Source organism: Vigna unguiculata, chromosome 8, assembly GCF_037176805.1.
Source record: "Vigna unguiculata cultivar grain cowpea cultivar isolate G323 ecotype 2 chromosome 8, ASM3717680v1, whole genome shotgun sequence".
Taxonomy (NCBI): domain Eukaryota; kingdom Viridiplantae; phylum Streptophyta; class Magnoliopsida; order Fabales; family Fabaceae; genus Vigna; species Vigna unguiculata.
The window spans coordinates 21,919,184-21,991,272 of NC_140799.1; the positions used below are offsets into that span (position 1 = coordinate 21,919,184).

Here is a 72,089-nt window from a genome sequence, read left to right on the forward strand (position 1 = left end):
TAAGGTCATGGGTTTAAACCTTGATGGCACACATTTAATTCTCTTTTTGCTAAAAATTGGTATGGCATGAATATGAAAAGGGGGAGAGAATCCTGGCAGAATGGAGCAGCTAGGAAGGCTGAAAACTAATACTAAAGGCCTTAAATAACAATAAAACTTACCATTAAAACTTAATTTTCGTTTTAGGCATTAAACCCCTTTAAGGCACCTTTAAAAGGCAATTTTTGAGAGAGAATAGGGGTTTGGAGAAGCTATTGCGTTATGGTACGAAAATTGGGAGTGGGAGTCTCTATTGCGTTTATACTTTGCTGTTCTGTGAGTTTAAGGTTGTTAAATTGAATTGGTGTGTTTTGGGAGCGTATTGGGTTTCTGGTGCAGTGCCTATGTGCGTACAACAGTCCCAGAATGCAGGGACTTATATTCTTACCCTACTCGAGGTTATCGCTCAAGCAGATGATTTTGGGTTTGGGCGAGAGGTTGTCTCGCTTAGGCGAGTGAGTCTCGCCTAAGCGAGAATTCGAGAGGGTTGGCAATTCGGTTTGACATCCCGCTCAGGCTGGAATTCCAATCTTTTGAGTGAAAGAATGTCTCGCTCTGGCAAGAGCCTCTCGCCTAAGCGAGAACGCGAAGAATGTTCTGTTGTGGGGTTGACTCGTAGCTCAGGCAAGAGTGTTGGTGCTCTTAGGCGAAACGTGAACTCGCCCAGGCGAGTGTAACTCGCCTAAGCGAGAGTTAGAGAATGCACTAGTGCAATTTTGGCCTTTTAACTCGCGTTATAGGCCTCGGTTGTCGCTTAACCGAAGCATAAAATGGTGCGGTGGCAATTTTGTAATTTTTTTCAACTTTTATGCCTCGGTTCATTAGAAAATTGGTGCCAAAATATCTAATATGCCTCGGTTTTGAAGACTCGAAGCATAAAAGTTGGCTAATATTTCAAAAATGCCATTATAGCAGTGACATTTGGCCTCGGTTGGAATTGAACCGCTGCCAAAAACTGTTTTTTGCCTCAGTTAAAATTAAACCGAGGCCAAAAAGTATTTTCTGCCTCGAGTGGAATTGAACCGCTGCCAAAAACCAGTTTTCTGCCTCGGTTAAAAATTGAACCGAGGCCAAAAGGTTCATTAGGGTTTAAAAATCGCGAATCACTTTTTTTCCTCTTCTTTCTCGCGTGCGCGTTCTCTCTCTCAGCCACCCACCTTCACTGCTGTTATTGCACTCCAACCACTCACAACTACTAGACGTTTGGCTCATTCGTGTTCTGGCTTGGCGAAGTGCGATTTGGGGCTCGCGAAGTGGGCATCAGTTCGTTGTGTTACAGGTGCGTGGTAGATTGGTGTTGTGCGTGGATGGAGATCTGTCGTTGATGGTGGCGAGACGTGTAGGTGGCGGCAACGTGAAGAAACTTGTCATTGCGAAAGAGGTGGTTTCGCGATTTGGAGGAGGAGACACAATTTAGGGTTTGTGATTTGCTGTAGATGGTTGATTTTTGTTTGCATTTATGCAAGTGTGATGTTCACATTTTTGTGTATGAAGAACATGGAGGTTCCATGGTGGTTGCACGATTCAAAAATTGCTCTTACGATGAAGGAGAAGACTGCAACTGCAACGGATCTTTCGTTTTGAGTTTCAGATCTGGCGGTGGTTGACGGAGTTGTGGTGTAACCATGGTGACTACCTAGGATTTCTGGTGGAGAAGATGGGCATAGAAGCACATATGGCCTCAGTTCTCAATAGAACCGAGGCAGAATATGGAGCTTCTGCTTCGATTGAGACCCGAGGCAAAAAGCTAACCTTTTTGGCCTCGTCCTAATATGCCTCGGTTCTAGAACCGGGGCAAAATGACAAAAATAACCGCTGCCAAAAGCCCTTCTTGCACTAGTGATGGTTCAGTGCATGATGATCGCTTAGGCGAGCTAATCTAGATTAAGCGAGTTGGATTGGAGGGCTTAGGCAAAGATTTGAACATTAACGAAGGATGGTAGGATTATGCACTTAAGATGCATATGGTTATGTAATATTAAACTGATTGATGGTGGAACTGGAAATGCGTGAGCTAACATGCTTCTAGGGTATCTTAATGGTGAGTTTGCTGGTATTCCATGGGTTGTGGCCCGGAACGTATCCTTAGGTTGTGGCCCACGATATGGGATAAGCACGTGACATTCTATGGGTTGTGGCCTGGGATGACTTCCCTTGAGTTGTGGCTCGGGATAGCGAATGAACACGAGGAACCTTGAGTTGTGGCTTGGGTTGGTGAGTGTTGCCGGTGGGAGTGTGCTGGTTGTGGCCAGTACCGATGGGTCCAGATGGATTACCCTCCTCAGTGTTTTGCTAACGAGTTTGGTAGTCTTGGAACGTTACGAACTATGTTCGTACCTGGGAACTCCACCTGGCGTTGCGGTGTGTGATCCGTAGGATTATGGTAGGATTATGCACTTAAGATGCATATGGTTATGTAATATTAAACTGATTGATGGTGGAACTGGAAATGCGTGAGCTAACATGCTTCTAGGGTATCTTAATGGTGAGTTTGCTGGTGTTCCATGGGTTGTGGCCCGGAACGTATCCTTAGGTTGTGGCCCACGATATGGGATAAGCACGTGACATTCTATGGGTTGTGGCCTGGGATGACTTCCCTTGAGTTGTGGCTCGGGATAGCGAATGAACACGAGGAACCTTGAGTTGTGGCTTGGGTTGGTGAGTGTTGCCGGTGGGAGTGTGCTGGTTGTGGCCAGTACGGATGGGTCCAGATGGATTACCCTCCTCAGTGTTTTGCTAACGAGTTTGGTAGTCTTGGAACGTTACGAACTATGTTCGTACCTGGGAACTCCACCTGGCGTTGCGGTGTGTGATCCGTAGCATGATTTCCGCACGTGCTCTATCGGTTGTGACCAATAGGTGTGGCAGTAGGGCGCTTTGAGATACTTAATAGGAGATGTAAAACACTAATAACATGGTTGTGGCCATGTGAAAGGACTGGAACGAGGTTCCCTGATGTACTTTAATATACATGGTGGTGGCCATGTGGAGGGAAGGTAACGAGTCTTCCACGAGGTGCATCGGTGTACATGGTGGTGGCCATGTGATGGAAATGGAGTGATGTTCTGTGGGAAATGAAGGGATATTATATATGGTTGTGGCCATGCAGTATAAAGGAAGAGTTTTTGTTATTGTTATATTAATTCTATCGATTATACATGTATATGTGTGTTTGGTATATTTTTATGTGTTTCATCTGTTAGCTCACCCTATCTGCTTGTGTTTGGCGATGATCGTGTACGCGATACATGTGAACAGGTGATGATACAGGTGGAGCTGGTGAGGCTTAGCTACGAAGAGGGGATGATCATGGGACTTTAATACTATGTTTTATTGATCTTAGATTTGGAAATGATATGTAAACTTTTTAGAGATACTTGAACATTGTTTCACTTTATAAACTATGGAATGATGTTTTATTATATGATAATAAAAGTTTTAAATTTCCCACGCTTTTGGGAAATGAGGTTTATTCATAAATGCGATGTATTTATGTTTTGTCATTCATTTTAATTAATTTAAGTATTTAAATCAGTAATATCTAGATGGGATGTTACATCATGAAATGTTTCACGGAGCTCTATTAATTTTTTTTGGTTTGTTTGTCTAGTGTTTTGCTATGTTGGTTAGGTTTTACCTACCCCATGATGGGCACCAATGTTCCAGTCAAAAAGGGTAAAATTCGATCTTCCAGAACATACAATGGGTGATCCCCCTTTCCCATAGTTCAATTGTCCCTTTATTCCCCTTTTTGTTGGCCCCTTCATTTCCCCTCGTTAATCTTACATAAACTCCTATTCTAATTTTGCTTTCCACGTTTATTGCTGTTCTTCAATGTCCTACCCTTTACTCTCCCTTTGAAACCTTCCACAGATGCTCATTAAATCAGTCATTTCCTTATCGAACCCCTACTGATATTGGGCGTACCACCACAATAACTATCGTTGTAGCTATCAAATAATATTACTCTTCTATAAAGAGTTAAAAAAGTGTAGATAGGGTTAACCTAAATATAACTTTTCTAATTCACTTACACTACAAAAAAAATTAATTTTTTCTATGGACAAAATTTGTATGTATTAGTCAAAATCCATATGTAATTAGATATTACCCACAAATTATATACAGAAAAGAATCCGTATGTAAAATAGGCGTCAGTAACTTTACATACGAAAAAAATTTCGTATGTAAAATTTCATATAAAATTTTTTGTAGGTAATAGAATCCGTAAAAGATGACATACGGATTATTCAGTATGTAAATTATATTAGTACTTATAATCTAGAGAAAGGGGTTAGAAATATATAGAATAAAAGAGGGTTGAAAATAGTAAAAGAAATAAAAGTATAAAAAAATAAATAAAAAGATAGGTTGATTCAATTAACCTTTAAGACTCAAATTAATTTCAAGTGTATATGATTGAGTTTGCTGTTATACTATACTCATTCCAAGCATGATTAAAATAATAGTCTATTATTCTATCTTTTAATTATGAAAACCGGTATACAAGATTGAATAAATTAAACAGGCGTAAATTAATTTATCTAATTTCTCACTTATTTAAAGCGCATAAAGTTAGGTACTTTATTACTCTACATATATTCTAAGTGTATATATGTGAAGAATCCTAATTAATTAAGATTTAATTATCAACAAATATTCTAAAACAATTCTAAAGATAATAATTGTAACTCAAGTTAGGTACTTTATTACTCTATGCATATTCTAAGCATATACATGTGAAATTTACTTTTTCATTCGTACCAAAAGATTATAACAAACTGACTAGAATCCTAATTAAGATTGAATTTTCAACAAGTGTTCTAAGACAATTCTAAAAACAATAATCAAAATTAAAAAAAAAAAAATAAATAAAAACAAACTCTATAAATAAATTAAAAGAATAATTCGTTTAATTGCATATAACTTCATAATTCAATATGAAATTTAAGAGAATCAACAAAGTGAAATTAGTCTTCCAGACCAACCAAAACATCAAGAGAAGTGGTGGTGGATGAAGGAAGTGATTAATGAATGGCGAGTCAGGTGATTCCTCCCTTCTCTCTGTCCTTCTCGGTCCCTTTAGAACCGCAGTACACTTTGTTTTTTATAGTAATATTGGACACTCAAATCTGTTGCTTAGAACCGCAATAACTTTCAGTTGCTACTTCATCTATGTTAAAGATGGATCACCTTAAAATAGGAGTATTCTTCTATTGGGATCTTCTCAAGAAATTTTCCTTAGAATAGAAACTCATTCTTGAGTTTTCTCAAGAAACTTGAGAAAGGTTAATTTTTTGAAGTCTTAAATGCGTCCATCAAGTATATTCTTCTCTCAATCTAGACTATAATAATATCAAATTAGGTTATATAACTCCATCCACTTGTTCCACATCCTGAGTGTTGTATTCATTCTACTGTTTCCGTGGTTTTTATAAGTACTTTCAAATGAGCATGCATTGTGATGTTTGGGCCACTCCTACGTAGCTTTCAAATGAACAGTTTTTCTACTCATAAAATGTAATGTTTATCTTGACTTTCATACATTGCTTATTCCTACTTTTACTCATTTTTCTTAGGTTATCATACTTTTTGAATTATTGTTGCAATACCAATGGTACACTGCAATGGCCTATTGCTTTATGATGTCTCTCTTGGAGCTTTAGCGTCAGCTATACTAACGCTACACATTTTAATAATACTTAAATTTTATAGTTTTTGAATTGGCTAAATTGACGCCATATTTCGTTAATGTATTGCATCCATCTTAATGTGATATTAGCCGACACTAGAAACGTCCGATATTGGGAGCGACTCAAATGTCATAACGTCCACTCATATAGTCTGTTTATTGATTAACATAAGACTGATACTATTCATTCATGATTTAGCGTTGGCAAATTGTCATTTATATCGAATTTTAGTGGATGCTGAAGAGTGATGGGAATGTTTTAGCTTAAATGTCTCTTAAAATTTGTTTGCAAGAAATATCCATGTCATGGAGATGGAGAAGAAGAGTGATTTCGGTACGAGAGGTATGGTGGTTGTCGGACTTGAATGGGAAGGTGGTTGCAGTAGAAAGTAGAAAGTTCCAAAAGGTAGGTGAAGTTTGGGAGAGCCTTGAGTAGTGTTTACGATTAGAATATGATTTTATGGAGTACTTTAATGAATCAATTTATTTATTTTTAGAAAGATTTATTTTTTTTTTTTTTGTGATGAAATACTTTGTTTGGATTCAAAAGCAATTAAAATGCAAATATTTTTCTAAAGTATTTCAATTAGTTAAATTAGTAGAAATTTGAATATATCAAAATAAGTAAAATTTAAAAATTTTCTCACTCACAACCTCACACTTCTATGGACCTTAGACCTTAAACAATATAAATTATTGGGTTAAATATGTTTTTCGTCCCTTAATTTTTAGTAAAATTTGGAATTAGTTTCTCTTCGAAACTTTGGACCAATTTAATCATCCATCTTTAGAAATGAGTGGATTTAATCATTTTAACCAAAATTTTGTTAAGTTTATTTGACGTTTCAAACACATTTCATGATTGTATTTGAGTTGTTTACATCGTTTGACACATCTTCCCTTCAATGTTAACTCAAATACTATCATGAAACGCGTTTAAAACATCAAATAAACTTAATAAAATTGGATTAAAAAAAATAAATCCATGTCTTTCTAAAGTTTGGGGACTATATATTGGATCATAGTTTCAAAGAGGGACTAATTCCAATTTCACTAAGAGTTAATGGACCAAAAACATATTTAACCCTAAATTATTTAAATATTTTAAGTTGACTAATATTTTTAAATTTAATTTAAATTTTTTAGACATTAAAATAAAGACTTAATTATGTTTTAAGTCCATGATAAATTAGGGAACTTTCAATTGAGTCCCTAATAAATTTTTGTGGTCCCTGTTTTAAATTTTAAATTCTTTCAATTGAGTTCTTATAATTAAATATGGTTGCAGTTAAGTGCAACAATTAACCTTGTGATGCGATAGTTATCTTGCACTGTTACTTCCCTTGCACCGTCACTTTCCTTGCACTATCACTTCCCATAAATGTCATCATATAACATTTGTTACAAAAGACGGTTGTGATGTGACAATTATCTTGCACTGTCACTTCCTATAAATGTCGTCACATAAGATTTGTTACAAAAGATGGTGATGACGAGATCTTTTCCAAATATTTATTATAATTAATGAAAATAATTTTTAAATTAAATTAAATTATAAACTGTTGTAAGGTCCACTTAATTTCTACCCTAAATGTTTAAGGGCCTAACCTATTCTATTGGGCCTAAGGCTAGCTCGTAGGGTGCCCAAAACCCTTTTCCAGACATAAACCTCTCATTCTGCCCCCATTTCACAAGATAACCCCTTTTTCCTCACACACTTTTCTCTCTTTTTTGAGCTTTGCTAGGGTTTGAGCCAATCTCCTCTACGGGCTAGTCGGAAGCCTTCTTCAACTCCTTAATCAGTTCCTGGAGCTGTAACACTCTTTCTTGAGGCACTGCTGCTTTTGCTAGCGTTTTCCCAGTAAGGGAAGATAGGGTTTTTGTATTCTCTGTATATTTGCCTATTTTCAGCTTTGCCTCGTGTTTATATGTCTTGTGTGCTACTGTGGTTGCATGGAATACCTTGAAATGTTGTTTGGTATGTAATGTCTATTTGATGAATGTTTGAACAATGGTGAGAACTGGTATTTTCGCCCAAGTGAGGTTGTCTCGCCTAGGCGAGAATAGCAGAACCTTACCCTGGTTTTTGCTCGAGCTCGAGCTCAGGCGGAGAGCTTTCATTTTGAGCGATGAATCATCTCGCTCAGGCGAGAGGGTCTCACCTAAGCGAGAACTCGTGGGAGCCTGATGTGTTTCATTTCAGTTGTAGCTCAAACGAGAGACCTCACCTTTGGGCGAAGAGTATTCTCGCTCAGGCGAGGAGGACTCGCCCAAGCGAGAACTCGTGAAACCTGCAGGACTCTCTATTGGTAGTCTTGCCTAAGCGAGAGCCTGTAGCTTGAGCGAAAGACCCTTTTCGCCTGAGCGAGGGCCCATGGCTTGAGCGATATTGGTGCTGGAACTTGCTCTATGGTTGTTATCTTCCATGTTTTCGGTTGTTGGTTGTATGATTGATTGGGTTACCCTATTTAAAGCATGAAGTATGTGAATATGCATGTGTTATCTGATTGTATGGGATTGGAATTGATGAGCTTGGTATGAATAAGTGCATGAATCATGATTGGTTGAATGGTTGGATATTGGCATGAGATTGGTATGCTTGAGAAATTTATGGTTGGTTGGTGAGACATGGCTATGGTATGAAAATTGACGTAATTCTATGAGACTCTTGGTGAGATTTGTAAGACTTGAGAAATTTAAATAATTAAGTAAATAATTATTTAATAAATACGGGCAGTGAGAGCCTTTATGGCATTTAATGTTGACATGTCTAATGTGGAAAAGTAATAGCTCAAATGGTTAAGTGTACTTGGTTGTGTGAGAGGACTTGGGTTCAAGTCCCATGTATGCCATTTATGTGTTAATTAATTGATTATTTTTATTAAAATGCTTGAACATGTTGAGTGATAATATAATCTTAGAATTATAAGAATTATCACGAAACATGAATTTGTTGAATGGTTGTGCATTGATTTGCAAGGAGAGAAAAGAGAGAGTGAGAAGGAGTCTTGAAGGAGGAATCACAAGCTAAGGTCAATTAGGATCAAGAACTCAAAGATTTATAGAATTTTGGAGCAAGAAATCCAGGTTAGGGGAGCTCTTTTATATGTATAACTGTTTTATGATGTTTCCAGAAACTGCATGACGGCATTGAAGGTCCGCCAAGCGATGCATGAATTATGTGTTATTTTCTGGGTTTTTGTAATGAACTGCTTGGCGACAAGGGTGACTCCACCAGGCAACGCGAATACTATGCAAAAATGTTGTTTTTCATACTTTTAGCGCAGTAGGACCCGCCGGGCGCTGGTTTTATACCGCCAGGCGCCAGGCTCTTGATTTCTGGGCGTTAGGCGCCACCGATTTTTCTGGTTTGCGCAGTTTTCGTATAACTGCATTTCCCGATTCGTTAACCATCTGATTTAGGTGAAATTTTGACAAGTGGTCCATAACATGTAGTTCTTCACTTTGAATGGTGGATATTTGATTTGGAGGTCAGTAGCTAGAGATATATGTTACTCATTATTGCTGGTTTTAAAGTGTTTAAAATGCATGAATAAGCTCTTGACAATTTCAAGTAACTTCTAATGAAGCATGATTGAGTTATGTTGTAAGTCTCTATGAATTTGAATGTTCCTTTGGGTTAGTCAGATTTTGAGAATTGGTTTATTGGTGAATGCATGTGTGTCAATATAAATTAACTTGTTGCATAGGAGAGACGATAATGCTATATTAATTTGCATTGGTGTATAGGATCATGTGCATAAGTTGTCAGAGTATTGCTGCTTTATATTTGTTTGAGCATACATTACTCATAAGTTGGAATTGAATGCTAGCATGGATTTAAAGGGTGGAATATATATATATATATATATATATATATATATATATATATATATATATATGAATATGTGGGGATTGATGCATATGATATATGGTGATACTTGTGTACGCGTATGATGAATCCATCTAAATTGAGATTGTGCATGTGAGTCAAGTTGATTTCTTGAAGCCTATATTATTGATTGTGGATATGCATAATTATAAAAGTATGAGTGATTTTACTTTGTTCTGGGTGCTTAAAAACTAGTACTGCGCAAGTATTGGTGTAGCGCCTAGTAGTGGTGTTTGACCGCCAAACGATAGCTACAAAACTAGTAGAGTATTGAAGCGTGTGGCGCTGGCGATAAGGGTTGTCTCGTCAGGTGATACTTGTGGAAACAGTAGCATTAAAAGCACTTGGCGCCTGGCAGCACGTGTCCCTCGCTAAGCGATCTGGAAGCGAGTTTCGCATGGCAACTCCAGAGCAACGCCAGACGATGATGCAAAGGCATAAGCTTTGTTTGCTTTGGATGTGCGTGATCTACAAAGCTTTGGTGATATCTCGAACGTCGACTTGCTGGGTTCCTTGAGTTGTGGCTCAGAACGTATCCCTTGAGTTGTGGCTCGAGATAAGGGTTAAGCACGTGACATTCCTTGAGTTATGGCTCAAAATGACATATCTTGAGTTATGGATCGGGATGGCGGATGAACACGAGGAACTCTTGACTTGTGGCTCAGATTGACGAGTGTTGCCGGTGTGAGTGTGCATGTTGTGGTGCGTATGGCGGGTCCTGATAGATTGCTCTCCTTGGTATGAGACCAACGAGTTTGGTAGTCTTGGAACGTTACGAATGTTATTCGTATTGGGAACTGCACCTGGTGTTACGGAGTGTGGTCCGTAGCATGGTTTCCCGCACGTGCTCTACTAGTTATGACTGGTAGGTGTGGTAGCAAAACATCTTGAGGTACTCATTAGAAGACGTAGAACACGGGTAACATGGTGGTGGCCATGTGATATGGAATCAAAGGATGAAATTCCTCTGGTGTGTTTGTATGTATATATATGTTTTATATATATAATTGTTTAATTGTTAGCTTACCCTATCTGCTTGTGTTTGGCGATGATCGTGTATGCGGTACATGGGAGTAGATGATGTTGCAGGTGGATCTAGTGAGGCATAGAGCTGGAGTAGAGCTAGTATGGGAGAAAAGAGTTTTCTGAGTTTTATGTTTTATGTTTCTAAATAAATTGTAATATTTTATATTACTAGACTTTGATGATTATAATGAAGGTTATAATTATGGTTTTAAAGTTTATTCTATGATGAATGAAAGTTTTAAATTTTATGCGTTTTGGGGAATTATAATTATATTAAATGAGGTTTTAATATTATTTTATTCTATTTTATTTAAAATCTTTAATATCCGGGCGGGATGTTACAAGATTCACGGTGTTGGATGTGATGAACATAATTCCATAAATCTCTTGGTGAGATCTCATGGTGGTACCACATGTGATGGACGTAATTCCATGAACATCTTGGTAAGGTTTCATGGTGGTGCTATAGTGTATATAATTCGGTAAGGATTCAAGTAAGGATTGAATCCTGAAACTGTAAAGAGCCAGTTAGTCTCACGTAGAGCGGACTGACTCGAGTGATGAGAGTAGCAGGTGATGAGATGCCTCGAGCCAAGGGACCTACAACAAGAGTCATGGCTAGGAGAATACAAGAGGAATGGGCCTTAAATGCGCATGCAAGGCCCAAGATGAACTTCACATGGGCCAAGGAAGATGTGAAGACCTAGCTTAGGACATTTTGCTTGTAAATACTAGATTAGAATTTTATTTTGGGCTTTGTATTTTGGACCCAGTAGAATAGGTTTTCTTTGGGCCATGTATTGGGCCTTAGAGGAAATTGGGCTTTAGAAGTAATTTTGGACCAAAAAGGGGAATTAGGCCAAATGGGCCAAGAGTAGTGTGTCTACTCTAGAAAACCCTAGAAGCTTCTCAAACTTGCTCTCCAAGGATGAGAGTTAGCTTCCCATGGCAAGACAAGTGTGACTTGCTTAGGTGGCAAGTCACACCTCCCACATGCTCCTTTTTGGCTCCAAAATTCAACTTTCTAGACTCCTTTTTCCCTCCACTTTTTGGAGACCCCTTGGTCTCATTTTAGCCTATAAATAGAAGGCTTAGGAGATGTATTTTTCAGCTTGAAATTGAGTAATGAATTGCTGCTCAAATTTGTGCACAAATCTCTTTTGAGCTCACCTTAGAGTAAACTCTTCTCTAGTTTACTCTAGTCTTCTTCCTTAGGAGTTGGCCTCACCTCTCTTAAGAATCCTTTCACCTACACCAAACCAAACACCTTAAGCTTCTTTCCTTCATGCTTCCGCATCCAACACCATCCATGGAGCCTCCATTCTTCATGCAAGCTTCAATGGAGACAAGAAGAAGCCATCATGTGGTATCATGAGCCTTGGTTTTAGTGAGTTAAGTGCTTCTTCTCCATTTTTTTTCAATTCCGTGTTGTTCACCACTTCTCCTACTTGTCTTGCTGTTTTTGTTCATTTTATTTTGAGTATTAATGTCTTTTTACTTTGGTTCATATTCATTTGCTTCATCTTGAAGCATCCTTGTGTGCTTTAGGTGTTCTATTTGGTTTCTACCATTTACTTTTCATTTTAATTGAGTATTTATTTTTTTTGTTCAGTTCATTCTCTTGATTCTTGAGTTTATTTTGATTTTAAGATCCATATGTTTTGTCTAGAGTCATGTTTAGTCCATATATGTCATTAATTCCTTGTTTAGCTTTTAATTTTCTTTGAATTTGTTGGTGATGTGTTGCTGAATTTTTTTTCAGATTTGAGTGCAGTTTTTAATCCTTAAAAATTAACACTCTCTTCTCTCTTTGAGCCTTGTAAATGAACCTTCACATCTAGATAACCTTAGTTATCTTAATGTCTAGTGAGAATTTTCCTTGTGCTTGCTTAAAATCACCATAAACCACACTAAATTTCCTTTCAATTAATTGTGCTTTAGTGCTTTTTCATTTCTGGTTTTGAGTTCAGATTGCTATTTAGATCTTAGCAATGTCTTAGAGTCAATTTCCATTGTGTTTCATTGTTTTTCATGATCTTCTTTTGATTCCTTTAAGTTTCCTTCTCCTTTGTGCTTTTTGTTTCCATTAAAATGCAAATGATCAAGCATAGTGTAGTGGTGATTCTGTTTTGTGGTGGAAACTAGCTACTGTAAGAGCTATAAAAAGAAAGAAAAAGAGCACAAAAAGAATACAAGCAAGTGCCAAAAAGAATCAAAAGAAAAGATCAAAAGAAAGTGGCAAAAGAAGTACACTAGAATCACTACCATCACTTGAGTTTGAGAGCATTATTTTGTTGCATTTTACTGCTGTTCCAGTTTCTGTCTGACTGCACACTGTTTGTATTTGATTTATCATAAATAATTGGCCGGTGCAAATCCAAATCTAATTTTTGCCTCTTTTAGCTAAGACATAGACGAAAAAGTGAAAAAAAGAATCATTGAAAAATGTTGAGAAATGAAAAAATGAAAAATATCTGAAGCAGAGGCCTGAATTCACGTTTTTTGGACTTGCAGTGAGTGAAAAATCAAATTTCAGTGCAGTTTTCTAGCTTATTTTGGTTGTTTTTCATTCATTCTAGTGCCATTCATTAGGTAATTCATTTGAGTGCTTATCTTGTTTCTTTACCTTATTTCTAGTTTGTCATTTCTTTGGTAATCCTTTGAGTTTGTCATGGCATTATTCACTTTTGGTTTAACAATTATAATTTTGTGCTTTTCTTGCTTTATTTCTTGACCTCTTTTGGTTTGGTTTCTATATTTGGTGCATACTTCTTTTTGGAGGTGATCTAATTTTCCTAAGGTAGCATCCTAGGAGGTGGAGTACCTAGTCCCGAAAGATAATCCTCTTTAGTGAGATCAAGAGGAAGTGCAAGAGTGAAACACTTATGAGGACCAAGCCAAGAAGACAAATCCAAGAAGACCTTTTACATTTTGTGCACTTTGATTGTATTCAAATTGAGTTGTAAAATTGTAATGCTTTCCTTCTTGTGTTCATGGCCTAGTTAGGTGTCTTGGGGGAGTCTTAGGTACTCAATCCCATATCCTAACTAGAACCTCTTTTATACATTAGTGAAGCGCTTTTAGTGGTGAAGTTTGAAGGTTCCAAGTGCCTTCTACTTCTACCAAAACTTAGGCCGCATATAGCTTATAATCTTTCTTGTTTTAATTTTCTTGTTTGATAGTTTAGTGTGTGTCAACTTAGTCTTTGAATTAATTTCATTTAAGAAGTTTTGTACAAAAGTTTCAAGTTCCCTTGGCTAGGAAAGACTTGGTATGTAAGCAATCCAAGTGATTCACCTCTCTTTCCTGGAGGAGAACTAAAAGCTTTTGCTATCTACTTCTTCTTTGAAATTTTCTTTTAAAGACCAAAGTCTTCTAAAAAAAAATGTCTCAACCTCCTTCTCAATGTATGAGTGCTTCAAACGAAGAAGAAATAAGTTTGAAACAAATTGCCTTTGATTTGAGAGCACTACTACGTTGGAAGGAAGATGAAATAATTGCAAGGGAAAGGGAAAAACAAGAAAGAGATAGGTTTCATCAACTTTTAGATGAAGAGAGGAGGGGAACAAGAAATATGGAAAGGTTGCATGAGAGGATGAGTAATAGGAGTCAACATTTGTACTCCCACACTCCAACACTAGTCACACACTATGAAGAAGATAGTAGACTAGTTGACAACTTCTATCAACCTCCTCCTCCTCTAAGAAAAGAAAGAAGAGAGCCTAGGGAACCAAGAGCCATTAGAATAGACCTCCCTCACTTTTACGAGAAAGATGATGTTGAAGCTTATCTTGATTGGGAAATGAAGGTTGAGCAACTCTTTGCTTGCCATTAAATAAGTGAGGAGAGGAAAGTACCCTTAGCTACCCTTAGCTTCCAGGGCAATGCTATGTGTTGGTGGACTACCCTCGAAAGAGATAGGAGAATCAATCAAAGTCCCGAGGTCAAATATTGGAATGACCTCAAAGGAGCCCTTAGGAGAAGACATATTCCCTCCTATTATCATAGAGAGCTAATGGATAAGCTCCAAAGACTCCATCAAAATAAAATGAAAGTTGAAGAATATAGACAAAAGATGGAGTTATATATGATGAGGGCTGGGATTAGGGAGTCCGAGGATACCACCATTGCAAGGTTTCTTAGTGGTTTAAGTCTTGAGATAAGAGATAGAGTAGAATTGTTGTCCTACCAAGACTTAAATGACTTGGTTCAACTTTGCATAAAGGTAGAGCAACAAATTCTAAGGAAAAATTTTCAAAATGACTACTCTAATTCTTATACCAAGAAAGAATTCAAGAGGGAGGGTAAACAAGTCAAAGAGGAACCCTCCAAAAGTTTCAAGGAAAAGGAGAAACCAAGGGAAGACACATCTTCACACACTTGCACTAGTGAAATCAAATGTTTCAAGTGTCTTGGTAGAGGTCATGTTGCATCTCAATGCCCCACCAAAAAGACCATGATCTTAAGGGGTGTTGACCACTATAGTAGCCAAGATGAGCAAGAAAGTGAGAGTGAGACTTCTAGTGAGGAGTCTAATGATGAGGCTAAGGAAATTGCCTATCCTTGTGAAGGAGACCTTCTAATGATTAGAAGACTTCTTAGCAACCAACCCATTCCAAAAGAGCCAACACAAAGAGAGAACATCTTTCATACAAGATGTAAAATTTTAGAAAACACTTGTTCTCTCATTGTTGATAGTGGTTCATGTTGCAATTGTTGTAGTACAAGGTTGGTTGATAAGTTGGCTTTGACTATCATTCCCCATCCAAAACCTTACAAATTGCATTGGCTTAATGAAAGTGGGGATTTGACAGTCCAACATCAAGTGAAGGTCAAGTTATCCATAGGGAAATATGAAGATAGTGTGCTATGTGATGTAGTACCTATGGAAGCTTGCCATGTTTTATTGGGAAGACCTTGGCAATTTGACAAGAAAACCATACATAATGGTCTTACCAATGAAATCACCTTCACTCACAAGGATAGAAAATTTGTCTTGCATCCTTTATCACCATCCCAAGTGGTAGAGGATCAAATCCAAATGAGAAAGAAGTTGGAAAAGGAGAGAAAAGAGGATAAAAAAAAAGTCCTCCCTCTCTCCCAAAAAAGGTAACTAAAGATGAATCTGAGGTGGGAGAGATTGGTGTTCCTTCTCCTAAGGTCATTCAACATGAGAACATTTTGACTATAAAATCTTTGAACCAAGTTCTCAATGATGAACAACCTTCATGCCTCTTGTTGTGTAAAGGAACACTCACATGTACTGCCACAGCTCTTGAACTTAAGAATCTACCTCCTAAAATTGAAAATCTTTTGAAAGAGTTTGAGGATATATTCCCTAAGGAAGGGCCTATTGGGCTTCCTCCCTTTAGAGGAATTGAACATCAAATAGATTTAGTGCTTGGGGTTAGTCTACCAAATAGACTAGCCTATAGGACAAATCCTCAAGAAACAAAGGAGATAGAGTCTCAAGTCCAAGAGTTGTTGCAGAAGGGTTGGGTTCAAAAGAGCCTTAGCCCTTGTGTTGTGCCTGTTTTGTTAGTACCTAAAGAGGATGGGAAATGGAGAATGTGCTGTGTTTGTAGAGCCACAAATAACATCACCATTAAATATAGGCATCCAATCCCTAGGCTTGATGACATGCTTGATGAGTTGGATGGGTCCCTCATGTTTTCTAAAATTGATCTAAAGAGTGGTTATCACCAAATAAGAATCAAAGAAGGTGATAAGTGGAAAACCGCTTTTAAGACCAAATTTGGACTATATGAGTGGTTGGTGATGCCCTTTGGGCTTACTAATGCACCTAGCACATTCATGAGGCTAATGAACCATGTCCTTAGAGAGTGCATAGGAAAGTTTGTGGTTGTCTATTTTGATGATATCTTGATTTATAGCAAGAGCTTGCATGAGCACATAGACCATCTGAGGTCTGTCCTTACCATCCTTAGGGTAAATAGTTTGTTTGCTAATAAAGAGAAATGTACTTTCTGTGTAGATAGTGTAGTTTTCTTAGGTTTTGTTGTGAACAAAAATGGGGTCCATGTTGACCCTACAAAAATAAAGGCCATCCAAGAATGGCCTACTCCTAAAAATGTTGGAGAGGTTAGGAGCTTCCATGGTTTGGCAAGCTTTTATAGGAGGTTTGTTCCTAACTTCTCTACTTTGGCTTCACCCCTCAATGAACTTGTCAAGAAAGATGTATCTTTTAATTGGGGTGAAAAACAAGAGTCTGCTTTTCAGCAACTCAAGGAAAATCTCACCAATGCACCCATTCTAGCTTTACCAAACTTTTCAAAAACCTTTGAGCTAGAGTGTGATGCATCCGGTGTAGGAATAGGTGTTGTGTTGTTGCAAGGAGGGCACCCAATTGCTTATTTCAGTGAAAAACTTCATGGTGCCTCCCTCAACTATCCCACCTATGATAAGGAATTGTATGCCTTAGTTAGGGCCCTTCAAACTTGGGAACACTACCTTGTGTCAAAAGAGTTTGTCATTCATAGTGACCATGAGTCGCTAAAATATTTGAAGGGCCAACATAAGCTGAATAAAAGACATGCTAAGTGGATGGAATTCTTGGAACAATTTCCTTATGTGATAAAGTACAAGAAAGGCAAAAGTAATGTGGTGGCTGATGCCTTGTCTAGAAGGCACACCTTGTTTTCAAAATTGGGAGCCCAAATTCTTGGATTTGATCACATTCCAGAAATGTATAATCAAGATTCTGAGTTTTCCTCTACTTATGCTGAATGTATGGAAAGACCTCAAGGAGGTTTCTATGTGAATGAGGGGTATTTGTTTAAAGAAGGAAAAATTTGTATTCCCCAAGGTTCACAAAGAAAACTCCTTGTTCAAGAAACACATAAAGGGGGATTAATGGGTCATTTTGGGGTAGAAAAAACCCTAGGTCTTTTAAAAGAGAAATTCTTTTGGTCCCATATGAGGAAAGATGTTTAAAGGCATTGTAATAGATGTATTTCATGCTTACAATCTAAGTCTAAAACAATGCCTCATGGATTATACACCCACTTGCCTGTTGCTTCAGCTCCTTGGGAAGATATAAGTATGGATTTTGTCTTAGGACTCCCAAGAACACAAAGGGGTTTTGATTCCATTTTTGTGGTGGTAGATCGTTTTAGCAAAATGACACACTTTATACCCTGCCACAAAGTGGATGATGCTAGCAACGTTTGGAGTCGGTTTTGCACGTTAACTTCTTGACGCCGACTTCACGGGCTAGGGAAAGGCCGGCGAGGATGACTTCGTATTCGGCTTGGTTATTTGACGTTTTGAAAGCAAAGTGAAGAGATTTTTCGATGAGGATGTCGTTAGGGCCTTCCAAGACGATGCCGGCACCGGCGCCCCTCAGATTTAAGGAACCATCTACGTGAAGTGTCCACTAGTCCTCAATGGGTGTTTGTTGTAGGTCGTTGACGAAGTCTAAAATGCACTGGGCTTTGATGGGGCCGTGGGGTTCATAGCGGATGTTGAATTCTGACAGTTCCACGGCCCATGATGACATGCGTCCGGCTAGATCTGGTTTTTGGATTGGGTAGTCGGTCTTAACGGTTATGGTATGGTTTTGGAAATATGGGCGGAGGCGGCGTGCCGTGTGGACCAAAGATAGGGCTAGTTTTTCTACCATTTGATATCTGATTTCAGGATCCTGCAGTGTTCTGCTCACAAAATACACAGGATGTTGTGTGCCTTCTATTTCTTGAACAAGCGCTGCGCTGACGGTATAGTCGGTGGCCGTGATGTATACCAGCAGGGGTTGGCTGGTGTCCAGTTTGTGGAGGATAGGTGGTAAGGTTAAAGTTGTTTTGAGTTTTTGGAAGATTTGTTCACAATCATCAGTCCACGTGAACCAAGTGGATTTCTTTAAGAGTTGGATTATGGGTTGGGTTTGTTCAGCTAGTTTGGGTAGGAAGCGAGAGATGGCTGTGAGACGGCCAATGAGACGTTTGACTTCCTTGACAGTAGTGGGGCTACGCATTTCGATGATAGCCTTGCATTTTTCAGGGTTAGCCTCTATGCCGCGTTGGGTTAACATGAAACCAAGGAATTTACCCCGGTCAATGCCGAATACGCATTTGTCGGGATTGAGGCGAAGGTTATACTGTCACAGCTCGGAGAACACTGCTGCCAGGTCTTCAGCGTGTTGATGATGGCTTGGGGACTTAACAACCATGTCATCGACGTATACTTCGACACAGTGCCCTGTTAGGTGGCTGAAAACTTTGTCCATTAGTCGTTGGTAAGTTGCCCCGGCGTTTTTGAGGCTAAAGGGCATGACCCTATAGAAGTAGTTGGCATCGTCCGTGATGAAGGCGGTTTTGTGCATATCTGCTGTGGCCATGGGGATTTGGTTATACCCTGAATACGCATCCAAAAAGCTAAGCACCTTGTTTCCTGTCGCGCCGTCTACGAGTCGATCAATGTTGGGTAAGGGGTAGGCGTCGCGAGGGCAAGCCTTGTTCAAGTCCGTGTAGTCTACGCACATCCGCCACTTGCCATTGGCTTTCTTCACCAAGACAACGTTAGAAAGCCAAGTGGTGTATTGAGCTTTTTTTATAAATCCTGCGCTCAGTAACTTGTCGGCTTCCACCTTGGCTGCTTGCCGACGTTCTTCACCAAGTTTGCGTTTTTTCTGAGATACGTAGCGGGCTTCTTTATATATGGACAGCTTGTGGGATGCCACATGGGGGTCTACTCCAGGGAGGTCGGCAGCCGACCAGGCGAAAAGATTCGTGTTGTTGATGAGTATAGGTGTGATTGTGGCACGCTCGTCAAAGTTCAACCCGGTGCCTAAGTTAATAGAGTGACCATTAGGAAGCTCCAGAGGAGTGGTGTCCTCAACTGGTTCGAGGCGGACATCCCGGCCTATTCTGGGGTCAAGGTCTTCGCCAGAGAGGGCTATGCTGGAACCAGGGGGTCGTTCGATATGGTTGGTTTGTTGGATTGGGAGTTGTGGTCGCAAGCTTGCCATGTAGCATTCGCGTGCCAAGCGCTGGTCGTAGTGTATGGTCAGGATGTCACCGGATGGGGCGGGGAACTTCATGGCCAAGTGGGGGGTGGAGACGACTACGCCAAGTGTATTGAGGGAAGGACGGCCCAGGAGGATGTTGTAGGATGTTGGCGCATCAACAATAAGGAAGCGGATTGGGACGATTTTGGTTTGGGTTCCGTCCCGAAAGATGGTGTGGAGGTCGATGTAGCCCCGGGTGGATACTTGTTCGCCGGAAAAGCCATATATGGGCTCATCATATGGGACCATGGCGGTGTCAGGAAGTTGTAATTTTTGGTAAGTGGCCCAGTAGAGGATGTCAACAGAGCTGCCTTGATCAACAAGGACTTTCTTAACAGCATAATTCTCGATTTCGACAGTGATGACCATGGGGTCGTCTTGTTGGTGGTCGAGGCCGTGGAAGTCATCATCTGTGAAAGTAATGGGGGGCATACGGCGTCTGTGGTGGGAATGAGTGATGTGGTTGATGGATTGTATATGGCGGAGGTGTCTTTTTCTGGCAGAAGAAGTGGAGCCTCCGCTTGCGAAGCCACTAGAGATGTTGTTAATGGTGCTTCGTAAGGGGGGGTAGGCAGGGGTGATTTCGGTGTGGGCGGGTTCTGGTTGTTGATTGTTGGGTTGGGCCGGGTGGCTGTTGTGATGGGAGTCATGTGGTTGTCGTCTATGGTCAGGTCGCGGGGGGTGGCGGGATTAGATTGGCTTGGAGGGCTTCGTCCAGAATCAGGGAACGGGCTACTGTGAGGGGGGCATATCTGGTGAAGCGAGGTTGGCGGGGTTCACATGGGCGGGTATCAGGGCGTGGGTTAGTCTGTGGGGTGGGGTTGGAGGTGGTGGCGGCGTAGTCGTTGCAGAATTTGGTGTGAAGTGTTTGCATTTCCTCCATGCGGACGTAGTCGACTGCACACAGCTTGAGTTCGTGCATGGAGACAGGTGGGTGGAGATATACGTTGTTGGTGAAGGGGTCGGGTTGTAGGGTAAGAGTCATGCACTGGAGAATCATCTCCTGGTTGAGGTGCGGTGTACGAAGGGCGGCTTTACTAAAGCGATCGATGAACGCTCTGAGTGGTTCGTTAGGTTCTTGTCTGACACCCAGTAGGGATATGGTGGTGGTTTGATGGGGACGGCTTCCGGCGAAGTGGGTGGAAAACATGTGGGAGAGGATGTCAAAACTGTCAATTGAGTAGGGCGGAAGAGTTGTGAACCATTCTAGGACAGGCCCCTTGAGGGTGGTGGGGAAAGCTTTGCAAAAGACGGCGTCCTGGGACGTGTACAAGGCGACATAGGTGATGTAGACTTTAAGGTGCTCGTCAGGGTCGGTTTCGCCAGTATAGCGGTCGAGGGTGAAAGGTTACCACTGGGCTGGGAGAGGGGTGTTGGCGATAAAGTCCGTGAATGGGTGGCGGCGTTTGGGCTGGTGAGGAGGGAGCATGTGAGGTGGAACGGGGTGGTTGATCATAGTGGGAAAGGTGGAGGTGACGTTGTGAGGGGGAATGTGGGTTATGGAAAGATATTGTGGGTTATAGGGTGGAATATATGTGGTGTGGAGGGCGGTGGGAATGTTGTAGGAGATCTGGGTGGTAGGAAGGGTGGCGGCGGGGGTTGGGAGTGCGGTAAGCCTCGGTTGACCAGATGGAAAGTGGTGGGGGTGGGTAGAGGTAACGGGGTGTCTGTTGGGTGGTGGTGAAGGTGTGGGGGGTGGGATTGTATTCACTTTCTTCCTCTGTAGGTTAGAAAGTCGGAGACTTCACAGCTTCAGAGGTTTCTTTGGCTTTTCCCTTCAGGTTGGGATCAGCCTCGATCCTTCGCCTGAGGCGGGAGTTCTCTTGTCTCAACGCCTCCATTTCTTCAGCACTGCGCTTCTTCAGGTCTGCGAGTTCTTGTTGCATCTTTGCTTGGCCGTCTAGGATGGCGGCCAAATCAAGGGTCATGCTAGGAGGTCCAGAGGGACCAGCATCCGCTTGCTTATTCTCTCTAGCTCTGCTGCGGGTGGAAACCATCTTTAGAGAAAAACAGGTACTAAAGGTGTTCGTCTCGTGCCCCACGGTGGGCGCCAATTGTTCCTGCAGAGAACAAATAAGATAGGTTAGGCACAAGCGTCACCTTACCATGTAGTCCGCTATCTCCTCAGTTGGCCTCTTCCCGGTCGATACATGTCAGCTTGAACCCAGGAGGGGTTACCTGCAGAAGAGTCTCCGAAGCTCAAGTAAGTCAAAGCTCTCAGAGAGTCAAATCAGTGATTAATGAATGCGTACCTTTAATTGCTGGGGTCCACGTGTATTTATAGAGCATTAATGATGTCTGATCATCCCATGGGCTGGGCCTTGACTTAGGCTCTAGCTTGGGCTGTGAGTGGGCCTGGGCCCTAACCCAGGCCCTTAAGGTTTATTGAACGCGGGGGCTTCCATCATATTGAGTTCATTGGAGTGGTCGGCCTAGAGTTCATTGGAGTAGTCGGTCTAGGCCGGCTACTTGTCTTGATGGCTTATGTTGGTGATATGAGGTACAGGTTGTCCCCTTAGATGTTTAGTTTAGGTTAAAACCGGTACAAGTTAGGCTAACTCGGCCTAGGCTGGATACTTGACTGCCTTGATATGCACATTGTTTACTTATTTGATCAAGTTTGGCTAGGTGTGATACAATATATATATATATATATATATATATATATATATATATATATATATATATATATATAATCACAATCTCTCAATAATGACTATCCCTTCGATGAAAAATATACCTATAAGTTGTATACACGTAGATGTAAATTTACGTTTCACTTATAAGAGTTAGATGTAAAAACTATTTTTTGTGTTAGATGTAAATTCAGTGACATAGTAAGTTATTTTTGTGTTGGATAATAATATTTTGACATATTTTAAATCCACCGTTTCAATCAACCTTAAATTATCTATTTTGATTTTTTTAGTAATGTGATATGATAATCTAAGAAGGATTAGAGTAGTGGGTTAATAATGAGTTAAAATATTATTATCATTGTGTTGTGTGTCAGTGTACTTCCGGTACTTCCTCGTCCTTATTCCTCTAAATGGTTTGTCTTGGAACTATTTCTGCTTCCGTTTCTGATTGTCCCTAGTCACAGTGGAGGTGGAGATGGAGAATAACGTGCTTAGTGATGTGATTATGCCAAGTGGAACAATGCAGAATCTGTAATGATACCCTTCCTTTCTCATTTAATTATATCAATACAATGACAATGACACTAACATTTCTTGACTCATCAATATATAACATGTTTGATTTTGCGGCAGTACGAAATAAAAATTACATAAATTGCCATGTAAAAGCCTTGTTTTATTTGCATTAATTTATTACTAACATCATGTTGATATAAAAGATTAGGACCAAAATACTATATTTTGGTAAAAAAAAAATGAGCCATTTCCCATTTCTTAAATGGCTATAGACGTTGTTGAAATTTTCTTTATAGTTCGTAAGAATTGAATACGTGTTAGAGGGTTCGTTGAAATTTTCATCTGTGTATACGTTGCAGTGTAATTCATGCGGATAAGCCGGCCGCAAAAGCCACTCCAGTGGATGGTAACCAGGCTGACCCGGATATAAACTGGGCCACCGTGAACCTATTTGCCTCCACAGAAGAGGTAATGACCCGGTACCCAGGCCATTTGACCCGTTGGCCCACAGCTGCACCCGGACCATAATTCATGTACTCACCATAATACAATGTGTCCAAAGCGAAGTCTCCATTCCATTCCAACCATCCACGGGGATGTATGTGGTCACCCATGTAGGATAACATGAACACTGTTCTAGAGAACTGCTTCCATGGACGGCCCAAATAGGTGGGAAAGCTGCCCTTAACGGGCACAAGATCCGAAGCAGGTAGGATCCGACAATTGTGCATGGATATGCCCGTATTCTGATTTGGGTCTTTTCTATTCTGGGCTGTAATGGTGTTCTTCTGTTGGGCCATGGGCTTACGGGCATAAATATTACATTTCTGGAAAACGACCGCAGCATTGCCAAATATGAAGTCTACAGTACCGTAAATGTCACATTCACGAAAAAATTGACGATTAGAATGGACATAGAGTGAGTCTTGGTACCCCTGAATGTTGCACCGGTACACCACCGCGTGGTCGGCTCCAACGCGGAGCGCCACCGCTTGGTGCTTCACCGGTCCGGCATAGTTCTCGAACGTGATATCACGTGCCATGAATCCAGCACCACTAGCAGCTGCAATAATTCACAGTCAATTAGGAACATGTACTACTGAATGGAATAATCTGGAAAGGCATTACATCCATTTTCATTCATAAGTAGAAAACAAAAATTGAAAAGTTATTACATTATATATTACTAATTTAATTTAATTTGGGACATAATCACATGTTCCGATTGATAATTTTGTCTCGCATTGCAAGACTAGCCAACAACCAATAATTCAATTTTGGATATGTTAGTACTAGTAATTGTGATAATGAAATGCTGTACAATCAAAATTTAAGAAATGAATAATCATTTGGTTTGACAAGGGCGATATAATGCGTAAGGTTTATGCAATGCTTTCTAGTTGAGCCAGGTTTCTTTAAACTCCAACAACCAACTACCACTTTACTTGGATTTTTCAAACATTAATAATGTTAATTTGGTGAGGCATGAACTGTAGTTACCTTCCATCAATAAAAACATTTCCACCAAGATTTTGGTGGTTGGATTCTGCAAGTACTTTTCACTTTTTGAAAGAAATTCAGCAATAAAATAAAAAATTTAGTTTTGACTTCAAAAGAGCGTACGAAAACGGATTTACTACACAACGATGCACGCACTATAAAGATGCATATACTCGCGATCAAATGTTACTTTTTTTCTTTTTCTTTTTCTAAAAGTATTAAGAGACACGTATCAAGGTTTATTTGAAAAAATAATATATTCTACAGTGAGTTTAACAAAAAAATATATTTTTTTTTCAAATTAATTAATAAGTTCTCTAATATATTTCTTTTGAAATGTACGTGATTTAATTATAATTTACAAGAATATAATTTCATTTTTTATTTTGTTAAAAATTCATGCTAATAAGCTCGTCATTATCGAGAAGAGTTAACTTTGATCATAAAGATAAAGAAATGGTATCGGTGGGGGTAAGATTGTCCAACCGGATTTTATCTTGGACGTGGAAAAGACATGCAACTAGACAGCTACGAATATAAACATTAACAACTAGGACGACATGGGCCACGTGCAAGTTTGTAGTGTTCAATTATCATGCATGTCAATGGTTCACATTTTTCTACCCATACTTTTCTCACAGTACAAAAAGATAAGAAATTTGTATAGTTGGACAGAAAAAGCATTAACATAATCAACAAGCAACGATGAAGGAGGAATGTACCGAAGGATGCAGTGTGGAATGTGGTCATGCCATCTATCACATTCTTTTTCCCTGTAATGACAGTTTTGCCCTTCCCATCTCCTATGAACATCACATTCGTTTTCTTTCTGCCCACCTTTAAATTATTCTCCTCATACCTGAAAATTCCATCATATCCAAATTAAAGTCACCCTACACATGCCATACTTCTTCTATCCATTGCAATCATAAAACACAATTAAGCAAAACCAGCTTATCACTATATAACAATTCACCAGCAATTAATTGAATATGTTTCCTCTTCAAGTCAACAAATTTGATTTAACATCAACCTAAATTACCGGAAATCGAGGCGTAAACATTGTTAGAAATTATAATGATACCTCCGCATTATTCAATTATGAGGAGTGCATGCAGAAAAGTGTTTTTCAAAGAATAGTAGCTCGTGACCGACCATGTTGCCTTTCATTCAGTACATATATCGCATTCAATAATGAAAACAGTTAAATAAAAACAAGAAAATAATTAAAAAAGTGCAATGTTCGTTATCTCGAAAAGTGTATACTTTTCTGAAAGATAGAAAGCGGGCATATTATTCGCATTCAACAATAAATAAATATTCAGATGATATTTGTTTAATTACCTTCCTGCCCTCACGTAAATGATGAACCGGCGACTGCTGTGTTCCGGCGCTTTCTTAATGGCCTCCGCAATTGTCTTCACTGTTCCGTCACCGTTCTTAGACACCACTATATCTGCTTGAATTGCTGACGTGGGCAAACTCAATAATCTTCTATCACGTTTATTCAACCATCTCGGGAATTTCCCCAATATATCATCGTTAACATTAGCTTCACCATCTTCTTCTTCCATTAATCGTCTCTTATTCTGAATAGGCACCCCCGAGAAATCGCCACTTCCACTCGCAGAGAATATCGCGAGACAATTGCTCACGAGTTCAGACAAGTCCTTCAAGTTATTAACCATCTGGTCCTTCAAGCTCCCGCTCGAGTCCTCGAAGCCCTCCGCACACGTGTCATGATTAGTGAGGGCGGCGCTGAGCCACGTTATCACATCGTCGGTAGATCCATCAGAGCCGGGTCTCAACCCGCCGCTGTCGGATATAGCGGAAGGCGAGAGGATGTAGTCGAGGGATCGGGAAAGAGAGTCCATCGACTCCTCCAATAACTCGAGGCAATCGTCGTACGCCGCCCGAACTTTGGGTTCGGTGGCAGCGAAGGAGAGGCCGGAGGAGGCGAAGAACGCTCTGCTGACGTGGCGGAGGGTCATGTTGAATGAGATGTGGACGAGGTCTTGCTCCGAGGCAGTGGTTGAGCCGGGGAAGTCAATGAGAGAGTTGATGCATAAGGTTGGGAAACGTGTCTTGCTGCAGGTTCGGGATATTGCCTGAGTAGGCTTGCGGGATAGGTTGGGTCCGTTTTGGTTACCGGAGGCGCGGGAGCGGACCACGGTGACGAGGACGGCGGTGATGGCAGCGGCGACGATTAAGACGGTTGCGAGAATCGAGAGAATGATGAGTTTTCTTTTGGTGGTTGCGGAAGACGAAGAAGGGGGTAGTTTGGTAAGAGGAGTGGTGGAGCGGCGTGAGGAGCCACCTGGGTCGTTGGGCCCCAATCTGCCATATTCCATTGGGTTTGTGAAGTTGGGTGTGGAAAGTATGAATGAATCAGTTAGTGGTTTTTTGTTGAAGTGGGAGGGTGCGGCTTTTATAAAAGGCGGTGCTGTAAAGTTGGAGTGAGTGTTTCAGTGTTAATGTAAAAATTGGAAGGTTGGTGTGAAGTCTACGTCTTAGGAATTAGCTGGCTGCTACTTCCAGCGTTGTCCACTGGATGTGAATGGATAGTATAGATAGAGCTTTCTTTGCCTTTTTCCCTACCTCTTGCCTTCCTCGTTCTTATTCTATATTATTGTTCTATGCTTCTTGGTGCTTTCTGCTGACGTGGAATTGTTCCAATAGTAAACCAGTCGTGTCAGTAATTGAATTATAACATGTTAGAAAGTGATTGTTGTGTTAATTTATCACTTATCACGTGGGATTGATGTAACTTCTCCTATGTTTTTCACACCTGTTTGTATTTGTACGTAGAAGAGTAGATCTAAAAAGTGCTAGTGTTCAAGTCAACTTACAATGATGTGTGTATATTCAATGAATAGTAAATTTCATCTTCAATCTTAATTCTTTATATGTATTATTGGATTTTCTCGAATAGATTTTTTACCTGCTAAATTAACTTAGTTTATTATAATGTTTCTGAGTCTCAATGGGCATACGGAGATTCTCTAAGATTGCTTATTAAAACAGCGAATATGTCTCTAATGTCTAGTTCGTATAATTTAGAAAACGAATGCAGGTAAATTTTATGAGCCATGGAAGATAGAAATACGGATAATTGATTAAAATGAGAAGACTTCAATGTTCAATGGAGTGTTTTGATCATTAATTTGGTGACTAAAAAGTAATGTTTTCTTAGATAATGAACCACGACGACAGTTTATTCTTAAAAAGTATTTTAATTTTTTTATTTGATCTTGTAATATAGTATATGGTCCGAAAGAAATCTGCACTACTTTATCTTTATGACATGGTGAAAATGGGGACATGCATGTATTTCTTAACTATTAAGCTAAATCTCCAATAACATTCATTGTCGTGTCCGATTTCTAATGTAGTTTATTGCCTCTCCTTTCTACTGTTAATCATGTCCAAAAGTTGCCACTAATTCTCCTTATTCTAGCCTTCTCACTTTTACAAGCTATCATTCCCACTTTTCGCCATCTTTTCAACTTTATCAGAAACTTCGTTGCTTAGGAAAATGGTTTTTATACACAACTTTTCAACACTTAATATACTTTATAAGAAAAATGCACAACTTCAAATAAAGATAGTTAGAAAGTCTCGCTGTTAAAGAAAATACGATGACAAACTTGTAATAAAATCAAACTTTTTAACGATGGTTAAATGTTAGACTCAAGAAGAAATAACAACAGTTACACAAGGGAACAACTGTTAAAAGCGGATGTTGTAACACACCAAAAACTGAAGCTACTAGACTTAATTTTATTTGTCTAATCTTTCGTTTACTTGGATAATTACAATTAATTTGTATTCATTTGAAAAATACAAAAACTTATACATCATTCAAATGTATCATCCCACCACAAAAATATATTGAGTTAGAGTCAAAATATTAACGTCAACTCAACCATGGACGTTATTAGAATCGGCCAAAAGGACACAAAAGAGATACTAAATCAAAATCACAAGGTTATTGTCAACTAACCCATGCCATATTATCATTATTTGTGTTGCCATGGATACATTAATTCAATAGTACTAACAAAAAATTAAATTAAATTTGGATAACATGATTAAATTTAATTATAATGATTATGCAATTGTGTGATTCTACATGTGAAATTTGGAATTTAATTATAATGATTATGCAATTGTGTGATTCTACATGTGAAATTTGGGATCAGAACCAAATAAATTGCACTGGTCATATGCAATTGTTATTAGCATCTACCGGTCCATACATCAATTAATAATTTAAATTAGTTTTCATACTTAACATTGGTTAGCTCACGCTACATCCAAATATTTAAAAATATTATTTGCGGGTCGTCCGACCCACACATGTTTTAATATTTTAGCGTCACACAGCCCATGCTAGTGCTATATATTTTAAATTATTTATTCACTTTTTGTTGTCGACTACCCACACTACTAATACAAATTTTTTATTTTTTTTACTCGTTTGCGTCAGCTGGACGATGCTATATGCCATCAAACGTAGTGTACCTGGACAATGTAATTAAAACTAGCCTCTATGGTTTTCTGGTTGGCTCCGAAGCTAGATCGATGGTAGATGTGAATTACTATCGGTTTTGGCCTCTTAGCGTCGAGTTTTGGTAACACTATTTGCTTGATTTCTTGTAGTGTTTCTTAAACATACTTGATATTAATATACATATAGATATATGTAGGAGAAGTTTGTTTATACTTTTACAACAAACTAAAGACTTAATTTGAAATACATCACAAAAACAAGATAAACTACATCAGCTACAGATTTAACAAAATCACACGAAAAGTTAAGCTAAACAATCTCATTGTTACATGTCTTTGATGAGTATAAGGGTGAGTCTTTGATGAGTCATTATTTTCCCTAATTCCATTGTCTTTTTGTGTCCATATTGATGATTGTTTAGTGCTTAATTTCCTTTTATTAGTGCATTTTTTTTCAATTGGGTTTCATTGGGCCATTATGCCAAATTTTGAGTAATTTGACATTAATTGGTATAATTTTTGTTTCTAATTTTTAGGTATTTTGTGGAGCAAATTTTGGAATTTAGACATTAATCTTAAGATAAAGAGAGACTTTCCATATCATTGTCACGTCTGCATCATGTCAATGAGTTTGTCCACGTCAATGGGCCAACATTTTCAGCCTATAGTGACATTTTTGTAATTATGCTGACCTGAATGACATTTTTGTAAATACTTTGGTTTGTGGTGATGTGACCACATTTGTTTTAGGTCTTCTTCATGGACAGCCACTATCTCCCCCCCCCCCCCCCACTCTCCATTTTACGTTTCCTTGCTTTGTATGGTGACTATGGAGGCACCCATTCATGTTTTGGGTGTTTTCGCAGTTTAAATCAGCACCCATTTGGGGATTTTGACATTATTGCACCTTGGAATTGCTTTCTTATCATTTTATTGAAGTATTAATGTAATATCTCCTTTGTTTTCATTTATAGCTCTTTCATTGAAGCAACTTTGCTTTTCGTTTCTGCCATTTTACATTTTGTTATTGTTTGGTGCATTTTACATTCGTGATTGATTCCCTGAAGAGAATGCATGAGCTTTGAAGTTCTTTATTCCATAATGTTGATTGGGTTCTGTTTTGATTCACTTTCCGTCTTTTAATCTCCTAGGATAATTCAAAATTTGTGTGTGCTTAATCTGCAATGGATAATTTGGTGTTGAAGTGAATATGTATTCATGCTTAATGAATGTGGGTTGCTTGTTCAGTGGTAAGATTAATTGATGTGTGCATTGCTTTAATGTATAATGAAACTTTTCTTAATCTTCGCTTAGTTGATTGAGAATAAGTGGATTAGGAGTCAATCTGACAAAGCTCAAATTGTCGTGACTGATGATAAGTGGAAGTGCATTTGAATTAAGGAGTCAACATATTTTCATTACTGATTGATTGAAATAAAATTGTGATTTTGACACTACCAAACCCCTTTGTGTTTTGTGTGTTGAATTGCATCTGGAAAGCTTTGAATGAAAGGTTTGGTCACTGGGAGACCACCTTGGGTTAACTCCCGAGTATTGCATTTAACTATTTTATTTGGTCGTGTATGACCTCGATCATTCTTTCCCTTACCTTTAAAACTTCATCATAAGATTTTAAAAGTTTACAACATATTCATTCAAATGAAATTGCAATAATAAAACAATTCTCAAAATGTTAAGTTTTCATGAATCATAATTAATCATGCTAAAATAAATATAGTTGATTACAAAAGAAAATGATGTTCGCATATTTTGAGTTTAAGATCTCATACTTACCATTATCAATATTTAAATAATTATATTTATATAATTTGAGTTCAAACTCATCATTGATGTAAGATAATGTAGGTTCATTTTATGTTTTGCAAATATGGTGTTGAGTTCATTAAGAAAACCTAGTGAAGATTCACACTAGACATTAAGATAGTGAGATATCTAGATGTGAAGGTTCACTTCAAGAGATAGAAATGATTCTTTTAACCAAGAAAATAAAACAAGATAGTTAGAAGAACATAAATTCTGAATTAAAATGGTGAAGAAACAAGTAGAAAATGGAAAGGTATGAGATCAAAATGGAGCAATGGAGCATGCCATTTGAAGTGGGGCTAAAAGGCTATCTAAACCTTAAGATGAATGGTGAAGCCACCACTTGAGCTTGCTCAAGATAAGGCAAGGAGGAACTTCTCTAAAATGGAGGAAAACACACATCACGAATGACACAATATATGTAAATAAACTTGATGAATCCAATCCAAGTCCATTACATGGCCCACATTCACCTCAAGGCCTAATCCCACTAAAAGGCCCAATAACTAGAAGTATTATGAGAAAGATTCAAGAGGGCTTACATCAAGATGACAATAATTCTCAAGGGCTTCAAATTTTTTTCTCTGGGGTAAAGAGGACATCAAAACATGATGGGTTTCATTTAAAAGAATTAGGATAGTCTTTATTTTTAGGCCACATGTTAGGTCATGCTTTATAAATTAATTGGCCAATGTACATATTTGATTAGCTTTCAAATTGGGCCAATTCAAGCTCAATTTCAAAGCTTGGCTGAAAGTTGTTCTCAAGGCACATGTTATGCATGGTACCAAGCATGAGACGTATGAAAGGACACATGGCACATGATCCTTGCATTCCTTGAATCACACGGATCTGAGAGACTTCTTGTAGCCTAGGTTGAGTTTGCATTTAATTTCAATGTTCATTTACATTGCATCTTAGTCGGCCTCTCTACTATAAATGAGAGCCTCCACCACTTGTATTTGGTTACTCTTTATGTGGTAATTGAATGATATTGAGATCACTCCTCACAATTGCCTTAAGAGTCAAAGCTAGACTAAGTTTATCCTCTAGCATCCTTCCCTAGGATATGTCTCCTTCCTTTAGCTTCACTTCCATAATCCATAACATTGCTCAAGGGTCTCCAACCTTGCTCCACTCATTTTCGTTGCCTCATGGACCTTCTCCTCTCCAAAACTATGCTTGAGCTCCATCAAAACTTTAATTGATCAACCCTTTTACAAGACAAGGAGCACCCCTTATATAGATGAGTTATAAGGGTTTCTATGCAAAAGAAAAAGTGTACAAGGGCATGTATACAGATATGAAACCCTAGCTTCTACAAACTAGGTCAAGAATGAGACACATTTTGGTGGAGGATCCCATGTTGATTCTGCCTCCTCTGTGCTTTTGGAGGCCAAGGTACATGTACCATGGTGGTACATGTTGCTTTATGCTTTTCTCTCTATTTCACCTCATATGCGCCACCTAACCTATGTCATATAGTCTACGATGCAATGCAAAATATAAGCTCCATGATCTTCAAGTCAATTCTAAATTTAGCGGATCTTTAGATCATCAATGCATCTTCATCAATTCTTCATCAACCATATGATCTCATCAAATCCCCACCCTTGCTTCATCAAATCCATGCACCAAGGTCACTTGTGTTAACAATCCCCACCCTTTATACCCTCAAGTCTACATGGCCTTTCTCTAGACTTTATACCTAGTGTATCTTTCTAACTATCTATACAGTCCTTAAAATAAAATATTTTTTTTTCATCCTTAATTGCATTCACTATAATTTATTTTTGTAATCATCCTTCCATATTAACTTTGTATAAAATTCTTGAAACTAAAATTAAAGTTTTGGTAGCATGATGATCGCATTTGAACTCCTCAAAAGTTTTAATATTGTCAACCAATTAATACAATTCATATATGTATGATATATAACTATTTTAGTGCTTTGGTTATCCATTTAATTCCTTCATCCATTAGTTGACTTCAAATATTATTCAAGATTGTTGTCAAAGAATAGTGAAAATATACAAAAATAAAACCAGAACAACAACCATAAAAGAAAACATATTTATTGCGTACGTATTTTACATGTAAAAGATCAAACTTGTTTTATTTATAACTTTTTGTATAAAACTTCAAATGAGTTCAATTTTTAACCTAACCATAGTTTTTCCTACCCAAGGAATCCATTTATGAACCCAACAATTTTAAATTGTATTCGAATACTTACAAAATAAAAATGGGGAAAATGTATACATGAAAATAATATGCCAAAATAAAGAGTTCGAGATTTGGGATTGACCCCCCTTACCTTGGTGAAGTTAATGGAACTCTAAGGTTTCAATGGAAAGCTCAAAGTGATGTATATCCCCTATTTAAGTGTCCTCACAAGAAGCTTTAAAAGAGAGAAAATCATAGGTTATAGAGTAGGACTTTAAAAAGAATAAGAAGAAATAAATCCTAACTCTAGATCAGATTTAATGAAACTACATGACTAAGAATTTAAATGACTATGAAAGGAATAAAAGAGAAGAGAATAAAAAAGTAAAAATAAGAGAAGATAAAAAAAAAAAGAGAGAGAGAAGAAGAAGAAAGCTTACTTTAGGCTCTTTTCTCTTGTAGAAAATTGTGAGAAAAATGTGGGAGATTTTGTTCTATTTATAGCAAAGCTTTGCACAAAAGAGAAAATATGATTTATACAAGAATTATTTCTTGAATCCTTGTAACTACATTTGGAAGCTTTTCCATTGGAAGAGTAGAAAAAAATCTACTCAACCTTATCCTTTGCATTAAATTCCACAAGGTACATGGGTAAAAGAATCTTCCTACTTTGTTCTTATCATGGTTGCCTGAAATTTCTTAGAGAAATGGACTTGCTCCACTTATTTATATTGCTTTCAATTGGGACCAAACAATGGGCTTGAGTTCATGGGTTTTTATTACTCAAATTTGTTATTTTAACAAACCCTTAGTAAACCTAATGATGAGCCTCCTTGTGCGAGATTGATGGAAGGAGAGACTCCATGCGTTATCAGCGGAAGGAAAAGCAGCAATAGGTGTTTCGGTGGTGGTGGAATTGATTGGTGAATAAGGTTCTCTAAAAGGGTTGGGTCAATCTTAGAGGAGGAAGGCTAGAGAAGGTTCTTGAGGGAAGCTTCTAGAAATTGACTTTGATGAGTTCATATTTTTGCCCTCATTTGATGTTTAAGTATAGGCATTTAATTGAATTTGTGTGATTAAATGAGTGATTTAATTGATTGTTCTGATTATTAGACTATTTGAGCTTGTGTGATAAAAATATATTAAAAAGTGATTTTTAGTTGAATAAATTATTTTTGGATATTTTGACGTTTGTTGATGCAGCTAAAGTTAAGATTAAGCACTCATTTAAGGTGCAAAAATTAAATTGATTGAAGTTACTAAACACCTTTCAATAAGGCTAAAATTAGCAAGTTATGGGGAAAAGTCACTTTTGCACCCCATACATTACCTATACACTCTCCTCTTTCCAAATGGGTCTCACATAACATACTTGCCTTTGTCTATTTTCACCCTTTTTTTCACTCATAAACTAGATGCACTCAGATCATGTCATGTGGCAATCCTTCACTAATTGAGCTAACTAGCCAAAACATGACACGTGTCTAAATCTAAACACTCAAAAATCAGTCGTAGCACTATCATAGGTCTTTCTCCTCTCCCACCAACACTATCACCGCCGCAGCCATTGACGAACACACACCACCATTACAGAAACCGCAGTAGCTCCTGAAGCCATTGATAATATGAAAATGTAAAATCTTCATATTATATAGTAAAATATAAGAAAAGAGGGGCAAGTGTCAACACCCAATTTCATCCTAGTGAATAAAAATGTTTCTAAAAAAAGACAACAAAAAATAAATGTTAATTAAAGAATAAAAAATAAATTGTTTAAAAAAAATTGTTTATAATAAAAAGGATTTAAAAATGTTTTTTTAATTTATGTTTTTAATTTTTAAGTTAAGTAAAATAAGGTTTTTTTTAGATTAAAAAATATTATTTTTTGTTTTGTTTAATTAAAATAAAAATCAGATTTAATAAAAAATTAATAAAAAATTAAAAAATTATTATTAATTACTTTTATTTTTTTATTAATTAAATTCAAATTTTAAAAAATTAAAAAAACACAAAAACAATTTTTTTTGATGGTTTCAACTTCTCTCACGGTTTCAACTGCCGCTCACGTAATTCACAATCGCACGGACAGTTTTTTATTAAATTAGTGAACTATAATTTTAAAAGGGGGAGAATTTTTGGAGAGATTGATTAGGTGCAAGCACTTTCATCTTCCTAACATCCCTCGCCATCATCAAACTTCACATTTCCATACATCTTCAACTTTTGTATACGTGATTTATAGATATTCAACACACACTTCTTCCAATCTTGGTTCATCCTCATCTTTATAAACACATCTTCAATTCATTAAGACCATAGTCATTCAACAATGAGCAACAGAAGATATTCAAAAATCAAATTCAATAGTGAAAAATAATCTACTGGTGTATTGAGATCAAAAGTTTGGAATAGAGGAGAACGAGAGGTTTGTTGACGCTGGCGTGGTGATTCCGACAATGGATCAAGGAGGCACGGTGGGTGGCGGTTTGGCATGGTGACGGTATTAGAGGTCGACGCTGAGGTGTTTCGCACGAGTGGCATTGACGACGACTTTGTTCGAGCGCTGTGGCGTCATCGGCAGTAACTGTGACACGGTGTTTCGACTTCACGCGAGCATGGGAGGCTTAGACGCTGTGAAGAGTTGTACCAGTGCCGGTAAGGCTTCCGATGGTGGTTGGCGTTGTCGCCGGTGGCCGTGCAAAGAGCAAACGTTGGTGGGCAGCGTTGGTGCGGCGTTGGTGTTTTAGCCGAAGGAAGAAGATGAAATTTGGGGGGAAATCATTAGGTGCTGGGAAGGTAATTAGATTAGGTTTGGCAGATTCCATTTTTCTTCACGCACCCCATAATTAACTATTACACCTTCCTTTTGTTTTTCTTATTTGGCAGATTCCATTTATTTCTTCACGCACCCCATAATTAACTATCACACCTTCCTTTTATTTTTCTTATTTGGCAAATTCATTTTTCTTCACACACCCCTATAATTAACTATCACACCTTCTTCTCTTTTTTTTTTTTGATTTGGCAGATTCATTTGTTTTCACGCACCTGCATAATTTAATTCGCACACCTCTGGTTTTAATTTGGGTTTTGGATATTTATTTACTTCATGCACTCCCCAATATAATAACCCTACACTCCTTATATTAAGTTTTATTTTACCTCATGAACCACATTTTCACTAAGTACACACCCCACTCCTTTAATTTCCTTTTTTAGATTAGGATGCGTTTACTTTATGCACCACGTGTTTCTTTATGTGCACCCTATTCCCTTGTGTGTAGTTTTTCTCATTGCTCCCACATATTTACTTATGCACTTTCATTTTCTATTTTCAATTTTACCTTTTTATTTTATTAAATATCACATTTCAATCATATCATTTTCAAAAATAATAAAAAATATTTTAAATTGAAATAAAAATTAAAATAATTTTCAAAATTGATAAAAATAAAAATAAATAAAATTTAAAATTATTTTCTTTATTTTATCTTTTAGTGTCTAATCGGTCGTTCGCGTCGCACGACACTTCTTTTTAAATACAAGAATTATAAAAATAGTTTTAGTGTCTAATCGACCGCTCGCGTCGCACGACACTTCTTTTTAAAATACAAAAATTATGAAAATAATTTTGGTGTTTAATCGATTGCTCGCGTCACACGACATTTCTTTTTAAAATACAACAATTAAAAAAAATAATTTTGGTGTTTAATCGACCGTTTGCGTTGCACGACACTCCTTTTTAAAATACAAAATTATTAAAATGATTTTGGTGTCTAATCGACCGCTCGTGTCGAACGACACTCCTTTTTCAAATACAAAATTATTAAAATGATTTTGGTGTCTAATCGACCGCTCACGTCGCACGACACTCCTTTCCAAAATATAAAAATCATAGAAATATTTTGGTGTCAACCTGGCTGCACGTGTCGCATGACACCTATTTTCAAAAATGTCAAAGGACAAGTTTAAGAATTAAATATTTTAATCAAGTTTTTTCAAGAACTACGTGATCCTTGATACTCCATTGTGAATGGAGATACGTAGGAGTAAGGCAAGTCCTTGTCAGGTTTACTTCCCAAAAATCAAAAGTTTTCCAAATCATTTTCAAATAGTTTTATAAAGAACTACGTAGCCCTGATTTCTCATTTTTAATGAAAATACGTAGGACCAAGGTTAATTCTTGTCATGTCCCTTTCACTCAAACATATGTTTGTTCAATATTTCTTATTTTTTTGGGAAAAATAAATATTATAAAATAAACACGTCTCTTTTGCAAATTTAATTAAAGGTACCGCCTTTGCGAGGGCGCTGTAGGGTGCTAATACCTTCCCTACGCGTAACCGATTCCCGGACTCTAAATTTGGTTTTCGCAGACTTTTATTTTATTTTTATGGTTTTCCATAGTTTTTCAGAATAAACTATGGTGGCGACTTCTAATATCTTTTTTCCAAACAATTTATTTTTAGTTCTTCGTCCCGTCGCGATTTAGGTTGCGATAGTAGGAAACCCTAGTTCTAGAGAGAGAGGAGTTGCCACGTTTCAATCTGTCATTGCATACTCAACGAGTCAAATTTGGTCAAGCATTCAAAGGTTGATCAAACATTGCAAATTCTGGTCAAAGTTGGTCAAATAGTCAAACATAAGGGGCAAAATTGGAAATTGTACATAAATTAAGTTTCTGAATAAGTAATTAAAGATTTTTAGTTAATTATCTTTGATATATCTCAAATTATTGACAAAGAAAATCTTCCAAATATTTTGGAAACTAATATTTTACTTATGTGAAAAATATTATTTAAAGAGATAAAAGATTTCAGCAACAGAACAGATAAAATCCAAGTCCAATCAAGGCTTATATAAAGAGACCAAGGGGGAAGCAGAAAAGACAAGTTCAGGACTTCGGAGTTTAGAAATCCTTAGGGAGACCCTAATTTTGTTTCCTTTCTTTCTCTATTCTTCTTCTATTTTTATTTTACTTTTGCATTCTATGGAGTGATAAACTTCTTGGGTTGATTCCATTTTAATTTCATTATGGATTATGGGGTTAGAATGAAATAATTTCTTTGTTCTTTTCATTATTGTTGAGGTTTTAATTCATCTATGTCTTTTATCTTTGAATCACGTGAAAAGTAATGGTTTTTACATCATAGCTAATTAATGAGATATTTTAATCTATATGCATATCAATCATATGAGTTCAAGGGTTTTTAATTTTAATTGAAAATGTACTTTGATTAAATGTAGAAACTTTTATGTGATTGAATGAGTTTTTGCCAATGATTGAGAATGTACTTTGATTAGAGGTGAATATTTTAAATAGAATTAATCAAGAATGTACTTTGCTTAATTAGCTTTTTGCATGATTTTAGAGGTAAAAGAATGGACATGATTAAGGATAGTAATATTTAACTGAGAATGTACTTTGGTTAAATTTACTATGATTAGTCTACAAAGTTCTTGTTTTGATTGAGAATTTACTTTGGTGAATAGTAAGAACGCCAACAAATTAATTGAGAATTTACATTGATTAATTTGCAAATCTACAACAATAATTAATTGAGAAATAATCTTTAGATAATCGATGATGGATCTATTTTGAAAAGGTAGTGGAATCAATCTATTTTTCTTTATCATTGTTTTTTATCTTTTTGTCCTTTTCAAATTTTATTTCTTTATTCCTTATTTTATTTGATTAACCATTTTGTGTAGTTTTTATAACAACTAATTTGTTAAAAAATAATTTTGTGTTCATTGGGAAATGACTTTGGATTACTTTACTCTTTCTATTTTCTTGACTACTATATTAGCAATACTGAAGTTGCTATAGTTTAGTAGTATTAATTTGATCGCGTTAACGACAACGTTATCAAATTTGGCACCCAAGTTGTGAAATGATCTCAATAACATTTCCTTACACATTCAAGGGTGCCAATTACAAAGGGTGGAGGACTTCCTTTATAGTAGAAGGTAGCTCCAAAGCTAAGCTAAAGTGGTGCTTAAATGAAATGCAAATGAAACACATGCTCAATTCAAATTGGTGCCTAAACTCCTAACCTCTTGATCAACCATTACAAATCACATGTTATGTGGCAAGTCACGCCTACCTCAATTTCACCATGTGCTAAATGTGCAATGCATGGAGCATGCTAGATGGCTCTAATTTCAATAGTTAGGTGTTTTACGATCCAACTTACATCAAGTTATGTTTTAGTGTTTTTACAATTATTGAAAGCTTGGCCTAATGCATGGCCTAAATTAAAACTAGACTAGTAGACTATTAGAAAGCCCATCAAATCTTTATGTCCTCCTTGGTAGAAGGTAGCTCCAAAGCTAAGCTAAAGTGGTGCTTAAATGAAATGCAAATGAAACACATGCTCAATTCAAATTGGTGCCTAAACTCCTAACCTCTTGATCAACCATTACAAATCACATGCTATGTGGCAAGTCACGCCTACCTCAATTTCACCATGTGCTAAATGTGCAATGCATGGAGCATGCTAGATGGCTCTAATTTCAATAGTTAGGTGTTTTACGATCCAACTTACTTCAAGTTATGTTTTAGTGTTTTTACAATTATTGAAAGCTTGGCCTAATGCATGGCCTAAATTAAAACTAGACTAGTAGACTATTAGAAAGCCCATCAAATCTTTATGTCCTCCTTGGCCCATGGGAAAAACATTAAAAACCCATTAGGTCCATTATAGTCTTTAAGTTCCATGTCTTCTTGTATTCTTTTGAAAATGCCTCTAGGCCTTTGATTGGACCTATGGTAGGGCCCAAGTCATCACCTAAAATCATGCATTTCAATAAGAAAAAAAATATATACATTTCAAATTACTTTTAACATGTTATAACATCTATTTCTATGGATTATTGATTGGTTTTTTATTTCTTAGATTTTAGAAAAAATTCTATGAATCTTAATACTGATGGATTTTACAATATATTTAACGACACTATTCAATAATATTTAATTCTGACTTTAAACTCATAATAGAAATAAAAAAGGAAACAAGGATCGTTCAAAAAATTCATAATTGTATATAATGAAAATTTTGCATTGAAATGTTAACGTATTTGCAGAAGTCATCATAATTAGTTTGTTAGGGGCCTAATCACAATTATTAAAAAATGGGAGTGACTAAATTATAATCATGAAAAATACTTAAGGATTGATTTGCAAATACTAAAATAAATTAAGGACCAATTTGCAATCATTAAAAAATATATCGGGGTCCATTTGTAATTTTAGAAAATTTTAGGGGCTTATATGCATTTATGGATAATATTTTTACAGTTAGCACAAAAACCAATTTTATTGTTGAAGGATGTAAATTACATGTTTAAGTTAATAAGAAAGTGAAATACAAGAAATGATAAATATTATTTTTATGTAAAAAAAAGTAATGTGTTATAGAGGTGGGGTAAAGGACATGATTACACAAGGGAATTGTCGCTAAAAGTGAGATTTAAGGGGAAATAATGACGATTACATGCAAAATCGTTGTTAAAAGTGTTGCATATCAGGTAAAAAACGTAACTATTCCTTTCTCATATGGCTTTTTATTTCCTAGTTTCTTCAACTTTGCATTATTCCTACTCATTACACTCGCACTCGTGCAGCTTGTGCTCTCACCGCTCACACTTGTCCCTTGTTGGTTCGGTGTCTCACGTCTGACATTCACTATCGTTCGAGTTTGTTCTGCACACCCCACTTGTATTCCATTATCAAAGCTTTCAACTTGGAATTATGTTACTGTTTCCTCGCATTCTCGTCACTTGCTCTTATCGCTATCAACAATTGTTGTTTATGCTGCCATTGTTGTCGCTAGTACCACCATTGTTATTTACAGTGCTTGTGCTGCAACAATTGGTTGCACCAGTCTAGCCACCATGTTCACAAGTCTATGTGAGAACACACTTTCACACCCAACCTCTTTCACCACTACTACATTCACTCTCACCCTTCCCCAATTCACTTCCTATTTGCACCCATTTTAGTCTGTCAACTTCACAACTTCTGTCGAATTGGACTAGCTAATGTAGGTCATGTAGAAAGTTTCTAATGAACTTCTAACCGGATGCCATGCGTTTCTTCAAAGTCATTAATAATCTTGGACAAGGTTCAACTCCTTTGTTGATGGCAAACCCCTAGCCAATGGACCAACCACAAGAGCGATGGCAAGAAGGATCCAAGAAGATTGGGCTTCATCTATCTAGACCCATCCGTACTGGCCATAAACAGCACACTCACACTGGTAACACTCGCCAACCTGAGCTCAACTCAAGGGTTCCTCGTGTTCATCCGCCATCCTGAGCTCAACTCGAGGGATGCCATTCTAAGGTCAACTCGAGCAATGCCACGTGCTTAACCCCTATCCCGAGCTCAACTCAAGGGATACGTTCCGAGCTCAACTCAAGGAACACCAGCAAGCCGACCTTTAAGATATCCTAGAAGCCTTGTAGATCACACATACAGAACCAGCAACCAAAAGCTGCTACAACACAAATCGTCTGGTAGGGGACACGTCCCGCCAGGCACTGCCCGCTTCTAGACCGCCTGGCAGGGGACAGGTACTGCCACGCGCGTAGCGCCTCAAAACCAGCAACACTACAGACCCCGCCTGGCGGGACTAGCCTCATCGCCAGGCGCACTCGCTTCCTGACCCCATTGACGCTGCTGCTATCGCCTGGCGGTCTAAAAACCACTACTAGGCGTTGTATCAGTACAAGCACAATACTGGTTTCTTTGCAATCCTACACAGATTTGATTACTCAACCCAGGCATCAAAACTCACGATGTCTTTCACTAGTTTAGTGGAATTGCTTTCCTAGAGGCTAACTTATTATCAAATTTCCTACTTCCATAGAAGTTCAACCTTCCAAGTTTACAAAATTTGGCTTTCTTAAAGTTAACCTTATTACTCACCACCATACCACAATGCACTCATTTTGCTTATTCCTTAACCTTGATTCTAGTCATTACAACCATTCCCAACTCATTCCAAGTCAACTCCTCTTAAGTGTCACAACTCACTCCCATTCTAACATTAGCCTTGACTTAAATTCCCATTCTCTACTATCTAATTGTTTACCAAACCCACTCACAAAAATAGGTCAAGTCTCTAGACCCCTTGCACCCAAATTATCCAAGTCCATAATTCCCACTATGTCATAATTTATATAAGCAAGACCTATAATAGCTAATACCATTAAATTCTAAGATAATTCCAACCTCTTTAATTCATGTCCAAGAACTCCATCATCAATTTCTTCCAGTAACAACACCCAAAACCATCACTATGTCCCACAGCCACATAGACCCACTGTCTTTGCGTTGGCGCTTGGCAGCAAGCCCCGAGCCGCCAAGCGGGCATGTGTTCCTGGCCAATTTCCTAGAATTTGCAGCACCTACAAGGAACCCCTCATGCCTCTCTAATGCTTTTCTCTGCCTATCTTAGTCGTTTCTCTCCAAAAATACGATAACAATGACACCATTAAACACCTCGACTGATTCCAACAACAATTTTAGTATAATTAACAACTATTACGCTCAATTCTACACAACCCCCAATTCTTCCAACCCTAAAAGGGTTTATAAGAGTTCTCTCAAATTAACTCCAATTGACAGTGAAATTCCCTAATTTTCTATCATCCAATATTCAATTAAAAGCTAAAGACTCCTTCCCTTCTGTTTAGATTTCAACCAAAATACTCAAAACACCAAAACCGAGCCAGCATTGGCTCGCGTCGCCTTATAGGTGTTCATCCCCGCCAGGTAGTTCAAGCAAAACCCAACATCTGGGTTAATCTGTCACGCGTCACCTGGCGGCACAAAGCTCATCGTCAGGCGGTTGCCTTGGGGAACCCAAAAAACAAGAAAAAATAGGATGAGTCGTCTGGTGACAGTTCATCGTCTGCCAGGCGGTTTCTGGAAAATTTCCAAAACCCAGAATTTGCAAATTGATTCAACAAGAAACATTAATTGTATATCATTAACAAAACAACATAAATTTCGGGTTCAGCTCCCCAACCTGGTTTCCTTTGCTTAAAACTTGAGTAGCCCTTGGTTCTCCTTTACTTCCAATAGCCTTCCTTAGTTCTCCTCATTTTAGCCTCAATGCCTCACACAATACACTCACCTTACTTTGATTTTCGTATTCCTCTACCTATCCAACAAAACCAGCCACAAAACCTCTCTCTTTTTCCCTTAATTGATCAATAATTGGTGTCTTAATGTCGGTTTAATGATGCCAAAGCCAAGTTTTAAACCCCTTACTATGCCAAAGCCAAATCAATGTTCAACCATTTAACCAATTCATATTTCGTGATGATTAATATAATTTTATGATTATATTATCACTCAACATGCTCTAGCATATTATTAAAAACAATAATAATTAATTAACACACAAATGGCGTACATAGAACTTGAACCCAAGTTCTCTCACATAATTAAGTACTCTCAACCATTTGAACTAGTACTTTTCCACATCATAGCAATCCGCATTAAATGCCTTAAAGGCTCCTACTTCCCGCATTTATTAAATAATTATTTAATTAATTATTTAAATTTCTCGGGTCTTACAACCTGTAACTTAGGTTACCTAAAACTAGAGTTAGGTAGTTAGTTATTTCTTTACTTGAATTTTTTAGTTTTCCAGTTTTTAGATTGAGTTGTGGGAATGTTTATATAATGCTATTGGAGGAACTCATTAAACACATCACTGCACATAATCATCTCACAATACCACACACCACCTCATACTGTATTTTGCATAACATTAAGCATTTGAGGAGTTTCATTCATTGGTTTTCCAAGTATTGTTCAAGCCTCTCTTGGCTTAGTAGTGCCATTCCTTGCTGTAATTTAGGTTTCCTACATTGATTTTTACATTTCAATTTGTTAAATTAAATTATTCTTCTCTAATTTTGTTCTTCTCTTATTAATTTCATTTATAGGTGTTTTTCTCTTTACATTTTCGTTCATTTCAATGAATAACATGTTTTCTACACTTGTTTATTTTGTTCGAATGTTCACTCAATGTTGTTACTTTATGTATTTTTAATTCTTCATGCATTTTAGAGTTTTAGTTGTTGTTTCAATTCTAGTTTCTTAGTTTTACATTGTAATTGTGTTAGTAATTTAGTTTTAGCCTTAATTTTTGGTTTCGATTCATGTTTTACAAATTATTCAATTTGATGGTTAGGTTAGCTTTTGTTAGTTAATTTTGTTAAGTGCAATTTTTCAAATTTTAGGTTTTAGATAGTAAATTTTTGTTTCTATTGTTAATCCTTCGTTCTAGCCATTGTTTTATCATTATTACCACATTTGGAACATGTTTGAGTGCTCAATTCGAATTTTAGAATCTATTTTCCAGTTATTATGCATTTCATATAGTTGGATTTTCCAGTTTTACTAAATTTGGATATTTCATGCTATTCATGTTATTTTGTTAAATCCATGCATTCAATACTTAGTTAATGTTGCTTTAGATTTATTTGAACACTCATAACATGATTTCATGCATTGCATCTCATAGAAATTTAGTTTGTACACAATACACATTTGCTATTAAAACCAAATTTGACTAAGTGTTGTCAAAGTTGGTTTAATAAGTGATTTTGTTGTATTTTCATAATTAAATGATTTTAAACACTTCATTTGCATTCCCACATTCGTTCTTACATGCAATTTGTCAAACAATTGGTAGAAGTTAGAGTTTCGTTGGATAATTTTATCAAACACTTTGCGTTTTTGCACTTTTACACTATTCGAGGCATAGGTAAACCTTTGGCTACATTCCATTCACGTTTCCATACTATTTTTCATATCAATCATGCATCGTACATCATAAAAGCTTCATGTTCATGTTGATTTGAGCACAATATTTAAACATGCATCATTCTTTGATAATCTATTTTAACTAACTAAAATGAGAAATCAATAGATTAAAAACTTGACAGTAAATCTTAATATTTTTCACACAACAATTATATGCCAGATTTAATTGATTTGATATTGAAGATAACGCAAGAATTTAACAAACAAACAAATTTGTTAAATGATGACATAATTACGCCATATTTGTTATGAAAGATGCAACTTATTAATTTTCTTGATGAAATCAACTAGAACTTTAAATTTGAAGAAAAATGAAATTAGTGCACACAAATTTTATACTGGTTCACTTTAAAGGAATTACATCCGGTTATTCAAGATAACCTAAGCTTGACTTTTTCACTATTTCAACAATATCCTCACAAATAATTTGTTGAGAAAGAAATTACACCCAATACAACTTTCTTGAATCACACAAGAAACCTTACATGAATTCAAGGTGGTGTGCTCTATTATGATGCCTATTTATGTTCCATAGGAAGAGGTCAAAATGAAAGCTTTTCCATATTCTCTATACAATGATCTTAAGGATTGGTTGCTTTATAAGTTAACTTCTATTGATAGTTGGAACAAGATTCAAAGGAGATTTCTAAAGAAAGTTTTTCTAGCCTGAAGAACATTTGTTATACTGAAGGAGATCAATGCTATCAAACAATTACAAGGGGGAGTTTATCTGAATACATGAAGATTTTCATTAAACTGTGTGCCACTTGTCCAAACCACCAGATTAGTGAACAACTGTTAAATCAATACTTCTATGTAGGTCTGAATTATATGGACAAAGTGTTGATTGATTAATGGAGGGGCACTAATGAACTAGACACCAATTGCTGCTACAATTTTAATTTCCAACATGGTTGAGAATTCTCAGTAATATAATTGAATTAGTAGTGTTAGACTAGTGAAAGAAGTTGTGGAATGTGCAAGGATGGATCAATATGTTGAAATTGCTTAACTCAAAAACAAAATGTTTGAACTGAAAGTGCTGATGAAGCAATTAACTATGAATCAACAAGAAAAAGAATCACACAAACATTATAGACAACACAGTTACTTTTAGTCTAGAATGGGATTGATACCCCAAAATCAGCAAAATTTTCACAAACCTTCACAACTGTACAATTTTCATCATAAAGGACTACAATAGAAATATGTACCACCACTAATGAGGCAGATTCCTAGTGCAAGAAAAATCCAATCTCAACTACTACAAGAATGATCTTAGTCAGAAGCTTTTGAGGAAGCAAATAAACTGGAACAACTAAAACAAAATGCGAAATTAAAGTGGCAAAGAAGGGGTTGGAAAATAAATCTGGTACAATTTTTACTTCAAAAGTGTTGGAATCAACAAGAAATCTCAGTCTTATTACCCTTAGAAGTTGAAAAGCAATAAATGCACCAATGGAAAAAGCAAATCAATTGGAGAAGGAAGAGTTGTCAAGATAGAGAGCTACTCTACCATTCCCCTCATGAGTTGTTCTAGTTGAGAAAATATTAGAAGCTAACAAAGAAATGATGAGGATATTCCAAAAGGTTGAGATAAACATGTTTGTGCTGGAAGTGATTAAATAGGTCCTTAAATGTGTTATATTTTTGAAGGATTTGTGCACATATAATAGGGGGCTGAGGAATCCTTAAATAGAAAATATTTCAATAATTTCTCAGTCAAGAATGCCTTTAAAATATGGTGATCTAGGATAATTCAATATACCATGGACTATTGAAGAGCAGACTATTGCTTATGCTTTGGTGGATCTTGGTGCTTCAATAAATATCATGCTTGTTTTTTTAGTTTACAAAATGTTGCATTCATGTGAGTTAAAGCCAACAAACGTGATCATCTAATTAGCCAATTGAAGCATTAATCATTAATGGAGTATATTTGAAGATGTTTTAATGAAGGTGAAAGATTCAATCATTCATGATCAAGTCTGCTTTTTTAGTTTACAAAATGTTGCATTTAGGTGAGTTAAGGCCAACAAACGCGATTATCTAATTAGCCAATCAAAGCACTAATGATTAATGGAGTATATTTGAAGATGTTTTAGTGAAGGTGAAAGATTCAATCATCCAAACTAATTTTCACATCCTTGAAATGCAAGATGGAAGTTCCATGCACAAATCTACAATCATTCTTGGAAGTCCATTCCTAATGACTTTCGAAACCATTATTGATATGCACAATGGAAGTTTGACCACGAAATTTGGTGATATCAAGGTGTAGTTTAACAATTTGATCATCTAAAGTAATCAATAGAAGTTTTTTTTTTCTTAAATGATCATAATATTGTCTATTATGATATTTTGAATCTTGATGAAATTGAAATTGATAAAAATAGAACTACTATTGATTTACACATTACCACTGACTTGGATTTTAATGATCAAGTTGTTGATTCAAATAAATTTATTGACGCTAATTTTAGTTTTAATAGCACAAACATTGTTTTGTTTGTTGAATGTGAGATAAATGTAGTTGTTGGGAGTAACTAAAAGGCCCTAATCCAATTCTAAGCATTCAGTTCCCTACATTGGATGAAGCAGTATTGTTGTTGTCAAAGCCTGCTATGAATGTGCAGATTCAATAGAGCATGGGCAGATTGATCATGAGAAAGTCATCTTAAAGAGTTCTTACCTTTTTCTTGTTTGTAATTACAATATCATAAATTTAGTATTTTTTTTAATTAGTATAATTAGTAACTATAGAATAATAAATAGTATGTTAGAAAGTGAAATGTTCTACATAAAAATAAAAAAAAGTAAACTTTAACTTGTGGCCAATCTGAATTAGGCAAAATTGTTCGTAATTTTTAAGATAATGTAGTTATGTTTCTTTTCTCTTCTTTTTTACTTTGTTTAGTTATCCCTTTACACATTAAGGACAATGTGTCATTCAAGTGTGGGGGGAAGGGTTTAATTTTTTTCTTTTCTACTTGTTTTCCTTTATTGCTTACTACATATATTTCTGATTTTGAATTTCTTTTTGTTGTTTAAACCTTTGCTTTGTCTTGATTCATTTGCTATTTTTACAAATTAGAAAAATTGCAGTACTACTATTTTAAGTTTTATTCTTTGTTTTGAATTGCTTTTGTTGTTTCATATTTTGCTTTATTATTGTAAACTGTGTTTACTATTTTGAACTTGTGTAGATAGTTTTATTTGAGTTTATTTGTTGTTTTTAGAAAACCTTCACAAATATTACTTAGAGATTGATTTTTTATTTATAGTTCATTATTGTGAGTAATTTCAAATTTTCCATTCTTAGTTGATAGTTTCTAACTTGATCTAAAGTCCTTCATTCGATTGAGTTGAGTATTTTATATGAAGAATTAGTTTTTTGAACCAATTTTTACAAGTTTTACCTTTGTGAGACTTGAGCTTAGTTTCTTTCATTGTGTGATTTACTCATGATTTCTAATATTTCATGAGAGGTCATATGATAGGTGTAAAATCTATGAATTTGATTCAAAGCACAAACCTTTCAATAGTATGCCATGTTGTCATTGATCAATACATGACATTAGATGTACATCATTTTATAAATTAGGCAATGCTTACATGACAATGACTAAAAACGTATTTCCTAAAATACGAATAAGTCACAAATTTTATTATTAGTTGTATATTGAGTTTTATTTTGGGTTAAATATGTTTTTGGTCCCTCAAGTTTCAGCGAAATTTGGAATTAGTCCCTTATCAAAACTTTTGACCAATTTAGTCCTTCATCTTTCAAAATGCATGAATTTAGTCCTTTTAGCCAAATTTTGTTAAGTTTATCTGATGTTTCAAGCGCATTTCATGATAGTATTTAAATTATTTACACTGTTTGACACATTTTTGCTTCAATGTTAACTTAAATACTATCATGAAATGTACTTGAAACGTTAGATAAACTTAACAAAATTTGGTTAAAAGGACTAAATTGGTATAAAGTTTTGATGAGGGACTAATTCCAAAATTCACTGAAACTTGAGGGACTAAAAACATATTTAACCCTTTTATTTTCCTTTAATTGAGAGTGTAAAGCAAAAGCATTGCCTAATTGTTTTAAGCAATGTGTTAGAAAATATTATAGATAGTTATATGCAATAATTATTAAAACATGGATAATTTAGATCACATTTTTAAAATTATGGGTAGTTTTTACCACATATTTAAAAGTGTGGGTATTTTAGACTACATATTTAAACTTATGGGTAATTTAACTTTAAATATTTTAGATTACCATCACGTGATCCAATAATAATTAAAATTTTGTACGGTGCATCAATTGTCTCATGACGGAGGTCAGGTGGAATAAGTCACAATCAAATTGTGTCATTTGGGTTATTACATTCTTGAGTAGAAAGAGTTGCACTTTGACTATTAATTATAGCTTTTGGCTAGTGGGAAGCGCTTGATCTAACAATTGTTCTCAAAGTCAAGGTCACGAGTTTGATTCTTAGGAGGGAAATTGTTCAAGGGGAGATTGTTGCAGATTGCACAATTATCTTCTGATGTAGGCCAGGTGGGCCAAGTCACAACCAAAAAGTTTGATTCCTAATGGGATAATTAATGGAGGGGAGATATTGAAGGGTGCTCCAATTGTCTCGTGGTGATTAAATAATTATGGTCTAAACAAAAATGCATCGGTTAAATAATCATTGCCTAAAGGATACACAATGTTTAGAATCACTACAAGAAATATGCTTATTTGAGTGGGCCAAAAACTAACACAAAGTGTAAAAAGTAGAGGCTAAAAGATGATTAGAGTTGGTTTTTCGTCCTCTAAGATAGCAACATTAAAAGCATGGAAGCAATGCCGACACCGCTATTTGAGTGGGCTAAGCCCACATTAAGCTGACGCAATTAGAGTGGGTCAAATCGACGCTAAAGCTGATGCTAAGACAATAAAAGTAATATTAATTTAATTTAGTAGTCGCTTAACACACTAGCCAAATAATAACATCACATGAAATCTATACAATAAAAGGTGTGGACAACTTGAGTGGAACCTATTAAACCAATAATGCATCCAAATAAAAGGAATGGTAAATACTATTTTTTTTTCAAACAAACATATAACCAAATAAGAAAAGACAACATGCAGTAAATTTTTGTGCACTTAATAGAGTGTGTAATATCATGGGTACTACATTATAATTATTGTGGAGAAAAATGTATATAAAAATTTAGAGCTTATATATACATGCTTCTAATAAGTGTAAAAATCCAAAAAGAATAAACTTACAACAATTACAAGGTCATGCCTCTTGTCTGATCTACCAATACTTCTAGAAAGTGCTTGAATGGCATCATAACTATGAATAAGTGGAAAATTCATGAGACCTATATAGCTAACAAAAGAAAAGAATTGAAAGTCACCAACTATTGAACAAATTTAACTTTTCTCAAGAAGTTTAGAAAGGGAAAGATTTTGAATATCAATTCTGAACAAGATAATTCAGCTTATCATTCAACACGTGCATAACATATATAAGAGGTAAATTTTGGAGCACACAACCAATTGTGAGCATTGATTCAACATTACAAACGCATAATAAACTATGGCATATGTAATTGCCTCTTTAAGAAGTAGTTATACTACGGAGAAAACTCCTATTGATTTGCATTTCTTTCAATTTCAAAACCTTCACAATTGTCGAGCTAGCTAGTTAAAAATTTGTTCCAACACCAACCCCTTCCTCTTTTTCTTACTTCATTTTGATTCACTGAACACTAGGAATGGAAATCTAAAAATGAAAGCACTACCCAAAGTCCTAACCAAGAACTTGGAAAATAATATGCCATCAAAAGATGAACTCTATAAATGCACTCCTATACTATTTATGCATATGCAATAAAATGTTATTCATTATTTCAGCATTCCTTTTCTATTTACTATAGATGGACGGACCTTGAAATCACTATTCAAATTGGTCTTTCATTTAAACATGCAACTCTAACAAGGCATGCATACACACACTTACTAATGACATGAAGAAGAATGGAAAGCCATTATATTAGACTTGAAAACACATCCTTCTACATTTCTTCTAGCTAAAAGGAAAAGAAAAATTAAGGCGTGAAGAAGAGTGAAAGTAATTTTCTAATTACAATGAACAAAAGGAAGATTTTTTGTTGAACAATAGAACTGAGAAGATGAATTACCTTGGAGGAAAAGGTTTTTCTAGAACCTGTAGAGAAGATCTTTTATTCCAATAAGCAAATCCTTGATTGAATATATAAGTCTCCATCCCAATGTAAAAAGAGAATTGTTGAAATGAGGAAGGTTTATGTAAATAGAATGAGAAGTGAACAAGATTTTCAGCCTAACCATCACCAAAGAAACCAAATTGTCAAGCATAACTTCATCAAACTTTAAAAAGTTTATTCATATTCAATGTAAAATGAATATTTAGTATTCACTGCAGTTTCATTTCGTAGAATCAATTTGAAACTAATAGAAATTGCCAAACATAAAGTTAAGCATCATGACATTACATGCAAGTATTATAGCATCTAGAATCTAATCTTGTTAGACGAAAATAGCAATAACAAAGTTAATTTAATCCCAATCCCAATCTAAAACCAACTTAAATAAAGGCTAAAAACCCTTGTCATATGTAAGTTTCTTTAATCTTCGACACAATCATATATTACCTACCAATAATTTTTCCATAAAGATAACCAAGTTCATTGGGACCATCTATATAATGAAATATAAGCATCTAAAAGCAATTAGAACAAAATAAAAGCTCAACCACATACAAATTACATAAACATCACACAACAAAACCACAATTTCTTAATGCAATCCATAAGATCGACCACTTGTACAAACATTAAACCCTTAATGTTATCATTAAGTATACATTTACAATAACCTAAGACTTTACTTTTTAAGGAGAAAACCCCTAGCAACTTAATCAATAATCCAATTTTCACTTGAATTTGTTCTAAAATACGTAACGCACTAACATTTATCAAAAGGAAACACAAACACAAAAACTAAAAAATTGATAGGAATAAGATCAAATGTGAAACCTCATTTCAAGAAAATTTCAATTAACCATAATTCAGATCCTTAAAAACAAAAATAAAAACATACCTCAAGTGAATCATCCCCACAACAACTCCACTGGCGTGAATTCTATGAACCCCACCAACTCATAACTCTTCCAATAATTGTTATGTTGTTGTAAGAACCTCGATCTCTTCAATATTGAAGCATACCCCATAATGTAACACCAAACCCTAGCAAAGAGGAGGAGGGATTGAAGGGAAACAAAGAAGAGGAAGGAGGAGGCAGCAATGGGGGTTATTTCGCTAATGATATAAGAGCTTCGATGAAGATGTTGGAGGCCTAATATGGTTGTTTTAAACTTATATCTCTCTAGCTTAGTGATTGTTTTATGGTTGTGGTTTATGTATTATGATCAGAGATGTCACAAAAGTATAGGATACCTTTTAGTTGCGAGAGAATGAAGAGTTATTTTATCTTGTAGAATGTATTTATTGTCTATATTCCTCTAAATGATACATTTTAATTTTAATGTAATTTTTTTTTTTAAAAATGTTAAATTCAAGATGATTGTAAATATAGGTATAAAAAATTCGTCGCTTAATAGGCGATTGATAGTAATGAACAATAGGTGTTATAGTGGACGCTAATATGTTTTTATTATGTAATTCATAGTCTTTTACTTTAACGTGCTAACGTTAAATGTACATTACTAGAAATTCTCATATTACATGAGATTTTAAAAAATTTGCAAGAAAAGACTTTTTGTCTGTCAACTTTTTCTAAGAATTTTACTTGGCATGTATTTCCTTCGTGGGTAATCATTTCTACAAAATTATAAAATTTGTAAGTATTTCCTACAAAATTTGTTGCAAAAAGTGTTTTATATAAAATATTTTGCAAGAAAATTGGTAGCAATTTCTTAAAATTTTTTTTTACAACAAAATTTATAAGTATTTTCTACGAAAAAAATTTCAAAACAAAATTAGCAGAAAATATGAGTTTTTAGAGTAGTGGTAACACGTTATTTATCATATCAACTATAATTTATAACATCTTAAGCTGGAAAACAATTTTTATTAAAACGAAACCTGTATTTACGTTTGCATTTACTTAAATCTCTGTTAAATTGTTATGTATCATTCGAAAACTTATTGTGTTCGTAAATTTATTTAAAACGATTAGTTCCAGACGCAAAACACTCTTTTTATATACAAGAACTTCAAAAAAGTTATAAAAATAAAATTAATTTGTTAAAGTCAGTTAATGTACAGATTAAAAATAAAATTTGGATAAACTATATTTTATTTTATTGTTAAAAAGTTTTATGGAAAAGTTGGTAGAAACAAATATGAATGAGAAAATAAAAATTGGGTAGAGAAAATTAACCTTTTGGATGGAGTGTAGGAAAATATGGCCGAAAGAGAAACAGGTTGAAGAAATATTAGAGTGATGATGAGTGCAGTCTACATAAACTCAAAAATTATGAGTGAGGGAAAGACATTCCCGAACGAATTAGGATGAAAAAGAAAGAAACAATAGCAAATAAAAATTAGAATGTCCTAATGAACATATAATAACTCTGCTACAAAATAAATTACCGGATGCTCCACGTACTAGATAAGCTGCCTGTAGTCGGGTCCCATGTGTTGGTGGACCAAGTAATCTTCACTGTTGGATACGTCTAACAGCATGTTCTGATGGTGATGGTGTTGTAGGAACTGTTGTTGCTGGTGCTGCTGGGCCCGCACCATCTCCTTCTGCCTTCGCAGCTCCAGCACCTTGCGGTGCGAGTTCGAGTGTTTTGTCAGAACAAACGTTGGGCTTGCCGCGGGTCTGTACTCGGGCACCAGCCGCCCCGACTTGTACCTCACTCCACAAGCGTTACACAGCGTCTTTGGACCCATGGGCCCGGTTCGCCACTGCGGAGTCTTGTCCGTGGCGCAATGAAGACACCTGCGTCCGTCGCCGCCACTGCCATCGCCGCTGTCCTTCTTTCTCGGCGTTGCCTTTGCGGGCTTTTTTGTGCCGGAATGAGTGGAAACAGGAGAAACCACCTCAGTGTCTGAAGACGACGTCGTTGGGGACAGGACGAGGAGGCGCGACGCCCAGTTGCATGGGGGCCCGCGGGACCTTTTGCTACGGGCCTTGGCTGGGACCGACACTTCCGAATTGAATATCGGGTTGTTTCTGGTGGGCTCGGAGTGAAACCCGTTTCTTGTGGGCTCGGAGTGGAACCCGCGGGCCTTTGATACGTGGTCGTTTCTCGCATTCATGCCTGATATCAGCTGCATCTTCTGCAGGTCCTCGCTGGAAAACGACTCCTCCACGAAATTCGAAAGCCATTCCAGCTCTGCTATATCATCGTACTGCTTTCAAAATTAGATGAAATAACAAAAATCATACATATTGCGTAAAAATTTGTTATTACATACGCTATACATTAAATTCTTGCAAGTTTTAGCATGTGCAGCTGTTAATTGTAGCGTTCATTACGTTGGTCATAGATAAATAATATTTTTTAATGTTTACAACAACGAAAATAAATTTTTAATGTTTAGAAAAAAAAATGTAATAATTAGAGGAACGATTGTAAGAAAAGTAGTTTATTAGACCGTGAAATGAGGGTAATTCTGTTAAGCTGATCCTGAAATTATTGGCCTAAGAAGGATAAACTGATAGTGATGTATGTATTTACACAAGTTAGCGATTTTATGGGAGATAAAGATGGTAAAATAGGAATGCAGGCTTTGTGCGTTACCCTTGGGTCATGTAATGAGGTTGCGAAATGTGTTGGCTGGTCATCGATTTTGAGATGGAGTAATAACTAATGCAATAAGTAATAATAATAATAATAATAATAATAATAAAAATAATAATATAGTAATTATTATTATTATTATTATAATGTTACAAGTTTATATAACCAATATAATGTGGTATACCGGTACGCATAGGTCACCGGAAAAATGACCATCGGAGAGATTCCGGCTACCAATGTCCGGAATGGTATTGGGGTCGTAGCCGGAGAAGGAGGAGGAGTTGCAGCTATCAACGGCGGTGACGTTGGAAGAGTCGGTGGAGTTGACAGGGAGAGAATCGAAAATGGTGTCGGCGTTTACAACATCGTCGTTGGAGAAATCCAAAAGGTCCTCGACAATGAAGTGGTCAGGGTTATTGTTTTTGGTGGTGTCTAGGGTGAATTGTGGGAAAATGGGGGATGAGTTGGGTGATTCCATTGTCACGAATGTAAGAAAAGGATTATTTTTGTTTGTGTTGTGTCTTTTTTTGAAGATTAATTTTTAAGGTTTAGGTTAAGAGGGAGAAGGGAATGACGACGTGACGAGAGAAGTGAAGAAAATTAGTGAGTGAGAAAGTATAGGAGTTTGAGGAAAAAAGTGAGAGAAGTTATGGTTTTGAGTGGAGTCTCGCAGAGAGAGAAAAGGAGAGAAGAGGGTTTATTTGCGCTAGAAGGGGACAAGCCACACTTAAATTAGAGGACTTTCTTTTCCTCGTTTTTCATCTTCTTTTTTCAAAACGCCACTCCTACCTCCAAATTTCAACTCAAATAAAAGCATAAACTATTAAGTAAATAGCCTTCAATTAAGTTAAAGGAAACCAAAGGAATTTAAGTACCAAGTTTACCAAGTTTTCTCCATCTTATCATAAAAACTATATTACCATTGTGTCTAAAACTTCGTGCACAACCATCCATAAAAGAAATTTAAAAAATTATGTGAAATATTATAATTAGTTTTTGTATAAATTAATTAATTTAACTTATCTTTTTGTCATTCTTTGTCTTTAATTCAAATATATTTATATATAGTAAGAGCGAAACTCATTCAAGTGAATGTAAAATAATTTTTAGTTCTCTTATTATTTTTATAGTAAATAATAAATGCATTTTATTTATTCAATTGTCTTTTATAAAGATTCTTATTTTAAACGTGATAGGATCGACCATAGAAACTAGATAATAAAATGATGAGCGAAGCAATGTAATTATTTTCTTAATTGCTCAACAGAACCTTAATCAGTACATTTGGTTTAATTGCGTTTGAAATCTAAAAATTCTGGTTTCGAGGTAAGAATTATATATGACTTACAATAATTTCAAATTGAATATGTATTATAGATTCATGTTTGAACGAAATAAAGGAGTGAGTATAAAATCGGTAAACATATTTTTATTAATTCAGCATATGTAAAGGTGATTAATGTTTACAATTCCAGAGGAAGCGATCAAACAGGTTTAGAGGGAGATTCCTGTGCTTTATTTATTTATTTATTTTTAATCCTTGGTTTATCGATATCGTTTCAATAATTATCATGAATGTTTTTTTTCTTATTCTTTTTTCGTTGGGTCTTCCTCAGTAACACAAACGCTTTATTTGTAGGAAGTTAGTTAATTGCAAGAGTATTGTTACTGACGAAGATTTAAAACCAGTGGTTAGTTTAATCATTAATAATAATTACTTAAATCAATGATATTTGCAAGGGAAGTTAAGTAAAGAGTGAGATTGTGAGAAACGTGTCGCTCGCCATATTCAAAGTACCTTTGGATTCGGTTATCACTTCTCACCTTGCGTTGACAACTAAGAATTTTTTTTTTTTCCAAAATAAAATTTTTAAAATTAAAAAAATATAATACAGTTTTTAAAAATATTCTTCCGGTCGACCCTTTTGCATTTTGTTTTACCAAGTAGAACTTTTTACTATTTGATCGTATCGAATTTGTTTGAGTTGTTTTCCAGATGGATTGACATATGACGAAGGTTTGAATCACCACAAAAATAGAGAAGTTTACCTGCAAAAGTTTTGACGGTTAAGTTAGTAAGAAAGTATGAGATATTCATGAGTAAAAAAGATTATTAGATGAATTTTACTTCATGTAATAACATGTATTTGTAGGCTTGTTAGGCCTATTAATATAAAATATAATAACATATGTGATAAATGAATTTTGTTAAACATAGATTAGTTATGTTTATATCACATAATCCATGTACGATAGAGTGACGATGGGATCGTGATCCATATTTTTTAAACATCAAAGCAAATGGAATCGCCATCAATATTTACTTAAGGAAAATATTGGAAAAAAAACCCTTAAAAAAGTGGTATGCAAATTGTAGATTCATAAGTCAATTATGCATAGGAAAGATATCATGACCTACTATGTCCATTCCAAAACGGTGGTCTCTGATTAAATGAGAAAAAATTGTTAATTTAGGAAAATTTATTTAACCTTTGAAACAAATCTAATGATACCTTAGTCGCCTCCTTAATATAACTTTCTTACATGTAAAATATAATAATTATTATTATAAAAGAGAAATATTATAATATATATTTAGCTCAACACAAATGATGCTGCTTTTATGTATCTTTAGGTGTAATGGATAACCACAATTTCGTAGTTTTTGGTAGAAAATATTTGAGGGTAGAAATTTTTTAATAACGTTGTTAATTTTAATATAATATTTTATAACACTAAAGTTATGAATACATTTTAAAATAACCAAATTAGAAGTGTATCTAAAGTGATTTTAAATTATTAGTAATAAAAATAGGCATATTTGCAAAAGTGAAAATAAAAATGACTTCGAATAATTTTAAGGTGATCAAATTATAAGGGCATATGAAGTAGTCTAAAATACCAAAGTGAAAACAATATAGAAATGCATTTAAAGTGGTTTGAAATATTAAGAATAAAAATAAAACTATTACACCAGTGCAATAAGGGTTTTTGGCCCCGGTTTTGTTTGGTCTTCTGTCCTGGTTTTAGAATTGAGGCATATTAGAGTGAGGCTAAAATGGGATGACTTTTGGCCTCGAGTGTGAACCGAAGCCATAGAGCCACCTTTCTATCTCGGTTCTCTGTTCAACCAAAGTCATAGAGCCATTTTTCTGCCTCAGTTCTCTATTCAACGGAAGCCATAGAGACACGTTTCCTACTTCGGTTCTAGAGTGAACCGAAGCCATATAGTCACCGATTTTTTAATTAATTTTAAAATTTGAATACCTTTTGGCTTCGATTGTGATCTGAACCAAGGCCATAAACCATTTTTTCGCCTCGGTTATGGTAAGAACTAAGGCTTAATATGTTGTTTGCTTTTTTAAATGCATTTTCTATTTTATAGCTATTTTCACATTTAAACCTACATATTTTTTTTTTCAGAAACCAGCAAAAATCAGAACAAAATATTTTATGAAACATAACATCATCCATGATCAATACATTTAAAAGACAATTGGAAAATCATCCACAATCCAAATACATAACCTAATCAATATTATTGTACATCTGAATTATAAATTTGGCACATGTTATCCTACCAAACTTTATAGACTTTGCGGGAATTGGCTCAGGACTCTTGAATGTTTGCAAAATAAGACACTAACTTAAGTTAGTATATAGAGAGACAATATTGCAAAGTATTCATTTTAATTCAAATATATATATTATCATTTCCCAATTAGTTGTAATACGAGCACGCACTATGGTTGTCATCCATTGCATTATATAGTAATTGCACTCATATGAGCATGTTTGTCTATTACACTATATTATATCAACAACATTACAATTAATTAAGGAAGAAAATCAAATAAAACAATTATAAATATATGGATAGAAATATCAAACCAAGAGGGAACACCATGCAAGACATTTTGCCTTAGCCGTTGATCTCCCTAACAACATGTTATTTATGTCCAACAATTGAACTATGATAAAGGGAATAAGTTAGGATACTTTTATATAACAAAGAATATTCATAAGATTGACATTGAGGTTCTTACCAATCTATCACTTGTCTAAGATTGTTGGGGGGAGGGCGATGCAAAGAGCAAAACCACACAACAAGGTTCTTCCTTAGGGAAACCACAAGTAACTGTCAATGATGCTTAAGAAGAAAATAAATTCAATGTTATGCATTAAAATGACAAACTATATTCAAAAGTTAACAAAAATGACTTACTCAGCACAATAAGGGACAAAATAATTTTTTTTTCCGCGTTGAAAGCATAAGTGAGTTGGGGGTCTACAAACCCATATAGATCATTCAACCCCATAGTTTCAGTGACACAGACAAATACCTAAACATAAAATTGATTTGATATAAGTAGATAGATAAATAAATCAAATAACTACATATAATGACAAAAAGACTTACATCATCCATAACTGAATAATGGTAATATTCAATTCCTCTTGTCCCCATACAAGCTCCAAGACATCTTGGGAATGCAAGTAAAGTTAGATCTCAAGGTCTCTCCCAAAAATGTTAGAATCCCAAAGAACTTACATCGGCTTATCATTTGTGATTTGAGAAAGTTGGAGAAATGCACCAAGAGGATCGTCCAAAGAGAGAGGAATCTTCTTTGATTGAGAATTTTCCTATATCGATGCCATTTTAGTTAAAATGGAATATAATTTAAGTTGGAATATAATAAACATATAAACTTAAAAACTTATTATATGGTGGGTTTAAGAGTCTATATGGGGTCAAAATCAACCAAATCTCTAGGCCAGGCGAGGAAACATTGGAATGTCTATGCCATAGTATATATCTCATCTGTTGGCACAAGAACTAAAGAAAATAGCACGAGAACCTCCTCTATCGTGACTTTAACCTCATCCTCTGATAACTCAATGCCATTAAGAACTGTGGCTGCCTTAAATACTTTTCCACGAGCCACTAGTGTCTTCCCTATACCATCCCCAATATATAGCTGACATATATGAGTGTCGTCCATGTCATCCCCTGGTATGGGTGGAGTTGAACAACTCCCCTTGCCGCTTCTACCTATTAGAGTCAATGATTTATTAATGTTATTCAATTATTTGATTAAATATCATTTATTCAATCCATAACTTATAGAAAAAAGATTTACCCGTGGGAGGCACAAATAGGTCTAGTTCTAGTGGAGGATCCAATGGCGAACGAATGTCATAATTCTCAAATTGGTGCATAAGTTCTTCTCTCACCTTCATAGTGATTCTTTCTGTAAGTCTTTCTTCATAATCAACACTATGACTGCATAAAGATTGACGAGAGGAGGAACAAAAAAATTGACGTATGTCGACTCCTGATCCAACACCACACAAACGTCCATGGTGCTTAGGTCGTCCAATTGCAATAGCAAGTATGTCATGATAATCTTCTGGAGTGAATCCTCCTTAGGAGCTCTGCTCAACCAACGAATCTTGCAATGCAACAAAAAGATTTATAGAAAATCATGCAATATAAAAGACGAACGAGTTATATAAAGAAGAATTGTATCTTACAATTTTCTCAAAGATTTCTCATGCAGATTCAGAACTATAGCTCCCCGATGTGCGTAGACGGGTTAACTTCCACTTTTCATGACGTGATGGTGGTGAAGGAGGCTCAATATCTTCACCCTTAGAAGGTAGGTGCCTAGATTTTTTCTTTTCTGACATTATCTTCTCTTCAAGTTTTCTATACCCACCACGAAACAATATGTGCAAGTTTTTATTTTGAGCACTTATACTTTGAGCCTTTTTTTCCCTTTTCTTGTAACATATAAACTCACTTTATGAATTAGTTCAAATTGTACAGAATTATCAATTGAGCAATTGATGATTTCAAATAAACGTACATGTCATCCCTTAGATGTTCGAAGCTCAAAAAACTAAAGTCAGGTGTCTTCATCAATCCATGTGTATTTCAGTAATGGATTTTCATTCTTTTTAGATCCAAATACATACCTATACGCCAACTTGGTCTTAAAACCATGAAATTTCTCAACCACCGATGACAAACATTTGTGTTTAAGCGTCGCCACATTTGGAATATCAAATGTTAGCTACAATATAGAAAATGCCATCAATAATAGTTAACATAATGTCAACAAAATCAAACTATAAGGTTAATAACATTAATATTAGTTACCTATAAATTTTGCCATATCATGTTCTGATCAACTTCAGTGACATGATCAAAAAATGGAGTAAGGATTAATATTCTCTGTTGTGCCAACATTCCTAAATAGCTTTTGAAGGCGTCCGCATAACGACCTCTAGGGATTCCAATGTCGACGTTATCAACACCCAATTTCGTCCGGGTAAATGCATTTGTTTGGTAAAAATAATAATAATAATAATAACAACATATTTAAGGAAAAAATTAACCACAAATATAAAGCAATTTAGAATGAAACTTGAGAGCGTGAAGGTTGAATAACAATTGAGAACCAAAATCAAAGAGGATGCACAATTTGAGAAATCAAAATTCCACAATGCAAGAGTACCTAATGATAAAAATTGAAACCACAAAACTCAAACTACTACAATTCATAATAGAAAGAAAAATCAAAGCAACATAAACAAATCAAAACGGCAAAAAAAAAAACCAAAACACGAAGGGAAACCCATTTTTTGAATTCACCGGCAGTGAGAGACGACGATGCAATCAACGACAATGGATGGCGAGACGGAAGCGATGACACGCGATGGACGGTGGCGGCAGTTGGTCAGTGACTACGTTGGATTATGGTGGTGGTAGAGAGAGTGCAGAGGTTTTACGTGCGGAGAGAATTATGGGAGACGATGGATACTAAGGTTCACGAATTGGGGATTTTAATAGGCTTTATGGCGTCAGTTCAATTAATAACCGAGGCCTAAAGTCCTTTTATTGCCTCGGTCCATAAACACCTGAGGCCAAACATCTTGACGCTGGTGGCATTTTTGAAATTTTGTTTACTGGGCTGACTTATAGGCTTCAGTTCTTTTCTAACCGAGGCTTAAAACCTCTTGCTACACCAGTTTTTCATAGACCCGAGGCAATGAAGTTGGACAAAATTACAAAAATGCCACCGTCTCCTTATAGGCTTCGGTTCCGCTATAACCGAGGCCTATAAGGCGAAGTCAAATGTCAAATCTGCATTAGTGTAATCTGGTTTCTCGCGAGGGTTTGGAACATTCCTCATTTTACACGATAGAGAAACACTTTTGGGTGCTTGGAGAGCCTATTCGAGGTTGCTAGGGGTGTTAGGAAGCTCTCCCACTCCTCCTACGGTCTTCTCCTTCATTCGTGGTTATTTTTTCCCCTTTTAGGGTTGGAGAGGAAGATGGGTTGCAATTTGGAGATGAAGACGCGAATGAGAGGCACAATTGGAGCATGGAGTGGTTGCCAAGAACCTTGGGAGAAGGCTTGTATCTTCTCTTTGGTTTCTGTTTCTTCCCTATCTCTTCTATTTGCAAACCCTAGGTTCTCCAGCATGGACAACTAAACCTATGTGTTGAGACTAGATGTAATAAATTGAATCTTGTGCATTTTGTGATGTTAATCCATATGCTTTTCCATTTCTATGTTAGTATTTGATTTTCATGCTTAATGCTTGCTTTAGTTTAGCCACTCATGCATGATTTGTGGTTCTTGAGGTGTTGGAAAATGTCTTAAGATTTTGACTTGAATATGGAATTGAGATGTGAATGCATGAGAATGAAGGGAATGAAATATAGTCTTGACAATTGTAAATATTCTATGTTAAAATTTTGTTGCACACCAACTATTTCATAAAATACCAAAAAATGTTTTTTTAGTGTTTTTGTGAATTATGTTGTCTAATTGAGTCTTGAATTGTGAGTTGTCATGTGTTTCACAAGTAACTAAGGAGAGAACGATATTTATTACTTGCTACGTGCGACCGATGCACTTGTCGTTCTTTCACATAACAAGGTTTTGGTGTTGTTGCTAGGGACTTTTGTTCCGACACAAAGCAATTTGAGCATTTGTATCTCTTTTAGACATTTTGTTTGTGCTTAACTCAAGTCATTTGGGATGGGATTGTGTGTTTGGCCCTACTGTTCTGCTTCTTAATGCGAGTATTGATGCATATAGATCGCCTGGTGAAAACATGTCGCCACCATCTAGACCCCCTATTTTAAGGCTATTGCTTGGCGGGTCACACCTCGCCGCCAGGCGCCACGCAGTCCAGGGCTTCTCTGATACTCCTATCGCCTAGGGACCACTCCTGAACCCTAGGCGCTATACTAGTAACCTGACTCTACTGGTTTAGCACCTACAATAAGTTATAATCAATCCAACCAACATCCAAATTATTCATTTAAGTGCTTATACCTTGCATCTAATTTAACCAATTTTAATTCCAACAACATACTCCAAGTCTTATAATCAACCGTATTTATACTCATGTACACTCATGCCAACTCTTAAAATTTACCATATGAATTCAACACAATAACCAATCCCAATCACAATCCTTATGTGGTAACAATTCTGAATGCCTCAAGCATACACAATAGACTCATTTACCAAAATAATGTTTCCCAAACCTCTTTTTAATTCGTATGTGTTGTATCCAACCCATGGTTTACCCTTCAACCATATTTTGACTCCTTCTTATAACCACTGATTCATTTTAGCATAATTATCACTTGTAGGATTTTCACTTACCTTCACGGAACCCAAAATGCGCACAAACAGTCAAAGACTACATTTGTCTCTATTGCCACGCCTATCAAGTTCATGGAACCACACCAATTTAGTTTACCGTTTTGTATTTACTTCCAGTAAAAGCATACAATTGTAATTTCATCTTGATTACACTAGAAAGATCAAATTAATAATTCAATCCAAAACCCTACGTGATCCCCTCATGTTGGTGCTTTCCAGTCAATCACCATGATTCATACCACGATAGCAATAACATAAATCTCACAATTTTGAGCATTCAAATTGTGCACAAAAACCCAAAAATGGGTGTCACACTCATGCAAAAAAAATGCAGAAAATGAATCAAGGTTTGCGTCACCTGGCAGAGTCACCCTTGCCGCTAGGCAGTTCTTCTCAAAAACCCAAAAATGGGTGTCACACTCATGCATCGCCTATCGAGCCTTCAAAGCCACTAGGCGGTTTCTGGGAATTTTCAAGAGACGCAAAAACAAAGAGAGTTTGACTATACAGAGGCATCATATTCATGCATTATACTACAAAAAACATCACAAATTATGTATACATGTAAAGGAACTCCCCTAACATAGATTCTCCTACTCCAAATGCGCTCTTATAGTTCACGTCTGCAAGACTTGGCTCCCACTTCGCCTCTGCCAACCGAAATAGTCCCCTCTTATCTGATTTTCCATTCACCAACAGCCTCTCCATTCTCACTCTCACTTTCTCTACCAATTAAATTAAATGAAAAAATGAGTTTAATTTATGTAAGGGTTAATGACCATCAATTATAATTAACTTGATGGTTTTTCAGCCCTTCTGATTTCTCATAGTAATGGCTAGGGTTTCTGACCCTTCCCATCCATGCCAAAAAGAAATTTGGCAAAGAGGAACCTATTCGCGTCAACCAAGGTTCAAACATAACCACACAATTGTCAAGCCAATGCACAACCAAATCAACCAATTCATTTTTCGTGATAATTCTTACTCATCTAAGAATATAATATCACACACCATGGTCAAACATAATTTTAAAATAATAAAATAATTGAATAAGCATTCTAGTGACATACACATGACTCAAACCCAAGTCCTCTCAAAATGACTAAGTACTCTCAACCACTTGAGCTAGTATTATTCCCTATCATAATTCTCCGCATTAAATGCCATAAATATTCCTTACTCGCATTTATATTAAATAATTATTTATTTAATTATTTAATTTTCTCGGTTTTTACGGATAGCATTTTGAGTCACATAAACAATATCATATTTTGATAGAAGTACTTGCCAACGAGCAATCCGACCAGGGTTTCTCAAATATGTACTTGACCGGGTTCATTTTAAAGACCAACCATGTGGTGTGACGTAAGATATATTGCTTCAATCTTCGAGTAGCTCAAGCTAAGGCACAACAAGTTAATCCTAAAAGGGAGTACCTCATCTTGCAATCTGTGAATTTCTTGCTCAAATAATAAATGGTGCATTCCTTCTTGTTGAACTCATCGTGTTTCCCTAGTACAGATCCCGTTGATTCATCAAGCATAATAAGGTACATGATGAGGGCTCTCCCATGCACTAGAGGTACAAAGAACGACAATCGCTCTTGCAGATGTTGTTTAATCTTCTCAAAAGCTTTTTGACAATGTTCATTCCATTTAATTGGTTAGTTTGTTTTCAGAGTAGTTTGAAGATTGGATTGCAAGTAGTGGTTAACTAAGACAAAAAAAAATCGAGCTATATAATTTAATCTTCCTAAGAAACCATGAACCTTCTTTTATGTACTAGGGGTTTGCGTTTCTATTATGGCTCGTACTTTGTCAAGGTCATCCTTTATGCCACTTTCACTAACAACAAATCCTACTAATTTTCCCTATTTTACGCTGAAGTACATTTACATGGGTTTAGACAAAGTTTATACTTTCTTAGGCTATCAAACAACTTATGTAAATTGACCCTATGTTTTTCTATTATCTTTGATTTAACTATCATATCGTTAACATACACCTCAAACTCTTTATGCATCATATCATGGAATAAAGTTATTGATAGAATAAGCTCCTCCAAGCTATATGAATCAAGCCAAGGGGAGACTCCCAAATGCTGGTTTGCGAAAGCTTGATGGTGATGGAAATATTTTGTGCAAAGTGTGGTTTTGATATGGTGAGATGATGGCTCCTCCTTCAAGTTATATGACTCAAGTAGGTGATTGAGGTTGTGTTTAGTGTGCTCTTAAGAGAGATTGGGCCAACTCTTAAGGAATGGTGGCTAGAGGAAGCCGAAAATGTGGCACAAATTTGGCCGCATAACAATACCCAACTCATAAGTAAATTTACATGGGGGTTGTGTAAGACCCGAGAAAAATTAGAATAAAGGGAAACACATAAAAAAATTGATGGATTGTTTGAGATTATTGATTTATTTAAATTAAGTATTTTATTTAATTTTGATATATGATGAAATAATTAATTGATTGATTTAAGTTAAGTGTTGTTTATTTATTTTAATTATTTTATGGAAATATTAAATATGAAATATAAGTATATATAAAAAATTGGTGCGCTTTATTTCACGAGAATTTGTCTAGTTCAGTGGCTAGCGTTATGAATTTGTGTGTGCAGGTACAAGGTTTGAATTTGGCTCTCCTCATATAGTGGTTTTAACTATTTTATTTATTATTCAATTAAAGCATGTACAACTTATCCATTTAAAATTCAATTGTGCACTACGTTATGAGAAAACATTTGGCTTGGTGGTTGATGTGCGTGTTGCCTTGCAAAATTGCAAGGGTTCAATTCCAGGTAGCATTAAAATGGTTTAATTGTGTTTCTTTTTCTTTCTCATTTAAGTTATGGGGTCCGCTAAATTAAAGATTTTGGTTTGTTTTTATTTTTATTTTTAGTTTTTTTAAAATCTTAATTGAAAAGATTTAATTTTAAAATATCAATAGAAAATATTAAAGATGTTAATTATAGACAAAAAGATAAGATTCTAGGAAATGAGACAAAACACTTTAGGGTTTTGAAGGGGAGAAAAGGAGAGATGGAGAAACATGGAGAGTAAAAGAGGATGTTGCAGGAATGAAGAAATGCGTAGCAAAGAAACCATTAGGTAGGGGAAGCCAACCTTTTGTGTCTTTATTTAGACCTTGATCTCCTTTTATTTATTGTTTGGTTGAATGATGAATGAAGTTTGATGTTTGCACGTGATGTGTAAGACCCGTGAAAATTAATTAATTAAATATATAATTAATTAGTAAAGACGGGTAGTGGAAGCCTTTATTGCATTAAATATTAGTTGATGTGATGTGGAAAAGTACTAGCTCAAGTGGTTGAGAGTACTGGGTTGTGTGAGAGGACTTGGGTTCGAGTCTTATGTATGCCAATTGCGTGTTATTTAATTATTATTGTTTTTAATAATATAATTGAGCATGTTGAATGATGAGATAATCATAGAATTAGATTAATCATCATGAAACATGAATTGGTTGAATTGGTTGTGCGTTGATTTGGCAATGGCATGGTTATGGGTTCAAACCTTGGTAAACCCTAATCAAACTTTCATTTTGTCAAAATTTCCTTTGGCATGAAGGTGAAGGGGCATGGAAAACCTAGACGGCTAAGGAGCAGCCAAGAGTGGCTGTAAAACAACTCATAATGAGACAATGAATGGTCATTAAGGAAACCAGGTTAGGGGTATGTATGTTTTATGCGTAATTGTATGATTTATAGCATGTATATGTATGGGCCTTCTCTATTTGCATTGAAATTCGCATTTCTGGAAAATTTTCCAGAAACCGCCTGGCGAGCTATTCATAGCTGCCAGGCAACGCATGCTAATTTGATGTTTTCTGGGTTCCAAAGAGGGAACCGCCTGGCAGCACCCGAAGACCCACCAAGCGACGCATAGATGTTTCACCTAGTTTTCTGGGTTTTGAAGAAGTGCCTAGCGGTGGTGATTGACCCGCCTAGTGACGCGAGCCTATGGTTCGATTTTTGATGTTGTGTGCATTCAGGGATGATTCTGAACGAAGGGAGAGTTAGTTTCCATTGTTAAGTGAGGATTTCATATTAAAATTCATTGAGTTTCGGGTGATTGAGGGCTAAATTTAATGGAACAGTGCAGATATGGTGTAGGGTTGGAATATTTAGGGATTTGGAGGTTGCAAGTCTAATTGGTGACAAATTTTAGTGAGCATTGTTAAAGATTGGGTGTGAGCAATAAATTGGTTTGAGTATAGATGAATTGCGTATGGACTGGGGGAAAAGGACAGAGGGAAGGCTAACTTTTGAGATAGGAAAGTTCTTACAGGAAGGAGAACGTCTAAGAAACCAGAAACCATATGTGCCACCTGGCGACACGGGGCTTGCCGCCAGGCGCCATCGCAGAAACAAGGATGTGTGCTTGACTGTGGGAAATTATGAGGATTTTGGAATCTTGGGAAATCTAGGTTCCTGCTACATGTTAGAGGATAATAGGTAAAAGTAGTGTTGTTATGGGTTGACTATATTAGTGGGAAGAGGAATTGATAAATGAAATGAGTTGAGGATTCCATAATGGATTAGAAATCTGAAAACTTTAATGGTTGTATGGCTGAAGTATAAAAAGGTTACATTGTTGGGATATGTTACTTTTGAGTCTAAATAGTAGCTTGAATGGTTGGTTAAATTAACTTGAACAATTGAAAATTTAAGGAATTGAGAGTACGTGAATGATAAGGTAAGGAAACCCGGTTGTAGTGTTGTCATGGATGTGGTAATTGGGAATCTTGTCAAGACATGATAAGTGTGAATTCTTGGGACTGTCTTTATGGTCATAATTAGATAGTGAATTCACCTCTACGATATTATGATGAAGAGAGACATTGTAGGTAGCAAAATTACAAGTTAGTGATACTCTGGAATAGTGGCAATGGAGTTTGGCCAATGTGAATGGTTCCTGAACCAAACCAGAATGGTCATTGCGTAAATATTGTCATGGCACATGGCGACAATATGAGAACCGCCAGGCGATAGTGTTAGAACAGTGAGGACTGAGAGTTCGTGGCGCCTGACAGTAAGGATTGTCCCACCAGGCGATAGAGGCAAAGTCAGTGTATGTAGAGGCGCTTGGAGCCTAATGGCAAGTGTGCCCCGCCATGCGATCTGGAAGTGGTTGCGCCTGGTGGTACGTGTGCCTTGCTAGGCGATTTTTGCTGCAGTAGCACTGTTATTTCACTATGGACATGCGTGATCTACAAGGTTCTAGTGATGATTCAAAGGTGGGTTGTTGGTGTTCCTTGAGTTGAGCTCGGGATAGGGGTTAAGCATGTGGCATTCCTCGAGTTGAGCTCGAATGACATCCCTCGAGTTGAGCTCGGGATGGCGGATGAACACGAGGAACCCTTGAGTTGAGCTCGGGTTGGCGAGTGTTGCCGGTGTGAGTGTGCTGGTTGTGGCTAGTACGGATGGGTCCAGATAGATTACCTTCCTCAGTAGTTAGCTGACGAGTTTGGTAGTCTTGGGACGTTGCGAACTATGTTCGTATTTGGGAACTCCACCTGGCGTTATTGTGTATGATACGTAGCAATGATTTCCCGCATGTGCTCTATTGATTGTGGCCGATAGGTATTGCAGCAGCTCATCTTGAGGTACTCACTAGGAGATGTAGAATAGGAATAACATGGTCGTGGCCATGTGACATGGAATCAAAGGAGGAAATTCCTATGATGTGATTGTGTGATGTACTAATTCTTTATTTTATTATTTAAATCCGTAATATTCGGTCGAGATGTTACATGATGAGTGTGGTTGTGTCGTTGTTGTTGATTCATGTTCTCACCGATGATACTTGTTGCTATGAGCGTGGGTGTTGTAAGAGTCCATGGTTTCCATAGTTTTTGAGTTTCGAATGTGGTGTAACGATGATGGTTTCTAATGGGTTGTATATCACTTGTATGTGGATGGTTTTTAATTGTGTTTCTTTTTCTTTCTCATTTAAGTTATGGGGCCGCTAAATTTCAAATAGTTTTCTCTCTCTTTATTCACGTTGCAATGGTGCAAGGATTGTTTATGTTGCTGCATGCAAATTTTCAATGTTCTGTGCTTTTTAGAAACTTGCTGCCACACTCTTTATAAAATAAAAACAGACAACCAGTTAAAGATTTTGGTTTGTTTTTATTTTTAGTTTTAGTTTTTTTAAAATCTTAATTGAAAAGATTTAATTTTAAAATATTAATAGAAAAGATTAAAGATGTTAATTATAGACAAAATGATAAGATTTTAGGAAATGAGACAAAATACTTTGGGGTTTTGAGAGGGAGAAAATGAGAGTTGGAGAAACATGGAGAGTAAAAGAGGAGGTTGCGAGAATGAAAAAATGTGTAGCAAAGAGACCATTAGGTAGGGGAAGCCAACCTTTTGTATCTTTATTTAGACCTTGATATCCTTTTCTTTATTGTTTGGTTGAATGATGAATGAAGTTTGATGTTTGCATGTGATGAGTGTGGTAATGCTGTTGTTGTTGATTCATGTTCTCAATTATGATACTTGTTGTTATAAGCGTGGGTGTTGTAAGAGTCCATGGTTTCCATAGTTTTTGTGTTTCGAATATGGTGCAGCAATGATGGTTTCTAATGGGTTGTATATCACTTGTGTGTGGATGGTTTGGTAGAATCCCAGAATCTATATAGAAAGTTCCTATGGTTTCGTTACTTCACTTCTTCATGCATGTTATTCAAGAAGATTCGCTTGTGTTGCCTTCGTAAGAGTTGCATTCAATATTTTAATATGCGGGTGCTGCAATATTTGTTTTCATTCTTTCTTTTTATACCCTCAGAGTGACGAAGTTTTAGTCATAATTTATGTGTTGTTTTCGTTATCACTATGTATATTACTTGATGAGTGCACGCTTCCAATTAGACATTCCTTCGGTGCAAAGTTATCTTTGAGTAATTTCATGAGTTGGGGTAGTGTGCATAAGTTATAATCGGATGTGTGGTAATGGGGTACATAGGTGTTATGCCTCGAGTGGTTGTTTTAAAGGTGAGAGTTACGTGAGGTGGTTGGAAGCATGAAAGGGTGCATGGGTTTCATTTAATGTGATGAGATACTTGAAAAAGTGTGTTATGGTTATTGCATTGTGGTATATGAATTGTGTAGGGGTTTCTTTCGGGGTGCATTATTTTCCGCATCATAGTGATAATTATGTTACTATTATATTGGTTGATTTAGGTTAGGGTTTTGAAATTTATTGCATGTAAGTAAGGTTTTACGTTGAAGTGGTGGTCCACGTGGGTTTTGTTAAAACAATGAAATAAGAATTAGTGTAGTTCCAGGTGCAAAGGTAAGCTTTTGATGATGCAAGTTTGTTTTCTTGAGAGTGTACGATGGATAAGTTTTTCATGGAATGGTTGTCATTAATGGAATATCATTCGTTGCAGAGAGTGTGAGGTTTCATGTTTTCTTTTCTTTATTTATTATTTGACTAACCTTCCTTTAAAGCTTTAAGCCACCTAAGTGCAGGACCTTTCTTCATTATTATATTACTTTTGTTAGACCATGTTAGGGTGCTTCTAAGTCACATCCATTGCATGAAAATAGGGTGCTTTAAGTTTGGGCTTGTCTTTGGTGCATGGGCGGTTTCCGTGAGTTTAATGCATGGATGAGAGGTGTCAAACATTGATTGGAGGAGTAGTGTATGCTTTTTCTTTGTGTCTGTCAACCACACACAGATATGAAATTGCTTCCTTTTATGTTAAGCATGGTTCTCTTTCTTTTTCTTTATTCACGATGTTGCACGGGTGAGGATGGGTTCATGGGTTAGCTTTTCACTTTCTTCCTCTCTTCTATTCTCTTTCTTTGTTTTTATTCTCTCACGTAATGCATGGGGTCCACATGTTCAATTACATTTCTCTTTCCTAAGTTTAACCACACGTAAAGGTAGACCAATTCATAGTGCAAAGTTTCTTTTTTTTTAGGCATGGGTCCCGCTTGTTTCTTAAAGATACAATTCATTTCCATAGGTCCACATGTGCTTTGTTTTCATTTGTTTCCTTTTGATGTTGTGTGTAGACCATGATTTAAATGAGTTGCTTTATATTTATAAATAGGGTAATGCATGGGTGGGGTCCACATGTAAATATAATTTCTCTTTCTTCCTTGTGTTTTTCTCTTTCACCTAAATATGACTGTAGGGTATGTTTTAGTGATGCAAGGGATGTGCATATTAACTTGTTTCTTCTTTCACTCTTTAAACTTTTGGTTCTCTTTAAATTCTCATATTTTTAGTTTGTGCTTTTCATTTGGTTTTACTAATTATTTTATGTGTTAATGTGATTATGGGCTATTATGAGATTGGTTGTCCTTCTTGGTTTTCATGGGTTGCATGGTATGGAGTTTAATTAGTGGTTTGAGGATAATTATTTGAGTATGAGGTTATGCATGTGTTTGAATGGATGTCATCCATTGAGTTCATTGCATGAATGTATTCTTTGAAAATTATTTGAGTATGAGGTTATGCATGTTATGAAACTTTATTTCCCATGCATGATGCAGTGGTGAGTACTTCGTTGGCAATATGTAATTCTCATGTGTTGAATGTTGGGAGTGTTTTGCCTTGTTGAGAACTCTTGGTGGAATTAAGTGTTGTGTGAGGTTTTCCGTACCTAGGAACCCAGTGAAGACTTTTTCGCCTGTGTGAAGTAGTGGAAAGGGATCCTCTTCGCCTGTGTGAAACAGTGGTAGAGGATTGGTTCAAATGTTGTACCCTCTCGCATGTGTGGAGTAGTGGGGAGGGGAAAGATGTTTCACCTTATTCTGGCTCATTGCGAGTATAGTGCCCGATGTGCGATGCATCGAAGTTCTTACTCATAATTCCTTGAGGAATAAGGGAGACAGTCTGGCTGCGATAGTGGAACACATCGA

At 36.2% G+C, this 72,089-nt stretch overlaps 2 protein-coding genes across 2 annotated transcripts; both read right to left on the reverse strand.

Moving 5' to 3' along the window:
- Positions 1–22,826: 22,826 nt before the first annotated feature.
- Positions 22,827–26,802, reverse strand: LOC114194560 (putative pectinesterase/pectinesterase inhibitor 61). Its single transcript, XM_028084882.2, has 3 exons — positions 25,674–26,802; positions 25,052–25,188; positions 22,827–23,892 (listed from the first exon to the last, which is right to left on the reverse strand). Exons 1-3 carry the CDS (start codon positions 26,678–26,680, stop codon positions 23,195–23,197), a joined length of 1,842 nt encoding a protein of 613 aa, XP_027940683.1. The 5' UTR covers positions 26,681–26,802; the 3' UTR covers positions 22,827–23,194.
- A 26,329-nt stretch (positions 26,803–53,131) lies between these two features.
- On the reverse strand, positions 53,132–55,062 carry LOC114194961 (GATA transcription factor 9-like). The gene is made up of 2 exons (XM_028085362.2): positions 54,685–55,062; positions 53,132–54,108 (listed from the first exon to the last, which is right to left on the reverse strand). Exons 1-2 carry the CDS (start codon positions 54,976–54,978, stop codon positions 53,356–53,358), a joined length of 1,047 nt encoding a protein of 348 aa, XP_027941163.1. The 5' UTR covers positions 54,979–55,062; the 3' UTR covers positions 53,132–53,355.
- Positions 55,063–72,089: the final 17,027 nt, after the last annotated feature.

Coding starts and splice junctions, on each gene's coding strand:
- LOC114194961 (XM_028085362.2), bottom strand. CDS start 54,978: ATGGAATCACCCAACTCATCCCCCATTTTCCCACAATTCACCCTAGAC. Junction 54,109..54,684: donor CCGGTGACCTATGCGTACCG/GTATACCACATT, acceptor TTTTGAAAGCAG/TACGATGATATAGCAGAGCT.
- LOC114194560 (XM_028084882.2), bottom strand. CDS start 26,680: ATGGAATATGGCAGATTGGGGCCCAACGACCCAGGTGGCTCCTCACGC. Junction 25,189..25,673: donor ATTTACGTGAGGGCAGGAAG/GTAATTAAACAA, acceptor TGGAATTTTCAG/GTATGAGGAGAATAATTTAA. Junction 23,893..25,051: donor ATTCCACACTGCATCCTTCG/GTACATTCCTCC, acceptor GAATTATTGCAG/CTGCTAGTGGTGCTGGATTC.